Source organism: Lactuca virosa, chromosome 9, assembly GCF_052849685.1.
Source record: "Lactuca virosa cultivar CGN04683 chromosome 9, Lactuca_virosa_CGN04683_v6, whole genome shotgun sequence".
NCBI classification, from domain to species: domain Eukaryota; kingdom Viridiplantae; phylum Streptophyta; class Magnoliopsida; order Asterales; family Asteraceae; genus Lactuca; species Lactuca virosa.
In genome coordinates this window covers 40,938,615-41,010,703 of record NC_136434.1, presented here as the reverse complement: position 1 = coordinate 41,010,703, position 72,089 = coordinate 40,938,615, and the positions used below count along the sequence as shown (strand labels likewise).

General features: G+C 40.4%; 1 protein-coding gene and 1 pseudogene across 1 annotated transcript; both read right to left on the bottom strand.

Moving 5' to 3' along the window:
• Positions 1 to 19,982: 19,982 nt before the first annotated feature.
• Positions 19,983 to 21,800, bottom strand: LOC145139165 (scarecrow-like protein 30 pseudogene; annotated as a pseudogene).
• A 23,026-nt stretch (positions 21,801 to 44,826) lies between these two features.
• Positions 44,827 to 48,203, bottom strand: LOC145136528 (scarecrow-like protein 34). Its single transcript, XM_079070647.1, has 3 exons — positions 47,873 to 48,203; positions 45,141 to 47,425; positions 44,827 to 45,059 (listed from the first exon to the last, which is right to left on the bottom strand). Exon 2 carries the CDS (start codon positions 47,321 to 47,323, stop codon positions 45,143 to 45,145), a length of 2,181 nt encoding a protein of 726 aa, XP_078926773.1. The 5' UTR covers positions 47,324 to 47,425; positions 47,873 to 48,203; the 3' UTR covers positions 44,827 to 45,059; positions 45,141 to 45,142.
• Positions 48,204 to 72,089: the final 23,886 nt, after the last annotated feature.

Here is a 72,089-nt window from a genome sequence, read left to right as displayed (position 1 = left end):
GTTCGTCGGAAACGGACTTAGAACGAAGAAGTTATAGCACTTTGAAGTTATTGGCATAATTGGTCCCTAATGGAAATGTTTGGGAAGTAAGTCCCATGCATTCAAGGGATGCATGCACGTGTCCAGTTGGGTACGCCCAGCGTATAAGTGAAAATGTTCGCGGTTGCGGAGAGGCGTACGCTCAGAGTCACTAAACCTTATTTTTAGGGCTATGTCACTATAAAAGGAATAATATGCCTTAGGGGTCAGCCTCCTTCTCATATTTAGACACCCACCACGAAACCCTAGACCACCTTTGAGTGTCCTTGGAGCTTTAGAGGCCATTAGAGAGCATTTTGGAGTAGTAAAGCCATTTTCCAAGCATGTGAAGAGCATAGCAAGGTGGGGATCAAAGGAGAAGATATAGATCTGGGGTTATTGCTTCATTTTAGACTTTCTTGAGGTATAAAGTCTTGAAATTGTCTCTTGAATGCTAAGATCTATTATGATGGAGTTTTGGACCTTTTTGGTCCCAAGGATGAAGCTTTATGGTCCAAATCTGATTCCTAGACTAAGAATTGCCACCCTTGGTGCTAAATGACTCCCTAAGACAGAAAGTTGTCATCTTGGTGGTCTTAATGGGTTTATGCAAGAGTTAAGACCATTTTCATGGAAGTAGAATACCATTTTTGGAGTTTGGACATGTTTGGGACATGTAAAGTCACCAAGTCAGTGACTTTATGGATTCAGACGTTAAGAGGAACTTAGATCTATGATTTGGACCACTAGATAGAAGCATTAAGTGCTTAATAGAAGAAAGGGCTTAACAGGGGAGTACGATGGGCGTACAAGCTGGTACGTGCAGCATACAGGTCGCAAGCCCAGTACGCCCTGTGTACAGCTGAGTACGCCCCGCGTACTCAGTCAGAGTGGGTTTTGCGTTATTGGGCCTCGGATTGGGCCATGCATTGGACTTTAGTTCTTTGGGCCTTAGTGGGCCATTAGAAGTCAAATAATTTGGGCCAAGAATATGTTTGGGCTTAAAGTAAGGCCCATTTGAGGGATTGGGCCCAATTTAGCAAATTGGGCCTATAGTGGGCCTTTAGTGGGCCTTTAGTGGTCCATTAGGGGACTTAGAAAGATTATATGGAATTGGGCCTTGGATATGGTCCAGATTAGAGCAGGGGTAAAATGGTTATTTTACCCTAAGAAGGATTATTGATTTTGGATTAAGTGTTATTTGGTATTGATAACTCGGGGAGCTGAAGAATTAGCAGCTCGGGAATTGCCAGTTAGCAGCCAGAGGATTATCTGCAAGTTTTCAGCAGTGCGAGGTGAGTCTCTGCACTGTGTGTATGGGTCTACGGCCACAATACCGACCCATTTAGTTTATGTATGCTAGGAAGACCCGGGGGTTAGCCCTAGGCACTATGTATGAAAGACCAGGGGGTAGCTCATGGTATACAGTATGCCATTATGTGTGACAGGAAGACCCGGGGGTTAGCCCTAGGCAATATGCATGAAAGACCAGGAGGTGGCTCCTGGCACACTGTATGCTCATTAGCTAAGTAGAGTAGTATGTATACTAGTTGTCTTTTTGATACTTGTATGGAAGACCAGGAGGCGGCTCTTGGCACTTGTCTGTAAGACCCGGGGGGTGGCCCCCAGCTTGGCAAGAAAGACCACGTGGCGGCCCGTGGCATAACAGCAAGACTATGTGCGGCACATAGCACCTTATTTGATATATGATTGATATGTATGGCTCATAGTATGTATGGCATGTATAGCCCAGTTGATATGTATGGTATGTGGTATTTGGGGAACTCACTAATCTTCGTGCTTACGGTTTACAGTTTTGGTTTCAGGTATCTTCAGTTTTCAAGAAAAGGAGCTCGAGACGATCGCAACACATTCACCCATGTTATTCCGCATTATGTGATCTTTGGGATTAGACTCTGATATTTGTTTTAATTGAAATGTTTTCAATGCCTGGAACAAAGTTATTAAAGGTTTTTATTATATTAAAAATGAATTTTTTGGCCTTAAATTTTGGGACGTTACAAGTTGGTATCAGAGCCTTGGTTTGAGGGATTCGGACACACTCTCGGGTGTGTCTGAACTTAAACTAAGGACTTGGTATGAAAATTTTCAAAGGTAAAATCATTTTATAAAAAGGATTTTAAAAAAAGAGAAAAAGGGGTGATGCATGCAATCGACCGAGCTCAAGTAAGTGGTTCCCAAAATACCAATACATGTTTGTTATGTGATATGATATGATTATGTGATTCGCATGCTAGATTAGAGATAAGGATCTAGGAAAGATGCCTTTGTATGTTTATATGATATTGTAGAATTGCATGCTAGAACTGATCAGCCAGTGGTAGGATAGCCTGTTTAGGTTATACCTGATTGTATGAGCCTTGAATTATATGCTAGTACAGATTCCTGATTAGAGGATATAATGGTTTGATTGGAGTGTGATGGTTAGATTTACCATTTTCTGAATGTTGTTTGATTTGTGCTTTGTGGGACTCTTAGTGATGTGAGTTAGCTACTAAGTGAATATGCTAAGTCACTTGGGACACAGGACGGATAATCTCAGAGTGATGGGATTGACCCTATTGTGCAACTCTTGTTTGAGTCCAACCTTTCTAGGGATGAGTATTTTACTCGAAGGATTATCTGATCTGTTGCATGTGGCTATATTCATGAGGTAGCTAGTTGACATTACTGGGAATCTTTTAGCAGCTGAGGAATAGGTGGGTTCGGGAACCTAGGGAAAGCCTAGGATATGCTTCAGTGAGCCTAGCGGTGCGGTGTAGTGAGTTGTGGTGCTTTTATTGAGAAAGTGATTTAGAGGATTCGGGATGATTGCTGAGGAAAGTATGGATAGGTGTGGAAGGTAGTATTGGGCCCATACTACTGAAAGCACAGGATCCATACTCGAATCGGTGAAAGTCTTGGAGAATCCAAGAAGCTTATGGGGAAAGGACCCTTGGTTATGTTTTGATTTTTGGAATGTTGTATTTCAGTTGGAGATGAGCTCTCAGGGAGATGGTCCAGAATCGGGTTCTGGATCAGGTGCAGACGTTGAGCTGATTAGCAAGCAGTTGCGAGAGTTCATTTCATCATAGATTTCTCGTTGTGTTTCAGAGATAGTGCATGAGCGCTTGGGCGCGTTTCATACGGATGTTATGGCTATCATTGGAGCTCGCACACTGACCTTCCGAGAGTTCCGTGCTTGTGGAGCTCCTGTGTTTCATGGGGAGAGGGATCCCATTATCAGTAGGAGGTGGTTAGCGGATATGGCTAACGCGTTCACGACGAGTTTCTGCCCAGAGGAGGCGAAGGTCAGATATGTTTCCTGCATGTTGAAGGATTGGGCACGTGATTGGTGGGAAGAGGTCGGTAGTGAGCTGGGTGATGATGCGGTCGATGCTATGTCGTGGGATGACTTCTCGACCAGGTTTCGAGCTGAGTTTGCACCAGCGATCTAGGTACAGCAGTTGGCGCTAGAGTTTCTGGATCTCCGCCAAACCACAGAGACTGTGGCAGAGATCACTGCCAAGTTTCAGGAGAGGGCTTTATTGGTACCGCAGTATGTAGAAGATGAGGAGATGAAGAAAGTGAGGTATCACGACATGATGTGGGATGATATCAGGAAGTTTGTGAGTATTTCAGGGTGCGAGACCCTGAATGATATGATCTCTAGAGCCCGAGAGCGGGAGATTGATTTGGAGCACATAGAGAAGAGGAAGTCAGATCAGGTGCACAATTTGGAGGGTCCCGGGAAGAGACCCAAGACTTCTGAACAGCATGCAATAAGTCATCAGGATCGGAGTCAATGCAGCACGTGCGGGAAACTGCACAAGGGGGTTTGTCGTTCCAGGGGTGTAGGCTACTACAAGTGTGGCAGTGTTGGTCATGTCAGCAGGGACTGCCCCCAGGGGGCAAGCCCATTATGTTTTTACTACGATCAGGTGGGCCACAAGAAGGCCGATTGTCCGACGATGAGGGGAGGGGTAGTAAGAGCGTTTGCTCCGGACACTTTGAGGATCATTGATAGACGAGAGGGAAGGACAGGAGCCCTAGCAGAGAGGAGTCGGACTTTGCAGTGACATGCAGGAGAGATCCGGATTACAGCAGGCAATGTTTCAGGTATGTATCAATTGTTCTTTTCGATTCTATCTATATTATGGTTGTTCTTGCCTCGGTCTCGGGTAAGAGTATGTATGAGTTATCTCCCTGCCTGTATTCGGATTGTATTTGCGAAAAATGTCATATGCCAATTGCATACCGAGAATTATTAGTAGTTAGTGCCAGTTATTTCCTTGTTGCTGGATCGGAAGCGTTCAGTGTCATTTTGGTTACGGTCGAGATCGGTTCAGGGGCAGTACGTGATGGTCTGCGGTCAGGGTTCAGCAGGGTGGTTATCCACCATCGTCAGGATTCGGCGGGGTTCAGTCTTTGTGCTTGGGTTAGCTTTTGGAAGCGTCAAGAGAAGCAGTCTATCACTGAAGAAGTTTCGTCTAAGCATCGGTTGAATTGGACTTTAAGGTTAAGTGGGACATCAGGATAAGCTTTTGGGTTCATTAGTATTGGGATTTCAAAAAGCGTTCATCTAGTCTTCAGTAATGGTGCGGTCTTTAGAGTGGGCTAGAAATGGATCACTAGCAGAGTTGATCGTTGACTATCAACATGCCGGTCATGCAAGAAAGGAAGGAATGAGGATCCTACAATTCTCGCGTACTTTAAGGATTTAGTCAAATCAAAGTGACGGAGAATCGCCCAGGGATTCTGAAGCAGAAGCGGATGTGAAACTGGAATAAGTTTCGCATCCTTGTCAGGAAGAAAGACGGATCAAGCGCCTGTATGCATTGGGGATAGTGTGAATTGGAAGTTCAAAAAACTTGCCAATAACGAGATCGCGTTCTCGGAATGTATGATAGCAGGTTTCAAGAAATCAGGTTGGGAATTTCAGTCAGGACATAAGTTCAGCTGGGAATATTAGATCGTGTATGTATGCTCGACCTTGGGTGTGTTCGGATTAGTAGTCAGTGGGAGACCATGATCAGCGATTGAATTAGTGTGGGAAGTGTTGTAAGACTACGGGTTAGCTGTAGCATTCACTAGTAGCCAGTCAGTGTGGAAAGTGTTGTAAGACTGCGGGTTAGCCGTAGCATTCACTAGCAGCCAGTCAGTGTGGAAGGTCTTGTAAGACTGCGGGTTAGCCGTAGCATTCACTAGCAGCCAGTCAGTGTGGAAAGTGTTGTAAGACTGCGGGTTAGTCGTAGCATTCACTAGCAGCCAATCAGTGTGGAAGGTGTTGTAAGACTGATGGTTAGGCGTAGCATCCACTAGCATCCAGTCGGTGTGGAAGGTGTTGTCAGACTACGGGATAGCCGTAGCATTCACCAGTGGTCAGATAGTATGAGAAATGTGGCAAGACTGTGGGGTGGCCTGTAGCATTCAATAGCTGGCAGGAAGGGTATAGTAAGACTGCGGGGTGGCCCGTAGAATTTGTTGGTTAGCCATTGGTATATGGGTATAGTAAGACTGCGGGGTGGCCCGTAGCATTCATTAGCGGTCAATTAGGATGGGAGAATAAGACTGCGGGGTGGCCCGTGGCATTCGTCGGACCCTATTCGGCGGTGAGAATGGGACAGATGGGTGATTCACTCACATAATTCTCCAGATGGATTAAGATAGGGCGGGGCAGCCGCACAAATGTGAGAAGGCCACAGTATGATCGGATTGGAAATCTGGTAGCATTAAACTTTTGTAGTAGATTCTGTGGCAATGAATAGTCGGACGGTATGATCGGGAGGATCAGCAGGTATAATGGAGCCACGAGTGGCAATGTGGCTAGGGTAGTTTTCGATAGCCAAAGTTTCTTCTGAAGTCGATGGGAGCGACTGAGAGGGTGTTCATTAGTCCAGCAACCCGGTGGGAGTCCGGTATACCAGTTAATGGCAGACAGTTGGGACCGGGGTGGTCTCGGTTCATCCGGGAAAACGGATAAGAGACAACAGGATGTTCGGATAGAAGAGGTGATGTGAGGATTCCTGTGTGAGGAATAGCTTACCGATCAAGGGAACTAAGTCACTTACAGTTGGATTGAATAATCTCAGAGTAAGGTATTTGACCCTGTTGCACAGCTCTCGTATGAGTCTAACCGTTGCAGGGATAAATCTTCTACTCGAAGGATTATCTGAGCCTTCTATCAAATATAAGAATTCTGCAGCAGGGTTATGGTCCAGGGCTTTGTTTTCGAAGGTTGCATCAAGTTCGTTAGAGTTGGAAGTTATATGGTTGACCAGTTGTCCAATGAGGTTCGAGCATGGTAACATTCAGTAGGTAGCGGTGAAGCGACCGACACTGGGTGTGGCTGGAGATTAGTTACAGCGAAGGATCTATCCTTCACAGAGACATGAAAGGTTGTCACTTAGGTACAGTTGCCTTGGGAAGGTCATCGATTGCGCAGGTTAATGGTTGGAGCCTTAGGATGTCAACTGTAGCGGTCCTTTCGAGGATCAGACTGAGCAGACAAGGTTAAGCGTTGTATAGGAATGGTTGTGAGCATTCAGGCTACGTTGGAGTCACTACTGGTCCCATGAGAAGTATCCGAGATAAGTATCCGCAGAAGACTTCGAGGACGAAGTCTAGTTTAAGTGGGGGAGAGTTGTAACACCCAGTTTTGAAAGTACTCGGTTGTGGTCTCGGAGGCCAAATGGTAGGGGCGATTCGGTCTTTTATGGATCTCGAGTTTATTCGGAAGGTTTTAGGCTTGGATCTCGAGTTTATTCTGGGGTTATTGCTTCATTTTAGAATTTCTTGAGGTATAAAGTCTTAAACTTGTCTCTTGAATGCTTAGATCTATTATGATAAAGTTTTGGACCTTTTTGGTCCCAAGAATGAAGCTTTATGGTCCAAATATGATTCCTAGACTAAGGCTTGCCACCCTTGGTGCTAAATGACTCCCTAAGACAGAAAGTTGTCATCTTGGTGGTCTTAATGGGCTCATGCAAGAGTTAAGACCATTTTCATGGAAGTAGAATACCATTTTTGGAGTTTGGGCATGTTTAGGACATGTAAAGTCACCAAGTCAGTGACTTTATGGATTCAGACGTTAAGAGGAACTTAGATCTATGATTTGGACCACTGGATAGAAGCATTAAGTGCTTAATAGAAGAAAGGGCTTAACAGGGGAGTATGTTGGGCGTACAAGCTGGTACGCACAGCGTACAGGTCACAAGCCCAGTACGCCCTGCGTACAGCTAAGTACGCCCCGCGTACTCAGTCAAAGTGGGTTTTGCGTTATTGGGCCTCGGATTGGGCCATGCATTGGACTTTAGTTCTTTGGGCCTTAGTGGGCCATCAGAAGTCAGATAATTTGGGCCAAGAATATGTTTGGGCTTAGGGTAAGGCCCATTAGAGGGATTGGGCCCAATTTAGCAAATTGGGCCATTAGCGGGCCTTTAGTGGGCCATTAGGGGACTTAGAAAGATTAGATGGAAATGGGCCTTGGATATGGTCCAGATTAGAGCAGGGGTAAAATGGTCATTTTACCCTAAGAAGGATTATTGGTTTTGGATTAAGTGTTATTTGGTATTGATAGCTCGGAGAGCCGAAGAATTGGCAATTCGGGAATTGCCAGTTAGCAGCCAGAGGATTATCTGCAAGTTTTCAGCAGTGCGATGTGAGTCTCCTCACTCTGTGTATGGGTCTACCGCCATAATGTCGGCCCATTTAGTTTATGTATGGTCAGAAGACCCGGGGGTTAGCCCTAGGCACTATGTATGAAAGACCAGGGGGTAGCTCATGGTATACAGTATGCCATTATGTATGACAGGAAGACCAGGGGGTTAGCCCTAGGCAATATGCATGAAAGACCAGGAGGTGGCTCCTGGCACACTGTATACTCATTAGATAAGTATAGTAGTATGTATGCTAGTTTTCTTTGTGATACTTGCATGGAAGACGAGGAGGCGGCTCTTGGCACTTGTCTGTAAGACCCAGGGGGTGGCCCCCGGCTTGGCAAGAAAGACTATGTGGCGGCACGTGGTATAACAGCAAGACTATGTGCGGCACATAACACCTTATTTGATATATGATTTATATGTATCGCTCACGGTATGTATGGCATGTATAGCCCAGTTGATATGTATGGTATGCGGAATTTGGGGAACTCACTAAGCTTCGTGCTTACGGTTTACAGTTTTGGTTTCATGTATCTTCAGTTTTCAAGAAAAGGAGCTCGGGACGATCGCAGCGCATTCACCCATGTTATTCAGCATTATGTGATCTTCGGGATTAGACTTTGATATTTGTTTTAATTGAAATGTGTTCAATGTCTGGAACAAAGTTATTAAAGGTTTTTCTTATATTAAAAATGAAATTTTTGGCCTTAAATTTTGGGATGTTACACCCGTTTTCTTCCTCAAACCCTAACCCTAAACCCATTCTACAGCCGCCACCCTTATACCTCCATTCGACAGTATCTCTGATCTCGGGTTGTGTACAACAAGTATGCAACAAAAGAAACTAGTGGTGCGAGAGCGTGGGTGATCCTAGGAATAGTGCCTAGGAAGTTAGTTGTAGCTCGCAGGAGATGTGGGTGTTAGCACACCTAGGAGTGGCTTAGTGCAGTGACTTAGGACCTTGGAATGAACTTTGAATCAACTACAGATAGGTGTGAAAGGTAGTATGGGCCCGTACGACTAAAAGCACGGGATCCGTATGAGATTCAGGAGGAATTTTAAGGTTGCTAAGGAACTAATAGGAGTAGGGCGTAGTGTGTTGAGCACTGTATTGTAATGTCTGATCTTTCCTTGGTGTATTTTCAGTATGGTGACTATTGAAGGTTCGGGAGCTGGAGCTGGTGGCTAGGATGGGCCAGGATTGACAGAGGACCGAGTTAGGGAAAGTATTCATGAGGAGGTTGTTTCTTTTGTCAGGGAGGTGATTCCGGAGTTGCTCGGGATGGTCAAGACCGCCATGATTCATTTTTTCGATGATCGTTTTGCTACACTTTCTGAGGTTACTGTTGCTGCAGCCACCATGTCATTACTGCCATTAGGGCTCAAGGAGAGAGAGAGAGAGAGAGAGAGAGAGAGAGAGAGAGAGAGAGATTCCCAGTATCGGGACTTTGATTATACAAATCCCCTAGAGTTTGATGGGGTCTCGGACCCAATTGTGGTGATGAGATGGATGTCTGATGTAGAGGGTTTTTCTTCACGTGTTCTTTTCCGGATGACCAGAAGGTCAAGTTCGCCCTGAACCTTCTCAGGTTGGGGGAAAAGGATTGGTAGAGGCTTGTTACTAGTTCATACACCCCAGAGCAGCGAGCTGCAATGTCGTGGGAGCAGTTCTCGGAGATGTTCCGTTGAAGGTATGTTCCCCGGGTATAGAGAGAGAGAGAGAGAGAAAGAGAGAGAGACTGGCCTAGGAGTACCTGGATCTAAGACAAATGACCGAGTCGGTGACGGAGATCACCAAGATGTTCACTGAGAGGGCTTTGTTCAGTCCCGAGTTCGCTGCTTCAGAGCACGTTCAGATGACTCGATATTTGAGTATGCTAAAGATGGGCATTCGACAGTTCGTGTCCACCCAGCGATATGGTTCTCTCACTAAGCTTCAGGATGTTGCGAGGAGTCGAGAGATTGAGATAGAAACTCAGGCGAGGGAGCAGTGTCAGGCTCCGGATCAGTCCCAGCCAGCAGCGAAGTGCTTCAAGTCTGCCGGCCAGAATTCAGGATCAGTTGGAGAAAGGCACTGACCTTTTGTATATCACAGGTGTGGCGAGGAGGGCCATTTTGGTAGAGATTGCAGTCGTAGTGCACGAATTTGTTTCCATTGCAGTCAGGAAGGCCACATCAGAGCTCGTTGTCCTTTTCTCAGTAAGGTGTTGGATCCTACACCCTTAACTTGGCAGTTAATCAATAATCGTTATGGGACCGTCGGGGTCCCAAGGACCGAGATTTCAGTTAGTAGTTCTTCTATTTAGCAATTGTGGTAGTATCGATATTCGTCTGTAACTTCCTTCTATGTTTCAAGTTTAGTTGTAATCTTGGATTATTAGTTAAATGGAATTATCTTATTTAGCTTTGTTTAAATTGATCTCTTGTTATGTATGGATTAATTATATTTGTCCTCAATTATATGTGTATTGGAATGTATGAATGTTATGTGGACTCAGATCCTTCGGTGTAACAGGATATCAGTGGTTGGAATCAAGTGGTAGAGCTCGACTTAGTCTGGGTATCAAAGGACTATGAGGTTATCAGTCTCTAGCATATATCAATTGGGGGATAGTGGAACCACGCAACAGGAAGACTTTGTGTCAAGGTTCAGTTCTCAGTCAGATTTCTCTAGGTCCCAGACTTCTGCGCAATTGCTAAATCTTCTGGTTTCGCAACCAGATCATCGTCACCTGTTGGATTTTCCCTTCGATTCGTATTACTCCTAGTTATGATATCATCTGCAGGGCATGATTTTTCTTAGACCATAAGGTGTTAGGAGCTCTGGGTGAGGGTTTACTTGTTTATTATCGTCTGATCGAGGGGTAAGCCCGAGTGTTGATAGTGGATGGCTTAGTTGGGCCGTCGGAGCCGAGCAGGATTGTGGTTTAGTTTAGTATGTGATCAGTTATTTTTCACTATAGGGGTGGCCTTGTGTGCGGGATTTCATGCTGACATCTGGCCAAGAAGCTCTGGAACTGATTACTTTCGTGGATTTTCGTTTATCATTGGTTGTTGTGGGGGGAGTGCATCATGAAGTAGAAGCGAGAGCTAATTTCGATGACGAAATCTAATATAAGTGGGGGAGAATTGAAACATTTCGTTTAAAATAAAATAAATAAAATATAATAAGTAAATAAATAAAAAAATAATAAGCCCTAAAACCCCGAGATGTAATTTTTTATATTTTTATGTTAGCCCTAAATCCATAATAATTTATTAGAGTATTAGCGCAAGGAGTAAAATGTTATAAATTCTGGAAATCGAGGGTTAAGGTCTAACTTCCATACTAGTTATGAATAGATTTTTGGATGTTGGGGGATTGTTAGTAATTTTTGGACTTGTATTGAAAGGATTTTTGGAATCAGGGGGCTATAGAGTAAATTATGGACTTAATTTGAAAAAGAATGGGGAAGGAGGGACTAATAGTGTAAAAATGAAATTTGTTTGATTGGTGGAGGCGGGACTAAAACCCGACATCCCCTTCCCTTGCCTCCTGTTTTCTTCCTCAAACCCTATCCCTAAACCCAATCTTCAGCCGCCACCCTTATACCTCCATACCTCCAACCGCCGCCACCTCCTAGTCGCACATGGACTGCCGAGCACCACCGTCGTTGCTCCCATTGTCGACGAAGACGAGGGTTGCGAGCCTTAAACTGTGACTGTGGGAAGATCGGATGAACGATATATGTGTCCTCCGTGTCTCTCTCACAGTTAATGGTGCAAACACCCCCTCCACTCTCTTCGCTTCTTCCGTCGTTTCTCTGCGTCGCCGTTGCCGCCATGCGGCTGTTCTGTCTTGCTGTTGCTCTCCGACCACCGCCTACCACCACGAGGGTGGCTGATTTGTGTGCGTGTTCAGTGGGTGCTCATGTTTCATGTATGTGTGTGTCACTGCCGCAAGTTTTGAGGCGTGTGTGCGTTTTGGTTGGCCGGAAATCGAAAAGAACCACCATGACAGCCAACCATGGTCGCTGCCGGCTTGCTGCCAATTTCTTTCGCCACCAGCCACCGTGTGAGGTGGTTGTGTGTGTAATATGGTGTGTTTGTGTGTGTATTTTTCTGCATGATTGTTGCTGTGGCAATTGTTGGTTGGATTTTATCCCGAAACCGCCATCGCCGCCGTGTGTGGGTGGCTGCCGCTACAGACCGTCGCCTACCACCACTGCCGAAGGTGGCACTGGGTGGTGCTCGACTTATTAAACATTAAATTACCTAAACATATAACTTTAGTCCAGGGGGCACAAGTTTGGGGTTGGAAACCCTAATTAGGGTTTAGAAAACCCTAATGTTAAGAAAAACCCTAGTTTTGGAGTTTTGTCAGGACCCACGTTAAAACTGTTAATTAAACTTTAAATTATACTCGGTAATGCCCTACGGTTAACTTAATGTTGTATTGGACTTAATTAATTAAGTCCTTAAGGGGTTTAGTGTGGAACACTAACCCTGGTTATGATTTCATGTGGAAAAGCCTAAAATCGGGGAGCTCTATTTTTGACGATAGTCGGGCGCGTATTTGGGCTATTGATTGGATTATTATTTCACACGAGAATGACTAAGTCAAACCTTAATAAGTCATACCCTTAAGTGATTAAGTCCTTAATAGGTTAAGTTTTCTTACTTAACCCTAATCTTCATTTTATGTGGAACCCTAATCGTCATTTCATGTGAAATAGTCACTGTTGCAAGTGACTATGACCTGTAACCGGGGATTGACTCAAGTATCTTCCTGTAGGTGATTGGAAGTGAGTTGAAGCTGGTAGAGTTCTTCATTGCTATGGTGGTTGCCTACATGCATATCGAGGTGAGTTTCGTCTCACTATATCCGTAGGTCGAAGGCACCAATGTCGGCCCACTAGTTTTGGTTATCTGGTAGTGGAGGGATGCCTTAGGGATCTGTTAGATCGGTGTTCTGGTATCGAGTATGTTGTTATGTTGTAGTGATTTGTTAGACCTGTCTCCTGGTATTGAGTATGTTGTTTTGTTGTAATAATCTATAGTACTGTATGTATATGTGCTTGCTGGTTATCATCTATGGAGTGCCCTTAGGCATTGTCTATGGTCATGTTGGATAGCCTATGAAATCTTGGTCTAGGCTCTCTTGCATGTTCCTTGTTTGGTTGTGGCTCGAGAGTAAGATCATTTGTTCAGGTGGCTATCTCACCTCTAGTTACTTATGGTTACGCATTCTATGGAGGTTAGCTGGTAGCGGGGTTGTATGTTGTGAGAGGACCAGTAGGTGGTAGTGAGTTGTATGATTGTTGTTTGCATGTATTGTGTGCCTACTTGATCCTGATTGTTTATATGTTGACATGTTCTGTTTGGGTTGGGTTGAGGAAATCCTGCTTTGTGTTGTAGGCCAAGATACCCCATGCGGGTCGGCTGTAAGCCGAAGACACGGGTAGTGATCTGTAAGATCGGTCTGATTGTATGTTGACTGGTTATATGTATGTGTATCTGTTATGTATATGTCGACTTGTTGTTTGTGGTTGGGTTGAGGCGGACCAGAGTAGACCGAAGGCCAAGATACCCATGGCTTCCCAGATAGACTGCATGCCTGAGAATGGTCCAGATAGGCTGAAGGCCCGGTGAGGCATTCCAGTCATGCTGAAGGTTCTGTTAGCGTTCCAGATAGTTTGTAGGTCGGTGTGGTGTTCCAGTCAGGCTGAAGGCTCTATATGCATGTTGTTTGTTATTATGTTTACGTGGTGGTATTTCGGGGGAAACTCACTAAGCTTTATGTTTACCCAGTTGTTTATGGTTTCAGGTATCATCGGTGATTGCGAGAAGCCGAAGGCGGGAATGTACACACTCATCAGTAACATTGAAGATTCCGCGTTTTTTACAATACTCTGATTTTAATAAATGTAAATTGGAATAAATGGTTTTCTTAAATAATGGTTTAATAAATCGGGAAGCTTTACCTTAATAAAAATGAAAATTTTTGGTTGGGAAAATGGGACGTTTCATGTTTCTTGCTCCGGAAGTTGCTGAATTGCATATAAATTCGACCTCTCTAATCGGTTTAAGCCCTAGCCGATTCCTGAAGCTCCGGACGATGAAAAATACGATTTTTGAGACAATTTCTCTGATTTCAGCGATTTCTGAAGATCTGAAGACCGTGGATCATTTCTCTCAGTTAGTTTAGTAAGAATTAGTAGTTTGATTTCTCTTTTTACTGTTCTAGACTCATTTTTATCCATGTCTGGCTAAACCCTAGTATTCAGTTCAGCATAGATTAGTACTTTTGTGTAGTAAATCATTAGACCTGGTTTTTTTATTTGTGTTTCTATCTAGATTCTTCAATTTTACACTTAATGAATGTTTGATTTTGATTTTTTAGCCTGATCACCTAATTAGGTTTTAATCATTCTAGTTAATCGGTTAATAGAATCATTGTTCTAATCAACTGGTAATAAGTAACAAGTATCAGATTAGTTATGTGTTGGGATTTAACTCTGATATAAACTGTAAAAATCATATTTTTTACGCTTCCGAGCTTATGAGAAGTATTGGATATTGTTGGGAATTTTACACAGACCTTAATGCTATTTTCTGATTTTAATTAAGAGCTTGTTTAATTAGACAGTAAAAAGTTAGGTTTAATTCAAATATCTTGTTTTGGTTAACTAATTAGGTAAAACATAATGTACTAGAGCTTATTAGTTGTTCTCAGTTAGATAGAACACATCTCAAATAATCAGGTCAATGTTGATTGAATGATTAGGAAAGTCACAGCAGAACTGAATTCGTTTTTATAGTTGAATTTTCTTTAGTTATATTCACTGCTATTTTAGTTTAGTTAATAATCAAAAATCCCTTTTTTTATATTTTATGTTTTGACTAGTATGCGCCTTACACAAAAAGGCATTGACTGTTAGGCTGTGTCCCTGTGCATTCGATCTTACTTCCCTGTGTTATGATATTTAGTGCATTCGAGCAGCGAAATTTTATTTGCTTAAATCGTGTGTGACATCAGTTTAACAAGTAAACAAATGAAAGCACAGTTCATTAACACCTATAGATTGTGAGTTTGTCATTGTTCCATTGGAATGTCTAGAATAGTCTATAGTCGCCATCTATACTCTCTTAGATGACAGGTCACAATGGTACAATTGTACCATAAAAGTCACGACCTCACATTATTATTTTATCTTTCACAACCATATACTATCCAATAATAATTTAAGTACGATAAAATAAATAAATCGTTATTTTTAATAAATTATGATATAAAACAAATAAATTCATATATAACACAATTATCGCAAATACAAAAAAATAAGCACATATAGCATTTAAGCATCTAAATACTTTATATCTATGTTTAAGATAAAAATAACTATGCACTCACTTGTTAAAGGTGGATGATCTATGGACATGTTTGATCGTTGACACTTACTTTTGCTTCTCTTTTCAAACGACCTATAAACAAGTATTACTAAGTCTTAATCGTCGTTTTATAATTTTCGACACTATAATTAAAATATTTCAGATTTATCAATAATCCCCAAAAAATACTGACTTATTGTTGATAAGAAACAACCAGGTTAGATCATATCAAAGGTAGGATCCTTTTGGCATATAAAGATATAAGGTTTGGAAAATCCACTTTAAACACCTCACATATCTGGCATAGACATCATTCCTATAAATAGATCGATCGGTATAACGACTGGTATTACTGATAAATCTTATTTAAAAGTTTATAACAACGACTACGAATATAAATACAAGTTACACTTAAAGCATAGTAAGTGCAGCTTAACTTACCGGGTTTTCTGACAGAAGTTCAGAAAGTTCGTGGTCAGAACTTCGACTTTGAAAACTTCTTTTCGTCGACTCTCTGACGACTCAGAGCTTCGCTATCACACCCTAAAAAGAGTTTGAAGGATTTGATCGATGAAAGAAGGAGAATTTGTCATCTATTTATAGGGGTCTAATCAGGGGGTGTGTCGCGCCTTTTAGAGGGTGCGTCGTGTCTTAAGGGTAGGCCCAAAATTTGTCTGTATCTTCCGCGTATGAGCTCCGTTTTTTACGTTCTTTATATCCATGCGTAGGTATTTCCGAGTACTACAACTTTCATTTAGACTCCATCGGCTAATTCTCATTTTATCTCAAATTTGCATCGAATTTGTCGCCTCTTAAGAGTAGCGACCAATATTCGTCCATATCTTTCGCATACAAGCTCCGTTCTCGATGTTCTTTATATCGATGAATTCGTATTTCCATAGACATCAACTTTCATTTAGATAGTTTTGTCTAACGAGCAACCGATCTTTATTTCGTATTCTGTGACGCATACCACTATACTGTGTCGTTACGAAAAATTATAACTTCCTCATACGGAGTCAGATTTTGGTGTTCTTTGTATGTACGGGCTCGTGGCCATGATCTCTATGACTTTCGTTTAGATTATTTATCCTAAATAATCTTTTATTTTTAATGTTTATTTTAGCTCCGTTTATTAAGTTTTAACTTAAGTTTTTACACAAATGTTCTATACAAGTTATAAGTATATAAACACATAAATATTATAATAATTCTTTTTCATTTATTCATAAGAAATTACAATCGTCGACCGACATAAATACAGATTTTATAATTAATGTCTAGCGCGAAACGCGGACATTACATAAGAAGTTGAGATTTAGCAATTATCTCCAGATCATCAATCTAACTAGAAAATTGCGAATAATCCTCATTCTCTTTGGCTTTTACCTATGATCTCCACATTTTTATAACCTATTTGAGCCTTTGTAGTTTTTGCAAGACAATAAGGTCAGATGTGCTACAGACGACAACTTCGACCCAAGAGATAGATACCATAAGTCGTAGATCAACAGATGTGATTTAAAAAGAAAAATGTTATTCCGTAGGGAAAATGTGATTGTAGCGCAATCAACTATTGTAATTTACCCGATTTTGTCACTAAATTATTTTTTTTGCGCAATATATCACTAAACTTATAAGTTACCTATCAATGAGCCTATGTGGATGTGTAACGTGTAGAAGAAGCTTACGTGGTCGTGGGCCACATCATCAACATCCACCATTTTTATAGAAAAATGTCACTGTAGCACAATCAACTATTAAAATTTACCCGATTTGGTCACTAAACTATTTTTTTGCAAAATAGGTCATTAAATTTACAAGTTAGTTGTCAATTAAGTCATTTTTGTTAATTTTTAACGGATCCCCGGTTATCGAGCCTACATGGTGGCTTACTTGTAACGAACGCTTATTTGGATATGTACCACCACCCCGATTGCACCTACAATCATGTCAATCCAATGGGTTTCTTTAATCCTAAAAAAGTTGTAATAAAAAGAAAAACTCAACATTGTTACACTACCATCACTAGTCATCTTATTTTCCACACACCACCACATGGACTCTTGACTGTAAATCCCCACCCCCCCTGTTGGAATCCTAAGTCGATGAGGACTTGGAGACCAAGCAATCTAATTTATGGAAAGTTTTGTTTATGGCAAGTTGGTCATAAGTTTCCTAGTCTAATACAAGTTAGTTTGTTAGGCTATATATACATGTTCATAATCAAGTTTATGATTATGAGAACAAATTGTAAAACATCGGTTTTGAGTTAGTTTCCGATTAATCAAAGAGTTATTTTGGTTATTTTGTTTTGTATTCTTGTTTTCTAAACTTTACCCCCCACCCCCAATCCATCTCTTACTCTCTCTAATCTTTCTCCTCTGGCGATTGGATTTCTACCGCCTTCACCTTCATTGGAAAAAATCATAAAACACCACAACTGTTGAAAATCAAAATCTTATCGCTATCTCCCCCATCTATATTCAGTGCCTACCTAAATATCACTAACAGAACCCTGATCCATAGAATTTCTCTTGGTGACCTACATATTGGCAGCAACTCATCAAAATTCAACCTAGGGGCATGGATCTCTACCACTGAAATAGAAAAAGGAAACGAGATTAAAGGGTTGGGTGTTGTGAAGACATCACGGTGGTGTTGATGATGTCAATGAGATTTAGATTGTCTTCCCACTAACTTCACGGTATAGATTTTGATTTTCTGAAGGTTGTGGTGGTTTATGATTTTTCCGATGAAGGCGGAGAAGGTAGAAATCTAATCACCACATGAGAAAGATTAGAGAGGATGAGAGAGGGAGAGGGGAAGAATTCACAAATCAAGAGTGCATGCGGTGGTGCTTGACAAAGAAGATGACTAAAGTTGGTAATCAAATAATATTGAGATGTGCTTTTTCTTACAAGTTTTTCAGGTTTGAAGAAATTTATATTGGATTGACGGGGTTGTAGGTATAGCTGGGATGGTGGTACATAGCCAAATAAGCATCCCATACAAGTCAGGCAGCCACGTAGGTTCGGTAACCAGGTATCCGTTAAAAATTAATGAAAGTGACTTAATTGACAGGTAACTTGTAAATTTAATGACCTAATGCGCAAAAAAATAGTTTAGTGACCAAATCGTGTAAATTTCAATAGTTTATCGTGCTATATTGATATTTTCCCTATAAAAAGGTGGATGGCCGATGATGTGACCGACTGACATAAGCTTTATCAACACGTCACACTTCCATATAAGCTCATTAATTGGCTAACCGTTTAAAATTAACGAAAATGACTTATTTGATAGACAACTTGTAAGTTTAGTGACCTATAACACAAAAAATAGTTTAGTTACCAATTCGGATAAATAAAAATAGTTGATTGTGCTATAGTGACATTTTCTATATTACGTATGATCAAATCATTTGAAGATTTGGATTGGACGAGACTTTACGCTTTTATCAAACTTTACAAATATATGGTAAACATTGTTATATATTTCAAAAGAAAAATGTTTATTATTCTTTTGTTCATTCATTATATCAACAATATCACATGTTCCAATTAGAGGTAAAAGAATATTAATACGTTGTTATTAAAGGTTCAAAGTATCACATGTTCCAATTAGAGGCAATTATATATATATATATATATATATATATATATATATATATATATATATATATATATATATATATATATAAAATACATCACATATATTAATAATAAAAATATACTTATTTTATACAACTATGGTAAACTCTTTTTAGATTAAAACTTAAAAGCACGTGGCACGTAATTATAGGGGTTTTGTTTTGGTATAGTGATACTAACACTTTGGCTCCCTAGCTAAGTTGCACATAAATTTTATATATATATATATATATATATATATATATATATATATATATATATATATATATATATATATATAAAAAAGGTTGTAGAACTCGCTACTCGGTACCTGCTCGGCCTAGTGGGGAGTAGCGAGTACTCGGGGATTACTCGGATTCGGTAATTCATGTGGAAATATTTTTAGAAAAAATTATATATGTCAAAATCATAAGTTAAAATCATAATCTGATTGAAATATATAACAAAATTAGATTCATGTGAATACATAAAAACTGAAATACACACAAATCTCTCACTTCATAAATAATTACTGAAAATTTAAGATATATATGTAGTAATAATCACATGTGTGTGTTAAATAAGAAATCATTAAGTGTATTATACATATTAATCTTGAAATTCCTGATTTTTTTCTCTTTTTATGACAATTTTAACCCTTTGACCGAGTTTGACTGATTTTGACAGAGTTGGCCGAGTTTGACCGAGTAAGACCGAGTAATACCGAGTTAGAGAGATGTTGACCGATTTTTGACCGAGTTTGACTTAATCCGAGTTTTTTTTGCCGAGTTCACATTACTCGCCTCAGTGGAGGGCCGATTCCGAGTAATCGGCCGAGTAGGCCGAGTTTTGCAACACTATATATATATATATATATATATATATATATATATATATTGGAATAAAGTGTGACCCAAATCACCCAATTAAGCACTGAATGAATCTAAGTCTGCTTTAGATCCTAACTGCTTTGCAAATGGAACACTCTAAACGATTTTCTATCATGACTCATTGGTTAATTAGTTTTCTTTGTTGTTTATATTACAAATTATTTTTCAACTTGGCAAGAGGTAAGTTATAGAAATGATGATTGTACGTGAAGGACGATAGTTGTCCTGTATTATTTTGTATATTTAGATACTAAAAACAACATAACTTGCTATATTATTATGGTATACTTAGATAATAAAAACAACATAACTTATTTTATTAAAGTGAAAGAAAGACTTGAACTCACAAACTTTAAGGTATAATGATGTATCATCTAAATGATGAGTCCAAATAAATCTCCATCAAACGGCTATGTTATCTTCCATGAGGAAATAGCATAGATCACCCTCCCTTTCCACCCTTGCACCATCCAATGTCCATCATCATCCACCATGAAATCCTTATGAAACCCAATTTTCACCTTCGCCCTTACCTCCTTCATTATGTCTCGGTTCATCTGCATCGCCATAAACCCTGCCCTCTCATTCCTAGTTTGCCACTGCTTATACGTCTCCGGCCTCTCAATCCTCTTTGTTCCTTCACATGCTATCACATTAATCAGTTCCCGACCAATCACCTCCTTCTCAAACAACAACCTCTCCTCGTCTTCACGATGTAATGTCGCCTCAAACATATCGAATAACACCGAGAAGTTGAAGTAAGCCTCACAGAATCTTGTCAAGAAGAATGGGGTGTTGTAGTTCCCGTTCACAACCCCGTGGAGGAACATATGTGGCTTGATAGTCCTTATCAACTTCAAGACCGACTCCCGTGGACACTCCATTGCTCCAAGTACGGTCACATCGGGTACATTCCTTAGTCGATACAAGCAATTAACCACGAGAACCTCGTCCTTGTTGATTTTGAGATCTTCTATTGTAACACTATCCCATTGTTTTGCTATCGCGTGATACTCAAATGGGACGTTGAATCTTTTGCAGTATTCAGCTAGGCGATTTCCTGTCTCTTCAACTCTCTCAGCTGGGCGAAAGCCGGATTGAGGAAAGTCAATCCCTGTAATCCTAATACTTGGGGGCCCACCGGGCCTTGCTGAAAGGCCCTGAATGAGACAGGGCCATTGGAATCCATATAGGATCCCAAAATCAATGATGTGAAGCTTTGGCGAACCTCTAGCGAGGTTTCCAATCATTTTGTTGGCATAGATATTAGACATTTTCTTGAAAGGACAAGCCGAGACATAAACTTGATAAGCTTTAACAATATCAGAAGCTGTGATCTTACTTGAGGCTAAATTTGCATAGAGATCCATTCCGGTGCCTGAAAAACGGGCCTCGAGGGCGTCAGCAAAGTAATGTGCCATTCTCTCCTCAGAATTTCCACGAGGAGAGGAGTGATTACGTATCTTCTTGAGAAATGTTTCTACCCTTGTTGTGTTGTTTGATGAAACGGCTTGTGCACATTCAGTGAGTAGACTCTTCAAGTCAACGATCTCTTTGGTGGGATCAGTTCTCTTTCTTCTTTGTTTTCCTTTAATTGATGGATTCGCAGGCTTGTCAAAAGGACAACAAGCGAGCTCATCATGCAATCCAACTTCTTTTGAACCAGGACAAAGTAGGAGCTTGTCGATCTTGGCTGTGATTTCGGTCTCCATTAGCTCTTCCTCACGACGACCACCCGCTAAGTGCTTGTTACTCCTGTGTTTCTCAAAACCACCACATTCCGATGGTTGCCGGTTCTTCTTTCCCCTCAGAGAAACACCTCCGAGACATTGAATCGAAGACAAATTGAGATCCAATGCTTCGATGCTGGAAGGAAAAGTAGGCTGTTTCTGGGCAAGAACATCATAGAACGATTTCTCGGTGGCTTGGAGAGCAGAACAATCATGGTACATGGATGATTTGTTGATCAGCTCATCTTCTTCCCCCATGAGCATATCGTTAATGTAATCCAGAACAGCCTCAAAGTAGTCGTGTGGAACCGTCGGGTCATTGCACTCAGTGCAGCCACAAGAACACCACCCTTTCTTCTCCGGCGGCGGGGTTTGGTGGTGCACAGTTTGACTGTACACCAGCTGAGGGGTTTCGAGTTGTTGGGCTCTAGGAGAGACAGTTTTCCTCAACATGTTATCAACTGGGGTTGGGCATTGAAGCTGGAGGAGGGTGTTCATCGCTGCTGGCTAATGGTGATATGATATATGGTGGTGGATGGCGGTGGTGATGGTGATGGACTAAAGATGCAGTCAGTTTATATAGAATCGAAAAACCGACATAATGCAGAAGAATGGAAAACAATGTGGATTGAATAATTTGAATCAAGAGAGAGATTGTGGATCATGTTACCTACCAAACCGGCAGAGGGATGACGCATTTGGGAGAAACAAGGAAGACGAATAGATCAATGGCGGTAGTGGACTGGTGGGGACCGTCATATATTAGATGCATGCGAACTAGCTCCGTCACAATCGTGGGTGACGCAACGGTTAATAACCACCGTTCATCACCGGCAAGTGAAGGGCGGCAGTCTGCGTTGGTTAGGTTATTTTTAGGAGGATCCTAGGATGGCTTTGACTTTCTGATGATATTCAATACAATCGTTGCAGAATAAAAAAATAATCCGTTAATTTTTTATAAGGCGTGTCAAGTTTAAAGTGATTCCTTTTCTGACATGATGCCGTTTTCAACAAAGGTGCATTTATTTTAGCAGAATCTTATTTGATCCCATCATTGGAGGAGGTTTATTTACCTATATCCCAAAAACAATCAAATTAATAAATTAATCCTATGTAGATAAAATGATAAAATTAATCAAAAAGATTAAACTTTTCTCCGAATACCATAACTTTCGCAGGTCAACCTCGTTTTTGCATTTCCCATATTACAAAAATGTGTGGTCCTGCAAAATTATAGGTATGAAAAAACAAATCTTCATTTCAAAATAATATATATATATATATATATATATATATATATATATATATATATATATATATATATATATATACACACACAAAAATGAGAACATTTCTTAAATCGACTACATTTGAGAACAAAATTTTAGCTTATTTATTCATAAAACATTGTGAGTCATACAAATACGACCCATTAAGTTTAAAAGTTTATCTCTTACTTTATTAATTAGACAGGCCCCAAGGAAACGACGTGAAACCTGGAATCAACGGCCATGCACTTCGCCTCTACTCCTCCCACCGCTGGAACCATGTTCGTCCGTCCCTTCTCTCCAGCAAAAAGTCGATCTGATTCGAGTGGCAATCACATGCTTTGGATTTTAGGGTTAGGGTTTATCGATTAGGTGTACCAAATAACCGACCAACTGAACCTCGACTTCTTCATTTTAAAGGCGTAGATGGCAAAGATCTACGAAACGACGGCGTTGGACATAGCAAATCAACAACCAGGGAGGAAGAGGAATAGTGAAGCAGAAGCCAGTGTTCATGAAAAACTTATACACAAGAGATTTGAAGCATAAATATTTGCAAGTTTTGATACCCGCCATCAAATTGGATGTCGAGTTCGTCGAGATAAAATTTGAGGTTAGTTTCAGTTGTTGTTTTTAAAAGCACATTCTAGTTTGATTTGTACTCTGATCAGGAAAACGATGGATTTGATCGAATTATGAGTCAGATTCATGATATTGTGAAATCTAGCATCGTTCCATTTATAATTATGAATCGTTCCTTCTTTATGTTAATTGTTTGTGTCAATGATAAATGAAAATAGTAAGCTCTAGGGGCTGGATTAGATTCTATTAGAGATTTGATGATCACTATAGGATTTCGTGCACACAAAGTGTTTGTCATATTGTCTGAAAGAACCTAATAAGTGTAAAAGTGGCATTTTATGTGAAAATCCTTAACTTTGAACCCTCATTAAGCCAAGCATTAAGGCCTTTAGGTTAAACTGAATTTCACATCTCAATATCCTAATAAGTAACCAACAATCATGTTAAAAGTGATAAACTTAAGGCTTAACCATTAAGTCTTTAATAGAACACCAAAAATGATTTAAAAGCTATTATGATCAATATTCCCAAATTTTTCCTCCAACTTCTAAAATCCGTGCAAGTCAATAAGAACACCTAAAAATCATGAGACTTAGTTTTCTGGAAATATTAGTGTGTCTAGTTTCTTATAACTTTGAATCACATTTCGAAATTCCAAATCCTTGAGGGGTAAAATTGAAAATCTTCTCAGGTTGGTCCATGTTGTCACAAATTTAATGCATTGTCTTCAAAAAATCGTAATAAATTCATCAGAATTTCAAATGCCAAAATTCCAAAGCCTATAGTTAGATATTGATGTATAGTTTTCCACATATAAAGGGTATGATGTAATTCATAGTAGATTGGTACAGTTTATTCCAAGAGTGTTGAGTGGTCCAGAAAGTGATCGCTTAAAGTTACTAACTTGTAAATATAATAAAATCAACCAAACATCATCAGAACAAGATCTTTATATTCCAGAAAAGATAAATGAGGGTGGGGACTTTACCAATGTTATTTTATCAAAATTTAAGAATGGGTTGAAAGGTAAGAAAACATATCCCAAACGGAGCACTACAATCAAAGAGAAAATAAGGAAATATGTACATAAGTTTTATAAGAGTAATACAACAAAGCACAAGCTAAATAATGTTATATTGATGTGTTGGTTCTCAGAAAGGAAATGATCCATCTATCTCATGATGGCTAATTTTCAAGTTCAAGGAGGTGAGTTACACTAACTCTCCTATTATGTAGGCATTACTTGTTTTATGTTATTGTTCATGGATACCTTAATCCGGTAGAGTGAACAAGGAAAAGCATAATGTAGTTTGTTCTCTAGTGAGACAAGCAAACAAGATACGTTTCCGCGTTCTCGATTCGTTAGTTGTTCTCGTGTATTAAATCACACGTGATTATATGATCTAATCACATATGACTTATATACACAAGATTCATTTTTTTGTTTTCGATTCAATAGTTTTTCTTTGTCCATATTAATTGTAAAGTATGTGATTAAATACATAAAATGGAATATGATTAAATACGTGATAACGACTATTGAATTGAGAATGTGAATTTGAGTCTTATTCACATAAATCATATGTGACTAGATACATATAATCACATGTGATTAAATAAACGAGAACAACTATTAAATCGAGAACACGAATATGAATATTGTCCACATAAATCATATGTGATTAGATACATATAATCACATGTGATTATATGTATCTAATCACATATGATTTATGTGGCTAAGATTCATTTTTGCGTTCTCGATTAAATAATTATTTTTTTCCACTTTAATCATATGTGATTAAATACATTTAATCATATATAATTATACGTTTCTAATCACATATGATTTTATTTGGAAAAAACAAATCTTGTCTATATAAATCATATATGATTAGATACATATAATCACATGTGATTATATACACAATAACAAATATTGAATCAAGAACACGAAAACAAATCTTTATCCACATTAGTCATATGTGATTAAATACATATAATCACATGTGAGTATATGTATTAACAACATATGATTTATGAGGAAAATACTCATTTTCGCTTTCTCGATTCAATGGTTGTACTCATTATTTAATCACATATGATTAGATTTATGTATCTAATCACATATGATTTATACAGACAATATTCATTTTACATTTTCGATTTAATATTTGTTCTCGTGTATTTAATCATATATGATTATATGTATCAAACCACATATGATTTATGAGCGCAAGATTTGTTTTTGCGTTCTTGATTCAAAAGTTGTTCTTTGTCCATAGTAATCATATGTGATTAAATACATATAATCACATGTGATTAAATACATGAGAAAATTATTAAATCGAAAATTCGAAAATGAATCTTGTCTATTTAAATAATATTTTTATTAGATACATATAATCACATATGATTATGCATATAATCACATGTGACTATTCATATAATCACATGTGATTATATACATCTAATCACATGTGATTTATATGGACAAAAAAGAATAGTGTCTATATAAATCATATGTGATTGGATACATATAATCATATGTGATTATATTCAAGAGAACAACCATTAAATCAAAAATGTGAAAACAAATCTTCGTTCATATTAATCATAACTTATTAAATAAATATAATCATATATGATTAATAACATGAGAAAAATTATTAAATGGAAAACTTGAAAACCAATCTTGTTTATATAAATCATATGTGATTAGATACATATAATCACATATGATTAAATGTATTTAATCACATGTTATTTCCGTGATTAAATACATATAATCACACACGATTTATACCATCATATGCATTTAATCATATACGGTGTTGGTGGTTGTAGGTAGTGGGTGATGGTCATGTGGTGGAGATGAGTAGTGATGCGTGGTGGAGGTGGCGGAGGGTGGTGGGTAGTAGTGACAGGTGATGGTGAGTGATGGGGATCGTAGGTGATAGTTAGTTTGTAGTGGTTGTGAGTGGTGGTGGGTGGTGGTTGTGATGGTGATAGGTGGTGTGCAGTGGTGGGAGTAGGGGTGGATGGGTTGGTGGTGGTGGTGTTGATGGGTGGGTGATGGCAGGTGGTAGTGACGTGTGGTGATGTTTGGTGGTAGTAAGTGGTGGGTAGTGATGATGGTAGGTGGTGATGATGTGGGTGGGTGGTGATTGGTGGTGGTGATGATGGTGACGGGCAGTGGTGATGTGTGGTGGTAGGTAGTGGTAATGGGATGTTGGTGATGGGTGGTGGTGGTGATGGTTTTGGTGGGTGGTGGTGGTGGTAGTGGTGATGGGTGGTGGTGGTGATGGTTTTGGTGGGTGGTGGTGGTGGTGGTGGTGGCGAGTGGTGGTGATGTATGGTAGAGGCGGGTGTTGGCGATTGATGGTGGTGGGTGGGTGGTGGTGTTGGTAGGTTGTGGTTGGTGGTAGTGGCTAGTATTGGTAATGGTGGTGTGTGGTGGTGGTTGGTGGTAGAAGTGAGTGGTGATGATGGGTGTGGGTGGTGGTTGGTGTTGGGGGTGGTGGTAGATGGTACTGGTAGTGGGTGGTGGTGATGGGTGGTGGTTGGTGGGGGTAGTGGTGGTGGCGGGTGGTGGTGGTTGTGGTTGTGGTTTTGGCGGGTGATGGGTGGTGGAAGCGGGTGGTGGTGGGTGGGTGGTGGTTGGTGGTAGATGTTGGATTAGGTGTCTAAGCCCATAACTATTATTGGTATGTATTCGACCCGAGAGTAGCATGGTCCATTTGGGTTGCATATCATCAGGACAATTTGTTAGGATGGACTTTTGAGAGAAGGTTATTTAGGGTTTATTAATATATTATAAGTAATAATATATTAATATGAAATCATATGTTTTAATTAGTAGTGATCAAGAATTAATTTGGAATTAATTTAGTGGTCGAAAGAGACTAATTAAATCTATGGGGACTAATTATGATAATTAGTTATATTTATATGTGTTGGGCTTATGATCCATGTTGGACCAAGTTTATGTATGGATACATAAAGAGTTGGGCCACATGAACCATGGATCATAAAACCCATGGGTATGGATTTGGGTTATATCCATGACCCTAGAAATCCCACATATAAATAGATACTTCATTGCCCAAAATCGCCACTTGTATCTTTTTAGAGTTCATGGTGTCTTTTGTGTGCATGGAATTCTCTCTCAAGTTCATCCTTTGTCCATGGTGTGTTGTGATTCCATTTGAGGCTTCCACACTATTGGGGCTAAGCTCTTTAAGGCCAAATACACCAAGAATTCAAGCTCCATCAAAAGGTATGTCATGCTAACTAGTATATTATAATTTTATGTTAAATGCATGCTACTTGTAAGATTAATACCTTGGAAACCATTTGCATGTATAATTAGTGAAAACATAGATCCAAGGTATTTAGGGTTGTATGTGCACCATAGGATGTTGTAGTATACCAAAACCCAACAGTGGTATCAGAGCCATGGGTTGTTTTCAATTATACTTGATGCAAGTTGCTGAAAAAAATCGAATTTTTTGCTATCGGGACAGCAGACTCGACGAGTCCAGTGATGGACTCGACGAGTCCATGAACAAATTCATCCAACTCGTCGAGTTGGTTCATGCACTCGACGAGTTGGACCCCCTGACAGCTTATCTTCGAGTTTTTTGGCCTGTTTTGGATTAGAATCATTACCGCAAAGTGTTATTGTTCATAAAATTTGTTTTTTGATACTATGGTAATGTTTATTCTCATCCAAATAAAGGATAATAATCAAAGTTTCAAGTTTTATACATGTTTATATGATGCTTGAAAAATGTTGATTATGAATGTTCATGTTTATGAGTTTGTTTAGATTAATAGGAAAAATTATGAGATAGTTGTTTTCAATCCAAATTAATCTTGAAGTTGTTCATAATATGTGTTTTTGTAACTTGTCCTCAAGTTACATGAAAAGTCACATTTATGAATTTTAAAACCCATAAAAATTCCATAAGTTATGGAAAAATGAAGAGTCACATTTTTAATGCTTTTAAAGTCTTCCATAACTTGTCTACAAGTTATGGAACTTGAAGGGTTTTTTCCATTAAACCACTTTAAAATTCATAAGTTATGGAAACCATAAGTTTTTTGAATTGTTCAAAACTTGTTCTCAAGTTTTGGAATTTGTAAAGTCAAACCCCATATACACTTTAATTCCAAACCCAAGAATTTTAAAAGTTAAAGTTCAAACTTTATGGACTTCATTAAATTAATTAAAGTGTCTAATTAAAAGAGTTAATAATTCCATAAAGACATGGTTTAAGTTTAATTAAATTAAGAGTATAGTTTAATTAATAGATTAAACCACCAAGTATTTTAAATGTTTAAAATACACCCTTATACTATTATAATATTAATAGTTAATACTTATATATATGTATAAGAACAAAGTCAGTCTTACCGTTAGTAGGCCTCATTCACGAAGCCGGTCTATAAGGGGGGTATAAGGTTACTGCCTACAAAATGGCAGTTTAATGGGTGTCCACTCTCACCCACCGCTTCCTTGACCGGTGGAGGGTCGTTAGTCGAACGGGTAGGACAAGGACTATAATTCTCCCTTCATTAAAAGTATTAATGATAAATACTAAGTAACTAAACCTTTTATAAATACCCAATCTTAGTTACTTAGGAAAAAGTGAATAAGGTGCTAATCGATGAAATTACACTTTGCACTTTGTTTAAGTCGGTTAGTGGAGCGTGTGTGGTTAACCGGCACACTAACTCGTATTTAACAAGGTAGGCAAAGGGTAACCTAATGTTTATCATAGTATCGATAGAGCGTGTGTGGTTAACCGGCACATCGATTGAGGGGTAAACACTTAAGGGTACCAAGTAATTTGCATGGTTACTTCACACCTTGTTTTGTGATCCTCGGCATCCCAGTCACAAAACCTGAAGGGCACACTCGAGATTGAAACATGCCATTGAACAGTTCAATGAATCTCAAAGATCTAGGAGTTTCAAAAACCAATTAAAACCTAATAATATATATTTCGTTTTCATGGTGGAAATTGGTGAATCGTTATTCGCCTACCTTCAAATATTATATAGCTTGGATTACGGCATCCCTCTTCCAAGTTATAAAAGTATTGTGTTGGGTCCTAGCCTTAATATTTCATATTGGGTGTTATATTAAGGACTTTAAATCAGCTATCTTGAGTATCTCCCAAAAGATGTCTGGTTTAGACATTTATGATCTTCCCAAATCTCTTGAAACAAGCTTTCCTAAATGAAGATGATGTCCCATGGAAATCATACTTCTTTCACCTCCTCCAATTATTTTCCCTAACCCACAAGTTCCTGAAAAGTTTAAGGTCACTCAAGCCCTATTGGCAAGCAAAGGTCTATGTGTGATCACATCTTGGAGATGTAGTCACATATTGACAAGCCGGGAGAGTTGGGTGTCAAAGTCTTGAGAAAGTTGGTGGCTCAACTACTTTCTAAGTCACATAGTGAGTTCTTTTGGAACACCTATGAAACAGACTATGACAAGACCCTTAATGATCTTATCTATTTGCTAAGATCAACTTCCTAAAAACTTTATGGACATTGACAATGATGACACTGGGAATCCAAAAAAAGCATTCTCTTCCCAATGGAAATGGATCGGCCATAGTCAACTCGGTTGACCAAATGGTAAAGAGAAAAGCTAAGTCTGAGATAGTCCCATTACCAAAGGGTCCATATGTTTATATTGCCAAAGAAAGGGGCATTGGTTGCTAAGCTGCCAAATTTACCTAAGGATGTTAAAGTCAATAAGTTTGACTCTACTTCAGGTAAAGTCCACTATCTAACTCTGCTAAGTTTCTATTCTGAGATTCTTGATACATGATGTGACTGGGTCACATGTTGATGTTTTAAGAATCAAAGAAAAGTGAAGAAACTTAAAGAAAGAATATGTTGAATCTGATCGCGTAGATGAATTTCTATCGCATAGTTTGAAGATCGGATTCTTGAGCTACTTCTTAGGAGTTATGATATTTTGCTTAGGAATAGATAACAACAAGTTTTCATATGGATTGTAAGGATAAGTTTTTCCGCAAAGTTTTAAAATAAAAGGTAAATCTTTTGATTTTATTTATTTTAAAATATCCTTACAATGACATTTGTGAAAATCTGTGTTGCTTATAAGATTCCATTAAGAGCAAGAGTGGAAATATGAATTTGATTCTTTCATTTGTGGTAGTGTCTAAATTTACCAAATAAGGAAAGATTCTCATCACCCAAGTTTCAGTTGGATAGAAACTTGGAATCATGCAAGTTGTATAGCATGATGAATGAGAACTTTCGAGCATTGGAAAAATTAAGACTAACTACTTGTTCACATGGGTGTGTGAGTCAAGTGAAGGACTAAGGGATCGGGTACACATTCTTGTGCACTGGTCAGAGTCCACCACAAAAGATCGATAAGACTATTCGTCATAATTTACTATAGCTCAGTAAATATGGTTATACTTACAAGCTTAAGTGTAATTCTGAGACATTGGAAAAGGTTCCAATGTATGGCAGAGCGAATAAGAAGAATCAATTTAGGCAGAAAGATAAAAGTTTCTCAAATCTGAAAAGATGGGAGAGTACTTTAGTATCATGTTTTAAGACCATCTTAATGATTTTGAGACCTTATCACAATTCATCCTCTAAGTGCATTCTGATAGTTAAGAAGAGGAGTTATGAATTATTGAAGTGGTTAAATCAAGAAGATGATTCATACTCCGTTCCAAAAACAATTCTTAGAGTTATACTCTAAGATTGTAACTTGAGTGACATGTCTTAAAGAAGGTTTAAAACACTTATCAAATGTAAGAGTAAAAGTTTTCTACTCTTGTACATTTGAAATTGGTAAGTTGTGATGTTTTGGATAAAACAAAGACCAACTAAGGCCAATTGTGTGAAGTGTTTGTCTTGATTAGAATCCACACTATCTCTTGAATATCTGACAAGAAAGTCTTATATGTCAAGAGGACAGTGGGAGACTTAAAGGTCTTGAAAGTCTCAAGAACTAATCAAGAATAAAACCTGAAATTCTTCACTAGCACACGACTTGAGGTTTATAACCTATCGTGTTGACATATTTTGTGCCCATTCCAGTTAAAGTTGGCTTTACATATGGGTTCTTAGAGTTCTCAATTGGTTGCACAACAACTTGGAAGCAATGGCAGGCCCTTGAGCTGCCAGGTGGCAAGAAATTAAGATTGAGTTCAGTCCATATGAGTTTGGATTTGTCATTATCCTTGTCTTGTGACTATGGTTTTGACAATTCACATGGATAAGAACACATACACCATTAAATCTAAGGGTCATAAGGTTTCTCTCCGATTCATGAAAATGATGGTGAGGAAACACTTCCACCAAGTAGATTTGAAGTAGATAGCAATTGTGATATTTGCATTCTCAAAGTCGTTAGTGGAGCTGTGTGGTTAATCGGCACACTAACATGGACTTGTGAGAAGTGGCAAAGGTCTAAACAATTGAGACTATGATTACGACATCCCTTTTCATAGTTCTGAAATTGTTTAGACACACCTGTGAGCTATCTAAGATAAGGTGTATGATATTGATAAAGTTTTATCAAAGCAATCTAGTATCAGAAATCTGAACTTTGGTAAGAAAGTTAATAAAGTATTGTTTTTTCTAGAAGTTCAACTGATTTCTGAGTACATGTCAAAGCTAGTGGGAGCATAAGTGTTATGCTAATAATGATCATGTTAGTGGGAGCATGATAATTATGATAAAGGTTGCAAGTTAGCAATGTTAATTATAGAAAACAAAAGGTTTCAATTGGGAAAAAGTTGTTTTGCTATAATTAAGGGAGAGGAAATTATACTTCATCTCAAATCTAAAAGCTTAGATTGAGGTTTTAATCGTATTTAGTCAAGTATATATATGAATGTTATGTTGGAATGGCTCAACATAAGAAAATTCTAATATAGGGTCCATTATTTGCGTTCTAAAATTCGATTATGATTACGACATCCCTTTTCATAATCTGAATTATGAGAACTTGGCAAATTGAAATGGAAATATTATAGCAAAAGACTGGTTTAGTCTTTATGTGATACATCATGAATCATGTCCCATATGCTTCGGATATAGGATCGATTGCATGTGCTATATTCATCCTTTCTAAAATTTTCCAAATGTCTGGGGCATTAAGAAGGGAAAAGGTCTAGAATTGGATATGACTAAAAGGATTAAACAATTGTCGAGGACAATCTAAGGTTTACCAAAGATTGGTTGCTCAAGGACAGTTGGAAGTATAATGATAATTCTGGAAGGACCATATTGACATAATCTGTAAGGAGGAAACTCTTGTTCAGAAGTGATAGTCAAAATGGAATATGGAAATGTTTCAAAGTTAGAAATTATTCAATCTGTGTAAGATTAGGAAACTTAATGCAAGAAGGATGTTTCCAAGGAGTTGATCTCCTTTGAAATGCTCTGTAATGTTTGTTGTCAAGTCTATCTGACTTTGTGCATAATCATTACAAGAGGATCAATGCATATAAGTTTAGAATCTAACAGATTTCAGTAAATGGCATGAATTTGGAATTCTTGCATTTGCAGTGAGGATTTGGGACTATGAAAAGAGGATCATTGGATTTATGTTCAATTGATCTATTTCACAAAGTAAAGATCATAGACAAACATAGTATGCATACTTGGTGTATGGCATGACTAGTGTTTAGAAAACATAGTGTACATGCTTGGAGCATGGGACAACTATTGTTTTAAATTCAAGAATAAAGTTGATAGCTGAAACAGTATACAATGAATAATGTGTAATCATACGGTGATAAATAAAAGGTGTTTTATTTATGTTCATAGGTTTTGATACCATATTCGATTCAATTATTCTTGTGTTTCATTTTGCATGTTTTGACTTCCAGAATAAACTAGGTCATTGTTCTGGATGACTAAGTTATTCAAACCATCCACAGTCGGTCATATGTTGGAAGTAGATATGAATTAAGACTGGCATGGGTTGGCTTGTAGAGGTCTAAGATGTTGGACAAAGGGCTACAACACTCATGAGTGCTCATAAGTTCTGATTATTAGATTCAACCCGCGCTTATTGGAATCACTTCATGGATTTTATCACGAGTGATCATGAGACGATAATATCTTATATTCTTCAAACCTAGAGATATGAGTTGTTACTATGAGTTGGTTATACATTGATTGCACGAAAACGCATTGGTAACTCGATGTTATAAAACGTGCCTTTGTGTATGATTCAACAAGTAGTAGAACAAGCCATATGAGTCGAAGTTTATCCATTCTTTTTACCTTCGGGATAAAAGCGATATCTGTGGGCCCCTCGATGATTTGGTGATGACAAACGTAAGTGCTCAGCCGGGCCTGGACTGATTTGATTTGTTCAATTAGTCAGTCGTCATAAATCGGAAATCGGGAAACAACAAATGGACAGAGAGAATGATTATAATCCATGTCTCAGTCCATATGATATCTAGAATGGAGGAATATATGATCCCTTATCTAATGGACATGTCATTTGATTTGTTCAGAGTTTGACAGCGGCTTTAAGAGCTACGATTGCTAGTCGGGATCTTGGAGTCATACTTGAATAATAGTTTTAGACTTATCCAAGTGGGAGACTGTTGGATTAGGTGTCTAAGCCCATAACTATTATTGGTATGTATTCGACCCTAGAGTAGCATGGTCCATTTGGGTTGCATATCATCAGGACAATTTGTTAGGATGGACTTTTGAGAGAAGGTTATTTAGGGTTTATTAATATATTATAAGTAATGATATATTAATATGAAATCATATGTTTTAATTAGTAGTGATCAAGAATTAATTTGGAATTAATTTAGTGGTCGAAAGAGACTAATTAAATCTATGGGGACTAATTATGATAATTAGTTATATTTATATGTGTTGGGCTTATGATCCATGTTGGACCAAGTTTATGTATGGATACATAAAGAGTTGGGCCACATGAACCATGGATCATAAAACCCATGGGTATGGATTTGGGTTATATCCATGACCCTAGAAATCCCACATATAAATAGATACTTCATTGCCCAAAATCGCCACTTGTATCTTTTTAGAGTTCATGGTGTCTTTTGTGTGCATGGAATTCTCTCTCAAGTTCATCCTTTGTCCATGGTGTGTTGTGATTCCATTTGAGGCTTCCACACTATTGGGGCTAAGCTCTTTAAGGCCAAATACACCAAGAATTCAAGCTCCATCAAAAGGTATGTCATGCTAACTAGTATATTATAATTTTATGTTAAATGCATGCTACTTGTAAGATTAATACCTTGGAAACCATTTGCATGTATAATTAGTGAAAACATAGATCCAAGGTATTTAGGGTTGTATGTGCACCATAGGATGTTGTAGTATACCAAAACCTAACAGTAGAGGCGGGTGTTAGTAATGGTAGTGGGTGGTGGTGGTTGGTGGTGATGGGTAGTGGTTGGTGCTGGCGGGTGGTAGTGATGGTGGTGGGTGGAGGGTGGTTGTTATTGGTGGTGGTGGTGATGTGTGATGATGTTAGTTTTGGTGGGTAATGGGTGGGGTGGTGGTGGTGGGTGGTAGTGATAGGTGGTGTAGGCAGGCCTTGGTGATGAGTGGTAACAGGTGGTTGGTGGTGGTGGTAACAATGTATGATGGTGGTGGGGTTGGTGGTGACGGGTGGTGGTAGTGAGTTGTTGGTTGTGGTGATGGGTGGTTGGTAGTGGTGGTGGTTAGTGTTTGATGGGTTGGAGGTGGTGGTGATGGGTGGTAGGTAGGGGTCGTGAGTGGTGTAGGTTAGTGGGTTTTTTCATTGTTTTTAACTATTTTTTGATTTATGTGAATATTATTTTATAGTTTTTGATTTAATTACAAAAGTGTCACCTTGTAAATTAAAGAAGAATTTTTGTTCTCAAATGTTCTCGATTGAACGCTCCTCTATTATATATATATATATATATATATATATATATATATATATATATATATATATATATATATATAGAGAGAGAGAGAGAGAGAGAGAGAGAAAGAGAGAGAGAGAGAGAGAGAGAGAAGAGTTCAATTGAGAAAAAAAAAGGTTGAGAATAAGGGAATAATTCTCAGTCATACATTTATTTTGCCACAAAACACTTACGCATACCGGCGGAAATAGGTAACGGATACATATGTGTTTTCCAACAAAACATGTTTCCTTAAACTATGATAATCATTACCTTAATATACACAAAAACATACTGTTTTTTTGTTTTTTTTTAACTTTAGAAAGCTATTTTTATCAAAAAATTATTTTAAATATATCAAAATTCATAATTTTTTATTCTCTATAAATAGATATCCACATTGATATAGTTTTAAGATAAAATACAAAATAAATTTAGAGTTTCAGCTCTCGTTATTCATAAGTGAATAAAAATGCATTAGATTTTTTTTACAGTACATTTGTTATTCATTTACGAATAAAACGTATGCTTAACTTTTTTACAGTTTAAGTATCATTCATATATGAATATAACACGTAATAATGTTTTCTTACCTACAATATATTTTTTTACATCATCTTTCGTCACATTTTATATTTATATATGAATAAAACGTGTATTAGTTGTCATCATATGTTATATTCATATATAAATAAAATATTTATCAAATTTTTGTAACAGTTCATTGGTTATTTATATATGATTAAGTAGTATGTTAATAAAAAACTAAGTTTTTTGAAAATTTGAACTGCTTATTCATATATGAATAACAAATTATCTGTAACAAAATCATGATAAATATGTTCTTCATATATGAATATAATTTGTGAGGAAAGCTAATACACGTTTTATTCATATGTGAATACAACATGTGATGAGAGCTGAGGTAAACTGTAAAGAGTTTATTATATGTTATATTCATATATGAATGATATTTAAACTGTAGAAAAAATTAATCACATTTTTTATTGATAAGTGAATAACGAATGTACTCTAGTAAAAATCTGATGCATTTTTATTCACTTATGAATAACGATAGTTGAAACTATAAAAAAATTATCTTAAAACCATATCAACATGGATGTTTATTTATAGAGAATAAAAAATTATGAATTTTGATATATTTAAAATCATTTTTCGATAAAAATAGCTCATTAAAAACTAAAAAAAATGAAAAAAACTATGTTTTTGTATATATTAAGGTAATGATTAGAATAGTTTAAGAAAACATGTTTTGTTGGAAAACACACGTGTATTCATTTCCTATTTTCGTCGGTACGATGAGGACTTTTGCGGCAAAAATAAATGAGTGGCTGAGAATGATTCCCCTATTCTGAACATTTTTTATTTTTCTCAATTGAACTTACCTCTACACACACACACACACACACACACACATATATATATATATATATATATATATATATATATATATATATATATATGCATTTTGAAATTTATTTCAACCCTATTCCAAACTTTGATATGTGGTAAATTTCTTATCTTTCACATAATAATTCTACAAAATTACCGGTATAAAACAAATCTTTTTTCATTTTACAAAAGAAACTGCATTTTGAAATTTACTTGACACTAATCTAAAAGTTCATATGTGTTCATATTTCATATCTTCCACATAATAATTCTAGAAGGTTTTTTCATTATCTCAGTAACCATTTATTAATGGAGAAATCGTCATTTTACAAACCGAAAAACAGGCTCATTTCACAATGAGCAGTCATCGGTGTGTAAATGGACCCCTTTTGTTACCCACAACGAAATAGTCATTTTACACACTAACAAATAATGCAATAGATAAGACTAAGAATGTTAAGGATATATATAATTTGTAGACTTATATACAATTAGGGTAGAAATAATAGAAGTTGTACTTTCAATTTGGAGTAGGTGTGTCGGGTGGCGCTGAAGCTAAAGTTGTACTTCATAGTGTCAATAGGGTGTTGAGATCATGATGATGGGTCTCTTACAATGCTTACCGTGGATTTCTTGAATGCCTTCAATCTGGTGGATAGATCTGTGTTACTTCATTAGGTCAGGATGAGGTGCCCTCCCATTTCTTTGTGGGTCAAATTCTCATATGGACAGGCAGCAAGGTTGTATTTGGGAGATAAGCATATTTGGTCCACTACTGGAGTTCAGCAAGGTGAACCTTTGGGACCACTTCTTTTTGCTCTTGTAGTGAACTCACTTGTGCATCAGATTAGAGACAATTACAAGCTTCTTCTTCATGCTTGGTACCTTGATGATGGGACCGTCATTGGAGATTCAGAAGAGGTGGCAAGAGTGTAGGAAAGCATTAGGGTGATAGGCCCAAGATTGGGTCTTGAACTGAATATCAAGAAAACTAAACTATTTTGGCCTAAATACGATGGTAGGAAGTTTCATGCAAGTTTATTCCCTGCCGACATTGGGCGACCGTTATTTAGGGTGAAGCTTCTTGGGGGAGCTGCTAGTAGAGATGCGAGTTTTATTAGCGGGTTAGCCACTCCATTTGATCTAAAGTCAAACTTGGTCAACAATCAACGGTCAAGGGTCAATGTCTACACTCCAAAGTCACTCAGCCAGTCGTCATGTCGTGACCATTTGTTGGTCACGTCGTGACATCCCAAGGTTTCATGTCGTGGCGGCGTTATGGACAAACCTAAGCTTTAAGCTCTTAACCTATTAAGCTTTGCAACCAAAACTTCCAGAAGTCATTCTCTATACTAAAACACCATAAAAATTGTAGCTTTTGGGACATGCATGTCCAATGCATGTCCCAAATATAAGCTAGGGCAGAGTAAGGAGGAAATAGGATTATGATCTCATGCAAAAGTCCCAAAACCTAACCATACTTCAAATCCAACACTTATCTCATCAAAGGGACACTGAATTTGAATCAGATATGAAAACTGTATTTAAATCAGATTAAAATATTATTATTTTAATTGAACAAGGAAGACAATTCTAGATCCTTTCTAGAGGTGGAAGATTTCAAAGAGCCTTGGAAGGGTTCTAGAAGCCTCCTGAATCAGATAAGGAAACTGTATTTAAATCAGATTAAAATATTATTATTTTAAAATACTATTACTTTAATATTCTAAACCACAATAATATCTACTGAATCAGTCAATTGGTTAACATTGCAATAAAATTCTAAATGTAAAGAAGGAATTGAAGAAAAAAGAAAACTCTCGAACAAAATCGAAATTTTGTGGTAATATAATGACTTTCTTGCAATTTGAACTTGGTGTCAAAATCGTAATTTTTGTGAACTTAGTGACTTTATTGCAATTCGGAAAAAGTGGTTACCGGGAGAATAGGAAGAACTGATCATTTGGTTGATATCGCAACAAAATTGTAAATATAGTGACATAATTAAGAAAAAATAACTCGTTGTCAAAATCGAAATTTTATGGTAATATAATTACTTTCTTGCAATTTACCCTTTAAATAAATCAACACTCCAAAAAAAAGAGTCCTTAAGCCCAAAGTCATCCTCGCACCACTCCTTAGCCTACACCAAGATCGTCTTTGTGTACTCACATCGGAAAAATGGTGTTCAAGTCCCTCCTCAACCGGATTACAAAAAGCACATAAAGTTTTTTTTTGGAACAACGGAATATTATGAAAACTAGCAAGAAGCTAGAAAAAGAATTACATCAAAATAGTTGCTGAAATAGGATTATGAAACCAAGAAGACCAACTAAAATTAGCTTTTGTACACCTATTCGAAATCCAATAAAAGACTTATAAACAACATCATCAAAAATCAAGGATTTCCTGGGATTAGCCGCTCCAAAAATCATTGCATTTCTGAAATTACAAATGCACCAAAACGAGGTTAGAATCACTGCATCGAAAGCTTTACGCTAGTTGATTCTCCAAGAAAAAGACGACGCCCAGTTGATAAGAGAATCCACTGTAATCTGAGAAGGAAGATTAACACCCCACTAAACAGCAATACAATACTATAAAGCAATCAAATCGTAACACTCTGCAAAAATATGATCAATACTCTCCACCCTAGAAGAACAGATGGGACAAAGAATGGAATCCACCAATATACCCCTATGAGATAATCGCTCTCTAGTAGGGATGCTGGAAAGTCTAATCCTCCAAATAAGAATATTAATCTTAACTGGAATCCAATTATTCCAACAAGTATCAGGACCACCTGTGAAGAGCATAAAACCATCCAAATATCTCTGAGCTAAAGAAACTGAAAAAGTGTCTGAAGTATCAAGAACCCAACCCAGTCTATCTGGAACCGACTGGAGATGGAAATCCAATAGGAGTAAAATAAAGTTGTCCCATTGTTCCTGCTCCACTCCTCCTCTAGGATTATGTCTGAAGGTATTAAACCCCAATCCCATAGATAACTTGTCGCTAATAGAAACGTGTCTACGCAAGTCCAGAAGATAAACTCTATGGAAGATGGAAGACAAAGGCATGTCACCCCTCCAAACATCATGCCAAAAAGAAGTAATTGTCCCATCTCTAACTCTAATGGGGAAAAAAGATTAAAGGTCAATATCTTTCTGTCTCATCTGGGAGAACATACGAATAACCCCAACCCAAGGGCCTTGCCCACTAGTAGAAGAGATCAAATTCCTACAAGCACCATCCGAACTATAAATAACTTTTATCACTCGAACCCACAAAAGGTCAGGGCTCTGATAAAACCTCGACCACCAACGAAATATCATAACCCTATTGAAAGAGAAAAGACTCCCAATCCCTAATCCTCCTTCATCCTTAGAAGCTATGATTCTATCCCACCTAACCCAGTGCACACGACGTTCGTCCCCATCTACTCCCCAAAAGAATCTCGCCCTCATTCCCTCTAAATCCAGCGTAAGCCGACCTCCAAAAGAAAGACTCTTAGTCTTCCAATTTGAAAGCTTAGACCGAAACCGATCAATCACAGAGGCCCAAGCAAAAGTCTGATTCATAGTCTGTCCCACAGGAATACCAAGATGTAAAAAGGGTAGCTTTGAAGCTGCACAACCAATAGTGTCTGCCACATCAAGAACTTGGGATTATGGAACTCCCACACCTATCAATTTGCTTTTTTCCAAATTGATTTTCAGACCCGACGCCAAGTAGAAACACCTGAGAATACGAATAAATCGTTTCGCATTTTCAGGATCCCAAGAAGATACCAACATAACATCATCCGCATAAAGAAGGTGAAAGATCTCAATTCCTGAAATAGAAATTCCCTTAAAAATATTCTCCATCATGGCCCTCATCAAAGCAACTTGTAAACCTTCCATAGCCAAGATAAGAGAAAATGGGACAACGGATCACCTTGTCTTAAACCACGGTGCATTTGGAATTCATTTGTCGGGGAACCATTGACCCACACCACGTGGAACCAAATCCCATAATCGACATGATTTCCAATAAATAATCCCATGATAAAGAATCATAGGCTTTCTCGAAATCCACCTTAAAAAGCATCATAGGATTTCTAGAATCCTTACTCCAAGCAACCACTTCATTCAAGAGAAAGGGACCGTCCAGAATCTATCTGCCTTTAATAAAGGCGGATTGCTCAAGGCTGAAAACACTATGAATAACCTCCCCCAGACGATTAGCTAAGAGTTTACCAATAATTTTATATTGGAATCCAATAAGACTAATGGGTCTATAATCTTTTGCAGTTTTAGGGTCTTTAATTTTTGGAATAATAGTGAAAAAGAAGCATTACACCCCTTTGGAATAGAAGGGTGAAGAAAAAAATGATTAACAAACGCCTCAACATCTACTGCAATAAGATCCCAATAACGCTTGAAAAACCTAAAACTAAAAACCATCAGGTCCCGGAGCCTTTGTAGATGTCACACCCCCAAACCAAGATGGCGGAAACGTCCGGGGGTGGATGAATTTCATGTATTGTATCATAACTGTTGCATAATAGTAAAGAAAGCAAACATAACCATCACATATATAATTGAAAAGGTTACATCATTGTAAGTATTACATGTTTCAAAAGTCAAGTACAATGTGATGTCAAAAGGATTTGTTTGACGCCTTAGTGTCCCATCCTCAAAAGCTGGTGGTTACCTGTTTTACTGGTTCCCTGAGAATACAAGTTGTTTGAAAAAGTGTCAACATTTAAGTTGGTGAGTTCATAAGAGTTTGTTATAAACCATAGTAAGCCTTTCCGTGAAAAGATATCGTGTTGTTTCCAGAAAATCCGATATTTTCTAATAAATGAGATGTAAGCCGTTTACTTGTAAAATGATGATGTTTATTCCAGAAAATCCAATATTTTCCGTAGAAATGAGTTGTAGTCTTAAATGTTCCAAGACCGAATGTACCAGTGTTTTCCATACTTAAAAGTAGTAATATGTAGTTTTAGTCATCCATAAAAACCATTTGAAGAAAAGTGTTTTCGTGTAACATGTACGTATAGTCATTTCCCCATGTGAGTTTTCATAACCGTGCTTTTAAGATGCAGTGTCTGCCTCATCGTTCTTCGGGCGCCAAGTTATTTATGACATTTGTCACCCATAATCTACCGGTCTGACTGTAGCTAATAGTCAGGGTGTGGGATCATCAGTCTCGTATAGATCTATACATAAGTATCACGCTCTCGTATCGGAGATTCCGGTTATAAATACAGGACTTTCTGTATACCTCAGTTAGGTACGATGAAGATAGTGTCTCACAAATTCATTCAACGAGTGTACGTGTTTTTGAAATGACAACGTTTGTAAATGACATTATCCCATATTCCACGATAACGTCGAAAATGTCGTAAAACAACGATATATGTACTTTATATCATTTTTACCCTTTGCTCAACGGGTTACAAAGGGGGTAAAGTTCCGTAAACTATATTTGTAAAACTTCGATGAAATAAACGTTTTGTATTTGAAATATATATAATTATATATATTTGTAAGAATAATGTAATGATTATCAAAATGTTGTTCGTGAAATCACACGCGATTTATAGGAAAACTATTTCGTGTATTTAACGTTTTTCGTAAAATAGTATAGTAACGTGTCTAAAATGTTCGCGTTATAACAAAAATATTATTGTGTGTTACTTGTATTCCCCCCCCCCCTAAAAACATAGAAAAAGTCTTGAAAATGTAGGGGTATGAACTTACCTTATGTGTGTTTGCGGTTTGATAACGAGGTGATGATGATGATTTTTACGTTAGAATTCTCGGAAATGATTGAACTCCTAATCGTTTTAACACATAAAAATGTGTAAATAAAATGAACTAATCATAAGAAGAATGTATAACACTATGATATTAAGAGGACTTACCAAAATGCAAAGGAATGAGTCTCAAAAATGAAGCTCCAAGGAAGTTTGATTCTTGGGTTTAGAGAGGAAATGAATGTTTGATACTTGAGAGAGAATTGGAAGTGAATGGTGTTTAACTGAGAAGTGTTTGAAGGAAGCTTTGGACATGAATTTATATGGGAAATAAGAGGGTAGGGTGAATTGACAGTGAAGTGATATTTACCTAGGTAAGAGTACTTATCACCTTGGGAAGCTAAATTTGACCAATCAAGTGGCACCACTTAGCCACTTTATGGATGATTTCGGCCAAATGGAGGAGTTTTCAGCCAAGCATGACCGAAATCTCACATTCCCATTTACTAGAAAGTGATTTCGGTCCTAATGGACCTCAAAGAAGGGATTTCGGTCCAAAGTGGTGGGGATTTCGGCCTTAGTGGGCTTTAGCCTTTGTGATTTCGGTCCTATACATGTTCCAAGAGTGTGTTTTCGGTTTGAAGTGATCTCCATGAAGAGATTTCGGTCCTAGATGGCCGAAAACTCAAAGGTAGTGGACCTCAGATTGAAGATACTTTAACAATGTGATTCCTTTATCTCTTGTTGACCCCTTTGACTCCTTAAGTCTTGTTAGTTTGTATTTACTTATTTCCTTATGGTTTTCAATATGTAAACATGTATATATAACTCATATAAACATGGATTTCAATTTATATTAACCTATATAAACATGCCCTCAAGGCTAAGGGTGATTTAACGTGACAAGGTTACACTGTGTTTTTCACAATACGATCAGAGGGCACAAAGTTTCTGTCCCATTTTCTTTTTTCAGAAATCCAATGATTAACTACATCACACTCCAAGAAATTTTTACATGCATGTTTGGACTTAAATTCAAACATAACCCAAAGACCACCCACGTAACGAATACAGAAGTTCTCAAAACCTTCATCATGACACAACATACCCAAGTTAGGTAAAGTACTAAAATCTCTAGCCTTAGCCAAACACGCTAACCTTTTGTTGTCAATAAGAAAATTCCCGGAATCAAGAACAATGATCAATTCTACTTGTTCTGAACTTGGATTCTCACAGTGTTTACCTCTTACCACATTTGCATATGAAACAGGTAAATTATCATGTTTCTCAACCTTAAGGGGTACCTTATGATGAAGGATATCTTTTTTAGGAATTCGAGGAACTGCAACAAACATCTTATGATATCCAAACCACACGTCACCACACGTCACACAGGTTCTTGATCATATGATCAACATTAACATTACCCAAAAATCGAACAAACCCGAAACGTTTCCCCATATGTGATTTCTTTTTGGAAATAAAAACATCACAAACTTTTCCAAACCGAGAATACATACGCCATAAATCATAATGAATGATATAATCTGAAAAATTCGTTACGTAAAAAGACTTTGATTCAGATGAGCGTCTAGTGAACCACCATGTGAATTTTCATTAAAACCATTATATTTTGATTTTTTTTTTTTTTGGTTTGCGACTTTTGGGTTAGTTACTACATTATAAATAATTTGTAACCAAACATATAAAAAAACAACAGTTATACTATGTTATATAGAGTAAAATGGTCGAATTAAAAATAATATCAACACAATAATGAATTTAGAAGATACTCAAAATATAATGGCCAGCCAGCGGACCAAAATGTTGCCAATTGCCATAAAGGCATAAACGTTAAATTGGAATCCGTGTTACCAAAAACTACCATCACCATGGAGTCATGGACCACATATAGTAACTTTTAAACAGCTTTGACCGGTTGACCCTTATCCACAAATCTCAACAATATTCATGACTTCAATAGACTATAGAGACCTTTCCAAGACTTCAATTAGACACACCTTTATAAATATGATTTTGAACCCTATTTTTTTGAGGTTGAAACTCGTCCACAAATCTCCACCCTATTCAAAATATCCACAGCCAACAAAGGTTGATAAAAACTACCCGATAAAATAAATGATAAGTATAAACAATATGAAAAAACATTTAAATATATAATTAAAAATTAACTAAGGTATATTTGAAAATTTATATAAAAAACTCCATAAACTTACCAATAAGACATCAAATTTCCACTAACATTATCAAATAAAATATTATTATTAAATCATTTCCAATTACTTACCATTTCTAAAAGTTTCTTATGAAATCAATTAATTTCTTCTTATTTTAATGAAATACTTTATATAGGTTCTCATTTAATTTGTTGTTTTTAAATGTATGTAATATTTATAAAACTAAGACTTACTTGATATTTTTTTTTAAACCGACAATACAAATATATAATCTACCCCTAAATTAATACATAATTCCACCTATTTTTTTAATTATATTTATCAGGCCTACGCAATACTATTGCGAAGGCAAAATTGAAATTCCTATTCGAGAAAACACCACAACAGTATATATTGATATTCCTTTAGCCTTCTACCAAAAACATATTTATATATATGTTACATTAGTAAATCGATGAGTCTAGGCTGACGTCTATCAGATGTTAACCATACAAAAAACATAGCAACATATGGTACATGACTTAAAACACATCTCATTAACTTTTCTCATCAAATTTCATCACCCTCTTAATCCAAAAGCCTCCTCCAAATGTTTGCATCTGCCACCATAAACAACATAACATTATTCAGATTAAGTGCTTAACTCATTAAGCCCATTAAGTCAGAAAGAAACAACATACCTTTAAGCAGGTACCCAACAAGAACTAGCATACAACACCCTCCCTTTCCATCCTTGCAATATCCATTTCCCATCTTCATCAAACACAAAATCCTTATGATACCCGGCCCGCTTACATCTCAACTTTGAAACAATCTCCCGATCCAACGATTTCATCTTAAACCCGGCCCGCGAAATCCTCACCTGCCACTGTTTATACGATTCCGGCCTTTCCACCCGTTCACCACCTTCACACGCAATCACATTCATCGCTTCACGCCCATAAAACTCCTTCTCAAAATTCAACCTCTCGTAATTCCCCCTTTCAATAGTCGCATCAAACATATCAAACAAAGCAGAGTAATGAAAAAGCGTCTCCTTAAAACGGGTAACGAAAAACGGAGCACTGTAAAACCCGTTAATCACCGCGTGAACGAATATATCAGGTTTCATATCGTGTATCAATTTCAAAACCTTGTCTCGTGGACTATCCACTAAAACCGTTTCATCTAACAAGTTATGGAATCGGATCAAGCTGTTGACTGCTACGAATTCATGTCTTTGAAGCTTTAACTCTTCGATTTTAATCGTCTCCCAGTTTTGGCTCGCGATGGAATTGTACTCAAACGGGACGTTGAACCGGTCACAGTAGTTCGATAACCGGCGTCCGGTTTCCTCTAACCGCTCGGCCGGGCGGAATCCCGGTTGCGGGAATTCAATTCCGGTGATCCGGAGCTTCGGAGGCCCGCCGGGTCGCTCCGAAAGATGTTTGATGAAAATGGGCCATTGGAATCCGTACGCGATTCCGAAGTCGACTATATGAATGATTGAAGCGGTTGAAGCTGCATCGTATATTGATTTGTTGGCGAATGTAAACGCGATTTTTTTGAAAGGGCAAGCTGAAAGGTAGACTTGATATGCTTGTAGCTTTTCGGTAGCTGTGATCCGCATGGCGGTTTTGACGGTATAGAGCTGGGACCCGGTGCCAGCTAAGCGGGCTTCGATTCCGGTGGCGAATACGTGAGCTAGTCTCTGGGAAGCATCGCCGGAAGTTGACGCGTGTTGTTTTATGTGGTGGAGTTGTTCGGTGGCGGTGCGGCGGTCGCCGGCGGCGACTGCTTGGGCACAGTTGACTAGAAGGGTAGAAAGGTCAACGGTTTTTGTGGGGGTTTTTTTGGTGTTTCGGGTGTTATTATTACCATTTTGTTGTGGTTTTTCTTTTTCAGAACATGGTGTGGAGTTGCAGTTTGTATCAGCTCCGAGAAGTACACGATCAAACATTTCGGATAATTCATTTTCTTCAACATAAACAGCAGATTGTTTGCTGCTTCTTTCTTCTTCATAACCATTGTCATCTAACTGATGATGCTTCCTTCCTCTAATAACTACCCCATTGGATGATGTCTTATCTTTCTCAATCTTGACTACAACTTCTGGAGGTGGATTTGTTGAATCTTGAGGTGAATCTTGAGGCAAGTCGTATTGATCCAAATCGATAACTAGAGGCTTTGTAGAAGGTAGGAATTTACTAGCTTCTTCCATACCTTTATTGAACTGCTTGATGGATTCGGTATCTGTGAATATATTTTGTGCCATGTGTGTATTTAGCATTTCATTCATATTGCCATTGACATTGACATCATTGAATGACATGAACGGGTGGTAATCAAGGGTTTGAGTTTGTGTAACGGGTGATACTGAGTCAAAAGTATAACCACCGGGCCAATCGGGTTGAGTTGAGTTGCTGTAACTCGTGCTGCTGTTTGTATTCTCATTCTCTTCTGAGGTTTCAAGATTTGGGGGTAATGTAAGTTGTGGAGAAGGAGAGGGGTATTGTTCACCTAAGGCTTCATATAAAGATCTTTCGGTGGCTTGTAGTTCTAAAGGGTCACAAAACAAGCTTTGTATCCCCTCTTCATCTTCTTCAACAAGAATCTGGTCTATGAAGTTGAAAACACATTCGTTGAATTCATCTGGAGATTCCTCTTGTGAAGGGATGTCTGGGGATACACTTGAAGAACCAGTGTTAGGATCTGGTGGAGTGTAAGGAATCTCCAAGAAGCTGAGATCTAAAGGTTCGTCTTTATATTTGTATCCATTTGTGAGGGCTGAACTTTGATCAAAGATGGGTAAGATATCATCATCATACAAACTGAAACCATTGATGTGATTAGAGAATCCATTTTGTCGTGGCTCCATGACCATATACAACTAATCAGAACTGATATGAAAGGCACCAAAATTATCCCAACTCTTCGTACAAGCTACAAAAAGATGATTAATTTCGGACAAGTTTTCCACTAAAACCTACAAACAACAAGAAGAGAGGATGAAAATCTTGTTATGTTGCATAAAGCTCCGATGTTAAGAACAGTATCCCACTCATTATCAAATCGAGAAACGAAAAGGTTACAACGAACAAAAGTTTACAGACTCAAAAAAAAAAATTAATGAATAACTTAAGAATAAAGAAGCACAAAAATCAAACAGATCTCTGCCTTACACATATCAAGAGTGTAAATAAAACGCATACTACATATCAAAAGGCACTAAAAGTATTTAATTCAATCAAAAAGAGCAAAAAAACGGCATACACACATAAAACCCTAATTTTGCAAAGAAGAAATCAGCAAAATCAAACAAAAAATGAACTCGGATAGAGGAATTGGATTCAAGGATTAAAGGATAAAAGTCAAACATAATCATAAAGTGAAAACATAAAATAAGGAAGCAAAGGAAGTGTTCGTGGTGTACCTCCGACTGGTGGCCTTAGGAGGCGTGGTGCAGAGAGAAGTGGAGGAGAAAGGGTTGTCAGTTGAAGATTAGAAGCTGATTGAAGAGGGATGTGAATATTAATGTACCGCAGAATAGGGATCCATGAATCAGGAAGGATCCTGGAAGTGAAGGTGGGGGTATGTGGACTCAGGCGGCCGTTCGGAGCGTTTACCGGTGGTGGGAGCACGCACAGTTAGTGCGTTTAACAGGCGAACAATGGCTTTAGCGGGATCCTTGACATCTGTGGGTTGGAGTTACCGGTTGAATATTCATGCCACACGTAAATTCAGAGTTCAGACACATCTTTTCGATAAGAAAATTTATAATCGTGTATTTTGATGATATATATTTTGTTAATTTATTTAATCAATTCGTGTATATATCAATTAATTAATTATGGATATAATCATCGATCGTTGAGAATTTTTTTTGAAATATAACACAATTTTTTTCACAAAATACCAAAATAATCATGTTATATTCTTTATGGTTGTCCAAATAATCCGGATCAAAACATCAAATATTATGTGACTCTAGGATTATTATATTTTCTATGTATATATGATTTATAGAAATTTTTATCTTAATATAATTTTATTATATTATCTATTTGACGATATTATTTTTTATAATCTTAATTATTTTTTATGTATGACAGAGGGTATGACATGACAAAGATATATCTTACATTAAATGTAAAAAAATAATAATAATAAAGTTATAATAAATCGTTATTTTTCAGTGTGTGTGGGGTGGGGTGGGGTGGGGTGGGGGGGGTTATATATATATATATATATATATATATATATATATATATATATATATATACACACACACACATACACATTGTAACGGTCCAATTTTCACGAAAAAATTTTCATTTTTTAACTCATATAAAAGAAGTCGTTTGTTAAGCAACATCATAAAAATCGTTTGTTTCAAAAGTTTACATTCCAAAATTAGAGTATAATCATATCGAAGAATCGCAAATTACAAAAGTTGTAGATGTGTGTACAGGCATGTCTTCGTCTTCTCACGGTCATCTAAAGTACCTGAAACATTTAATCTAGAATTGTAAGCAAAAGCTTAGTGAATTTCCTCCAAAATACCACACACCACAATATACATACAAGCATACAAACATTCGCCTTCAGCCCATGACTGGTTCGCCCCACTCGCATGCAGCATAAAGTTGGTCCGCACCAGGCCTTCAGCGCAACGCTGGTCTGCCCATGTATCTTGGTCTACCGCACAAAGCAGGATCGCCCTCAACCCACCACAAGATATGTCGACATATATAACAAACAGACAAACAAACAATCTAACAACACAGGTGTAACACTCGGTTCCGGATTTTGCTTCCTTATTCGGGGTTGTGGCCCAATCATCAGTTGTCATGAGGCTTAGGACCTTGGGGAAGAAAGAATTTGGCCCTTTTCGGATGTGGGTGTTATGGTTTAAGTGATCCAAGTGTTCAATGGTGTCTTCAGAGGTCAATGGTATAATTGTAATTTGATGACTCGGACTTTTATGGATTTTGGGTTTTGTTCAGGAAGTTTTAAGGCTATGGTGTGTCGTTAGAAGCGTAGGGCTTCTCGCCAAATTTCTGTGGATATAAGGTTCGTTGGAAACGAACCTAAGATGAGGAAGTTATGGCAATTTGGATTATTGGCAATAATGGCCCTTAATGGAAAAGGTTGGCAAGTTAAGTCCCATGCGTGCATGGTAAGGAGGGCACGTTCCTGGGTGAGTACGCCCGGCGTAATGAGCAGAGTGCCAAACCCTAATTTTTAGGGTGTGGGCACTATTTAAACATCTTTATGAGCTCAAGGCTCTTTCATTTCTCAGTCTCCATTATCTTTGAACATCATTTCGAACCCTAATCCCCTTGGTGGTGCATTCTTGTGCTTGGAGGTGATTTTGAAGGTCCTTAGTGTTATTTCAAGGAAATGGATCTTGGTGATCAAGCTTGGTGTAGCCTTAGGGTTATAGATCCAGAATCTTCAATCTCTTGGGAAGCTTCAGGAGGTAAAAAGTTCTTATCTTGACTTCTTCTTATGCTAGTTTGTGTTTAGGGCAAGATTAAGGGTTTTTATGGTGTATTATGTTCTCCTTGTGAGTTTGAGCCACTCCAGGAGCTTGGAGTGATAGATCTTGCCTCTTCTGATGTTGTTAGTTCATAAAAATGATTGATTGATGTTTAAGAATGGTCCATGCATGTTATAGTTGGATTAAAATCGCATCTTCTCCTTTCTTTTCTTGAATGAATATTCTTCAAAAAAAAGTTTAGCAAAACTCTCAGCTTCATAGTTTGAGTTTGGAATTCCATGAGTGTTCATCCAAATCCCTCAAACCAAAGCTCTAATACCAACTTGTAACGTCCCATTTTCATAACAGAAAATTTTCATTTTTAATCAAGGTAAAACTGCTCATTTTTAGAATACAAGTTAAGAAAAACCATTTGACCCAAAGCATATTGTTAAAAATCAGAGTATTATAGTAAATGCGAAATCTTCGTTGTTGTTGATGAATGTGTGCAATCACTCCTTCGCTTTTTCCACGTTCACTGATGATAACTGAAAACATTAACAACTGGGTAAGCATGAAGCTTAGTGAGTTTCCCCATAATACCCTTCACAGAAAATGTAACGCCCGTAGATCCGGGCTAGTCAATTTAGAGATAATAGGGGTCGAAAACGACTTTTCGACAAAAGATTATTTAGAATAAATAATCTTAACCAAGTTGTAGAATACGTCTCAAGGTTTCCGTACATATAAAGAACGCCGAAATCCGAGTTATAACGAAGAAGTTATGACCCGTCGAAGTTTTACGGCAAAACCGGCACGGCACCGGGAGACGTAAATAGTGAATTTATGATAGAGCGACTTTTAGCCTTAGCGATCTAAACAAAATTCGTAGAAAACGTTAAACCGAGAAAATACAAAAAAAGTACGCCCAAATCTGACTTCGTATGAGGAAGTTATGAATTTTCTAAGATTTGGCATAGCAGTGCACGACCCGAAACTCGAATTTTAGATCGAGCGGTTTTTGGCCTACGCGACCTAAAGGAGAATTGAAGATCTCATTAATAGGAACTTAACGGTAAAAAGACAAACGAAAACGGAGTCCGTATGTAGAAGTTATGAATTTTACGCGGACATTTAATAGTATAATCTCCTCGTACTGTTAAATTTAAGATCGGTCGAGAATTAGCCGACGGAGTCAAAATGAAAGTTGTAGATCTTATTTTTACCTACGCGTGGATATAAAGAACGTCAAAAACGGGGGTCGTATGTGAAAGTTACGGATTTTAGAAGTCGGAAGTGTGTTGTGCGAAAATGGGTGATGTGGCACAATCTTGACCATTGCTTTCTCCCCAAGTCTTGCCACTAGATGGTGACATGTGGCACCAAGTTCAGTCATTTTTCACCCTATAAATAGAACCTCTCCCATCCTCATTTTCTTCACACCTTTCCCATTCTTTCTTCTCTTTACTCTCTCTCTAGAACCTCTCTCTAGCCCCGAAACCCCCCGAAAAGCCTAGGGAACCTCCCTAGCACGAGGCGGAAGCCCCGGAGTGCTCGACGGCTCCGAGAAGAAGAGCTTTTCGGCTTGGGAACGCTGCTCCAAGCAAAGCCCGGTTTTCTATAAAACCCGCTGTAAGTGAGCTACGCCTACGCTATTTTTAATATATCGTTTATTTAATTATAGTAGCGTTATTAGGAACTTATAATAAGTACTTGGGCTATTATTATGGGTTATATAAGTATTGTTTAACGCTTATATAATGGTAATAATAGCTAGACTATTAATTAGTCACGGCGAATAATAGACTAAACTCTAGTGGTAATAATACTAGGTTTCGTCGAAGGAAATTATTTTTAAGAAGCGAAGCGCTGTCTGAGTTCGGATTCACCACCTTTTCAAGTGAGTGCATAGTTACTTTCATCTTACACATAGATATGAAGTATTTTAAATAAATTACGTGCTATGTGTGCATATTATCTGTACACTTGCTATCTATGCTGGATGAACGATTTTATACATGTTTTAAATGATTTAAACTGTATATATATATATATATATATATATATATATATATATATATATATATATATATATATATATATATACGAGAATATGTTGGGTAAAACATGGGTAGATGGAATATGAGTTGGATGATGAGTTGAGCGGTGTTATAGACCACGAGGTGAGTGTGAGAGGTGGACGATGTGAGAAGCCTTTCCCAAATGATGGCCCCGTCATCTAGCAGAGTATGGATGACAATCACGGACTATTCTAGACAGTCCAGTGGAACACTGGCAGGCTCGCAACATGTAGGTGTTGTGAACGATGTGTTCACCGGTGTACTCTAAAAACCCATTGACATGTATTGCGAGTGGACTCTCGAAAATGATACTGTCAATAAACGAGATAACCCTAGCAGCTGTGCTCGAAGGACAATACTGGTAGCTGCGCCTCACATAGAATGTCACAATTCTGGCAGCTGCGCCTAAGTGATAGAACTAACAGCTGTGCTTGACAGCTGTGTCATTGACAACGATGGACTTCGTGCCGATTCCTTAGGATGATCCTTAGGAATGAATGAACGAGGAATAATTGATTCTTAGGGTAGATCCTTAAGAGTAAAGAAGATAATGGGGATGGGTAATTGGGTTGATTGTTTGATGTTTAAACATAATAATTATATTATTGTGGGTTGAAAACCCTATGTACTCACCAGGTTTCCCAACCTGACCCACTCAGTTTATTTGTATCACAGGTGTCGATATGAAGTTACATTACACTGAGAGATTTAAAAGAGATGTAGATCACTAGTGTAAATGAATGTAAGTTCTGTTTATGCTTATGTTTCTGTATTAACGATGACATCCCAAATGTTTTAAAATGAATAAAAATACATTTCTTCGGAAATTCTTTGATAACGTATTTATCATGTTTTTCTGGGAACAAATTCCGCAAGATTTTTATTAAAAGAAGTACTCTGATTTTTATAAAGCGTAAACAAAATCGGTCTTTTCTGGCCGTGAAAATGGGGATGTCACAGAAAATACATATATACAACATGCATATTGGGTGTGTTGGTCTGCTTCCTCGACCCCAGCCGCTCTTTGGGTTCGTTGGCATGCTGCCTCAACCCAACTGCTACAATATGTCGACATATAAACAATCAACAAATCAAGTAGACACATAAATACATGCAACTACCAATCATACAACTCATTACTGCCTACTAGATCTCTCACAACATACCACTTTGCTACCAAAAAATCTCCATGAAGAAGCATAGCCATAAGTAACTAGCCTACTCGTACTCTAACCAACATACTACTACTGCTGCATCCTAACACATAAGGATGTAAATATATCTAACAGCTCACTACAACACAACAACATTCTGAACACAAGGATACATAACCAAATCTAGTTGACCGACATTGGTGCCTTCTATCCACGGGTAGAGTGAGGAAAACTTACCTAAATCGAAGAACCTAGAAACACTGCGAAGCGCCCCCCCCCACCCCCCATTTTGTGCACTTCTTGCTCCCACGAACCTTCTAACTCCAAAACATGGTAGAATCTGATTCAACAGTCTGAATCCTTCAAGTTTGACTTAAAGTCAAACTGGTCAAAAGTCAACAATCAACAAAAGTCATCAGTCAACAGGTCAACTGCCCCTCACGACGTGACGAGCATAGTCTCACGTCGTGAGCCACCAAAGATAAAATAATCGAGACTCTTTGATCCTCACGACGTGACAGGCATAGTTTCATATCATGAGATCTGTCTGAATGACATTTTGATGAAGAAACTCCTTAATCCATTAAGCCACTGATCCATCTTCTCTAGAAGGCTTCCTAGAATCCCAAAGATCATAAAAATCGATGGTTTAAGGTCTTGCATGTCCAATGCAATACTTGAGCTCAAATTAAGACATTAATGAAGGAAAAAGGAGGTCAAAACTCAAGCATGAACTCAAACTTCATCCAAACTTCAGATCCACTACATATAATCACCAAGGGACTCTAAGGACCCATAAAGTTGCTAACTTTATGGAGTCCCAACACTCTAACTCATCTAACCATGGATAATAATGCATAAAACCTAAGATCTGGCAACAAGAAATCACAAAGCTTGAATCTTGGTTACTCACAAAGGTCTAGAGATGTTGCTAGCAGATGCAAATGAAGCTTCCAAGTTGGATCTATGCTCCAAAGGTGATCATTTCTTCTTCAAGCCACCAAAACACCACCAAAGCTCAAAAATCACAAGGAGAGGCTAGGGTTAGGGTTTTTTTGTGTTTGAGGATGAAAGAGGCTGTAAATGAACCCTAAAATGAAGTTTATGGGGTTTAAATACGAATGAATCCCTAAGAGATCATGGGCTTGGGCTGCAGCGCATCTCACGTCGTGAGCACCAGTGTCTCACGTCGTGAGCTCAGTTAAATCATCATTTTCATTTAATCACTTGCCACGTTTTTACGTCTCTATGGTCACGTCATGACACCTGGTTTATCCGAAAACCATGCCTTTGACTCCTTGAAGCCCTAAACTGATTCGTTCTGGAAATGTGGGTGTTACACATTGTATTGGGGTATAGATCATGCACTCTCCCCTTTTTTGTTGGTATTTAGTTATTAGGTTGTTTTAGTCCATGGGCCCTTTTCTTTTCCATAGGTGGGGAGTCCTCAACGTGCTATTGTATTTTTTCTTTTTCTTAATAAAAATTTTAATGGATGTGTCGCTCTCTTCATAAAAAAAATGTTTGAATTATCTTTTATGGTGACAAAAATAAATAATACAATAAGTTGTTTTTTTCAAAAGTGTTTGGTTTAATTTATACATGTAAAATAACCAAAGAAGATTAGATATGTTAGGTGAGTAGGTTAAATGAAGGCCATTGTGGTAATTTAAAAACAAGCATCTAAAAAGAATTTCAAAAAGTCAAGTGGTAGATGTTTTTTAAAATCTCATTTTTGAATGTAATGCAAAAGCTTTTTTGAAAAATTGTAACGCCCCGATTCTCAGGTATTAATATTATGGCTTTAATTTTCAAGTTTCAAGGCCTAATCGACAAGTTGGATGCCCTGACTCGTCGAGTAGTAGCGGGTTTGGGATACGTGAGTAAGTGACCAACTCGCCAAGTCGGAAGAGTGATTCGACGAGTTGGAGCTGGAGGGTGAAACCCTAATTTCTGGGATTTTGCACTCTATTCAAAGAATCATAAGCCTTCTTCAGCCTCTTTACAGTCCCTTGAGAGCTCAGCAAAACCCTGATACGTGTGTGTGTGCTCCATTGTGTGTTTTAAGCTTTGGAAGAGGATTCTTGAGGAGAAGAGCTTGGGGAGAACAAGTGGATTGAAGCAAGGAACTCGTGGGAATCAAGATCTACTTCAGTTGGCATCTTTTGAGAAGGTATTAAGTTGTTATCTTAACCCCTTTTTCATTCTAGATCTATTTTGGGTGTATTTTAGGGCTTTACTAGCTTATTAGGAAGCCTTTCTTGTGTTTGAGCTCAGATCTGAGGTTGCAACCTAATATCTAGACTCTTTTGGGTCTCTAAGTTCATAAAGTTTCCAGCTCTTGCAAGAATGAGACTCTCCTAAGGTGTAAAGCTCCATTAGAAGCTTATATTGGTCATTTAGAGTCTCTAGGGCCTTGCATGCACGTAAAGTTTGCAACTTTACGTGATAAACATGCCTTATAAGCTTGGATCTGCAATATGGAGCCGCTGCATGGCTTAAAAAGTACATGTATGGATGAAGGTCTGAAGAAACTCGCCGAGTTGCATAGTCAACTCGACGGGCCACATGAAGATGGTCCTGTACTCGACGAGTTGGATGAGCAACTCGACGAGTCCTATGAAGATTTCCTTGGGCTTGGCGAGTCAGTCGAATGACTCAGCGAGTCGGCTAGGGTTTCTCTCAACCTTTGGACACGCATGAACTCGACGAGTTATAAGGGAACTCGACGAGTCAATCAAGGATTTCACGACTTCTCGGGTTCAGGAAGGACTCGACGAGTCGAGTCAACATGGATTGTTGACTTTGACTGTGGACTTTGACTTTAGGTAAGGGTTGACTATTGGACTTCTGGAAGTATGTTGAGAACCTATGAACTTTGTGATGTGTCAGATATAGGTGGTGGAGTTTGTGGTGGTGATCCGAGAGTTGAGCTTCCTAGTTTCAGACGACAGTTGCGATGTGAGTTCTCCTCACTATATCAACAGGGTCTAAGGCACCAATGTCGGCCCTTATTGGATTTGTATTTGAGTTCATTTCATAATATGCTTATTGATGTACATCCTGGTAGTTAGGGTGGTGTTATGCTTAGTGACCTGGTTAGGTCGGTATCCTGGTATATAGGATGACGCTATGTTAGCGACAGGTTAGGTGTGTATCCTGGTTATAGGATGTTGCTATGATCGATGATATGTTAGATCGGTTTGACTGTTATATATGCTAGCGTATGATATTATGTGCACATGTTGTTTGATTGGGGTTGGGTTGAGGCGGACCTGCTTTGTGCTGAAGGCCAACATACCCAGGGCGGTCCGGATAGACTACAGGCCCAGGAGGGCATGTCAGTCAGACCGAAGGCCCGACCCTTAGGTTTTGATGGGAGTTGGTTCCCAGTTCTTCGTATGGATTATCTGATACCTTGTGTTATGTTTCAGAATGGTGATGACCAGGCGCTTTGTGACTGGATCCGGTTCGGGATCAGGATCAGGAGAGAGAGAGAAAGGGTAGACGGGGGGCGCCGACAGCGCCCGAGACTATCGGCCAAATGAGGCCAGATGAGATGGATGACAGGATCCGGGAGATCCTGCATAATGAGGTTGCTGCTTTGTTCCGGGCCGAGTTGCCGGAGATGTTCGGGTCTATTAAGACCGCTATGGTGGAGTATTTCGATGATCGCTATGCAGCCCTCACTGAGGCGGCTGCCGCCGCAGCTACAGCAGCTGTATCGGCGGCAGGGTTGGGAGCCGGTCGGGCTGTTCAGTATCGGGACTTTGATAATACGAAGCCCCCTACTTTTGATGGGACTCAGGACCCCATCAAAACCATGAGGTGGCTGTCTGACGTGGCGGGATGTTTCTTCACATGCTTATGTCCTACTGACCAGAAGGTCAGCTATTAAATGAACTTGTTAAGGTCCGGGGCAAAGGACTGGTGGAGGTTGATGACTGGGTCGTATTCAGACGAGCAGAGAGTTGCTGTTACTTGGGAGCAGTTCAGGGATATGTTCCGCGCTCACTACATTCCTCGAGTTCAGCGGGAACGGTTAGCACAGGAGTTTTTGAGTTTGAGACAGGAGGGAGAGTCGGTGACGGAGATCACCCGGATGTTCACTGAGAGGGCGATGTTCTGCCTGGAGTTTGCTTATGATCAAGCTCAGATGACTCGCTATCTGAGCATGCTCAAGACGGATATTCGACAGTTTGTGGCGACACAGCGATGTGATACTCTGTTGGAGTTACAGGAGGCCGCTAGGTGGCGTGAGTTGGAGATTGATCTGCAGATGAGGGAGCAACGACAGGCACCGGCACAGTTACAGTCGGCGCCAAAGCGGTCTAAGACCGCTGATTCTAGGGTTGGGGGCCAGCAGGGCCGCACTTGTGGAAAGTGCGGCAAGGGTCATTCGGGATCCTGTCAAGGCGAGTAGTGGGTGCCACAAGTGTGGTAGGGAGGGGCACTATGCGAGGGACTGTCGCCAGTCCGCCCCTGCATCAGATATGAGGATATGCTATCATTGTCATCAGGTTGGTCACGTGAACACCAACTGTCCACAGCTCGCAGCTAGGCCGGCGCAGGTTCCAGCGCCGGCTACATTGAGGATTAACGATGGGAGGCCAGTTAGGGCAGAGCCTCCGAAGGCTCAGGGGCGTGCCTTCCAGCTTACAGCAGAGGAGGCCAGGGCAGCACCAGATGTGGTTGCGGGTATGTTTCTATCCTTTATATCATTTATTATATCTGTCTTATGCTTATCCGTTGTACATGTGGTTAGGTACATTCTTAGTGAACTCCTTGACTGCCTTAGTTTTATTTGACTCGGGGTCGAGTCGGTCTTTCGTATCTCAGACTTTTAGTAGGGATTTTGGTGTGCCAACAGGCGAGCTAGAGTGTCCGTTGCGAGTCTCTATCACCAACGAGCACGAGGTTTCTGCTTCTTCAATCTACCGAGGGTGTGAGATGGAGATCTTCGGGATACCTTTTCTGATAGACTTGATTCCGATCCCCATGGGGGATGTACACGTGATTGTGGGGATGGACTGGCTCAGTTGTTTCAGTGCCATAATTGATTGCGAGGGTCAGCGGGTAGTGGTTCAAACCCTAAGTGGGGGAGAGTTGATTGTATATGGTGAGGGCACCAGAGTGGGATCAGGGTTTTGTTCAGCAGCTAGGGCTCGGCAATATATTCAGCACGGGTGTGCGGGTTACCTAGCATATGTATTAGATACGCGAGCCAGGGATTAGACTTCGATTTACGATATTCCTGTGGTCAGGGAGTTTGCAGATGTGTTACCGGAGGAGTTGCCAAGGATACCTCCGGAGAGGCAGGTTGAGTTTCGGATCGACCTGGTGCCCGGTGCGGCCCCTATCGCCAAGGCGCCGTACCGATTGGCGCCACCCGAGATGCAGGAGTTGTCATCACAGCTGCAGGAACTGTTGGGCAAGCAGTTCATCCGACCTAGCAGTTCTCCGTGGGGGGCACCGATTCTTTTTGTCCGGAAGAAGAACGGTTCGCACCAGATGTGCATCGACTATCAGGAGTTGAACAAGTTAACGGTAAAGAACCGTTATCCACTCCCGAGGATAGATGATCTCTTCGATCAGTTGCAGGGTGCGTCTTGGTTTTTCAAGATCGATTTGAGATCCGGGTATTGATGCGACATCAGCTCCGACCACCTGCTCTGAGGAAGTGCTGCTACGCCGGAGACAGATCTGCGAGGTCACAACAGAGAACCGCGTTAGAGCCGCCCCAAGGACTGTGCCCCGGGAGCGGACTCCGATGGTCAAGTTAGATCATACGGTAGATCTGAGATGGTTCTCCTTAGCTAGAGAGAACCATCTTGGTGCTGGTGATGTATGGTGGTTGACGGCAGTGAGTGGCGGCGGAGCCACCCGGCCGGAGTATAGGGCGACGGCTAAGCCAAGGGGAAGATCCTTCTCCATGGAGGAGATACTATTCATTATATAGGGGGAAATTAGGTCAAGGGGAATTAGTTCAGGCCTTGGGCCAGCCCAATTCAGGCCCAGCTAGCAAGGAGCTGGGCGAGGCCGCCCGGAGGCGCCGGGCGAGGCTGGCGGGCGCCCCAGGAAAGGCTGGCGGGCGCGCCCCAGGCAAGGAGTTGGGCGAGCGCCAAGCAAGGGAGCGTCGGGCCGGCAAGAGAGTCCCCAGCATGGCTGGAAAGGGAGCACCAGACAAGGCTGACAAGGGGACGCTAGGCAAGGGAACGCCAGGCAGGGCTGGCAGGAGCGCGCCAGGCCTGGTTGGCGCACTAGAGCAGTCTGGGCCATGCTAATGGACCATATATCATCAAGTCCCCCCAGTCTGGTGTTATTGGTACGCGGCCAATGACATCGGACTGGACTAAGTCATATAAACCAGCAGGAGAGTCCCCAGCGAGGCTGGCAAGGGAACGCCAGGCAGGGCTGGCAGGAGCGCGCCAGGCCAGGCTGGCGCGCTAGAGCAGTCTGGGCCATGCTAATGGACCATATATCATCAAGTCCCCCCAGTCTGGTGTTATTGGTACGCGGCCAATGACATCGGACTGGAACTAGTCATATAAACTGTGCGTCGTCAAGTCCCCCTAGTCTGATGTGATTGGGTTGCTGACAATCGGATCAGACTAGATAAAGCACCAATACATTTAATAATGGAGAGAACGACCGAACCTCGCCCACGAGAGCCGTGGGGTTGTGCGATGAGCCAAACATTTCTTATGCAGCTTGAGCTAACTTGATACTCCTTTATTGAGAGGAGTGCGAGCTGATCGGTGCGATGCAACGTAACTGTTGTTGCGATCATGCAGACCGAGGTTGCTAAAGAGTGTTACGCGACACTGATGTCGATAAAATGTTGGAACGGGGTAGCTAGGAAGCGTAACCTCGCCATACAGTCTCTGAGACCGTTATCCGATGCAGTTGTCATTATTAGTGTGTATGGAATGTCGCCGATGACCACCTACACAGTCTGTATTAATAACCGTCCTGAAGGTGTCTCCAAATTTCGCTATACCTAACTGGATTCCCCCCAGTCTGATGTGGGTAGCGTAGGTAGCCGGATCAGACTATGACAAATAAGGCAAGTTTGCTATGTCAATTCGCGATGAAGTGGCAAAACTTTGTGTACGAGATGGATGTTGTCAAATCGATAAGTCGTAAGTTCGTTGACCGTGTAACAGGTGGTAGAGGTTCCAGGCATTGGCCGATTAGGTTGGTAGCAAGGATCACACAGTGAGACTATTGCCAATAGCCAGACAATAGAATCGTTACGGGATAAGCAGTGAGGCTATAGGTTAAGGTTGCATAGCGAGACTGTTGTCGGGAGCCAGACAACAAAGATGTTGAGGGGTGTGTGGCGAGGCTACAGGTAGGGCATGCGTAGCAAGGCACCGTTGAGGGCCAGGAAACATAGATGCTGAGGGGTTGTAGGTAGTAGGGATGTTGTCGTGATAATCTTCTTGCTGAAAGGTAACCTCAGTATAGCAGGATGCAGTGTGGAGAACGCTTCATCGATCGTCCAAGCACAAGAGAACCATGATGACTGTGAGAGAGGAAACACCGAGAGTGTTATGTAAAGCGTGGGACAGGCTTGTGATGTGTGACTCATGGTACGCGGCGATGCGTGGTATATGTTACGCGACTCAAAAGAATAGCTTGGGCTTAGCAGTTAGTGATCGTGGGGATGTCAAGCGAGAGAGCATCACGTATAACAGATTGAACTTAGCTGCCGGCGATCGTAGATTTATCACGCATGAGAGCATCGCGTGGGGTGGATCGGGATTGGCTGCCAGCGATCGTAGATACATCATGCGGGAGAGCATCGCATGGAACCATATAGGCAAAGGTTGTATGCCTTTAAGCCTCGTTGGTGGAGCATGTTGATGGTGGGGTCGAGCTGAGAAGCCAAGCGACTCAAGGCAAGGATGTTGAACCTTGCATACGGAGTCCACTGCTATAATGGAGTCGGGCTTGAGAAGCCAAGCGACTCAAGGCAAGGATGTTGAACCTTGCATACAGAGCCCACAATTATAACGGAGTCGGGACAAGAAGCCAGGCGACCCGAGGCACGGGTACTGAACCTCGCATGCGGAGCTTGCCGCTATGATGGAGCCGGGCTGAGAAGCCAGACGACTCATGGCGAGGGTGCTGAACCTCGCATGCGGAGCTTGCCACTATAGTGGAGTCGGGCTGAGAAGCCAAGCGACTCAAGGCAAGGATGTTGAACCTTGCAGGCAGAGCTTGCCGCTATGATGGAGTCGGGCTGAGAAGCCATACGACTCAATGCAAGGGTACTAAACCTCACATGCGGAGTATGCCGCTATAATGGAGTCGGGCTAAGGAGCCAGACGACTCAATGCAAGGGTTCTAAACCTCGCATGCGGAGCGTGCCGCTATAATGGAGTCGGGTTGAGAAGCCAGACGACTCAAGGCAAGGGTACTGAACCTCGCATGCGGAGCGTGCCGCTATAATGGAGTCGGGCTAAGGAGCCAGACGACTCAATGCAAGGGTTCTAAACCTCGCATGCGGAGCGTGCCGCTATAATGGAGTCGGGATGAGAAGCCAGACGACTCAAGGCAAGGGTACTAAACCTCGCATGCGGAGCGTGCCGCTATAATGGAGTCGGGCTGAGAAGCCAGACGACTCAAGGCGAGGGTACTGAACCTCGCATGCGGAGTTTGCCGCTACAATGGAGTCGGGCTGAGAAGCCAGGCGACTCAAGGCGATGGTACTGAACCTCGCATGCGGAGCTGGCCGCTATAATGGAGTCGCGCTAAGAATCCAGGCGACTCAAGGTAAGGGTATTGAACCTTGCATGATTAGACGATGTGGCCAACAATCTATGTGTGCGACCTAGGTTATTAGAAGCCGCTGAAGTGTAATGGCACTTGGTGCTCTGCGGTATCATTAACTGTAGCGATGACTCATGGATCGTCTTCTAATGACTTTGTCAAGAGCTATGCAGCGAGGCTATCGAGAGCAGGACTGTGGGGCTGCTGTCAGGAGTTGAGCAACGTAGCCGATGAGGGTTGGGCAATGAGCTGCTAGAGATAGATGAGCAGCACGATTACTAAGATCTGGGCATCGAGACCCCCGAGGGTTAAACTACGGGGCTGCTCTTTCAATCTGGAGTATTTATGTCACTTCGGCAATACACTATCATGCGTAGAATCAACTCTTCATGTACTTTAACGCAGCCCCTTCGGAATAAAAATCACTTCGACATAGTGTCGTGCTAATCCTTCTTCCCCCTTTTTTTCTTAGAGGATGTGGGGAGAGACAATGTTGGATGCATAGCTGCTGAGAAATGAGCAATACAGCTACTAGAAAGAGCTAGGAAATTCAAGCGCTGACAAGAGTTGGGTAGCGCGATTGTCGAGAGTTGGGTAGCATGACTGCTGTCCAAAAGACATGACTGCTGGTGACTGGGCTCTGCGGTTGCTAAGTTGGGCCCCATAGCTGCTGAGGGTTGGGCTGCGCGACTGTTGATGTCAACGTGACTGCTAAGAGCTGAATAGTGAGACTAACGGGGGCCGATCAACATGAATGGTCGGGGCTGAGCAGCGAGACTTCTTGGAGCTGGTCAACACGAATGTTGATAGTTGGGCAGTGCGATTGCTGAGAGTTATCAAAGAGGCTGCCAAAGACCTGTCAGCACGACTGCTGGGGAAAGTTAGGCATCATAGCTGATGAGAGTTAGGCAGTATGCTACTGGGGTCTGTGCCACGAGACTGCCTGGGGCCGGCCACCACGGCTACTGATAGCCAGGAAACATGGTTAACGTTTGGTGTTGGGCCATAGAGCTTGTTCTACATTCATAACACCGATCTCTTCCCAGGGATGCACAGTCGTATACAACGTCAACTCATTATGTAGTTCAGCTCTTTAATTGAAATATAAATAACACCTCTGCATAATGTTGTGTCACTCCTTCCACTCCACCCATTTTAGGGAGAGTGGAGAATGATATTGGCTTGTGCTTGCACGTTCGAGCCTCGTTCTTGAGCCTTTCTACCGCAGTCATAATCTAAAATGCTTCATGGAGTAGTAGTAGCTTACTATTCCTCTCCCTCCCCTTTTTGAATATGCCAAGTGATCCAGGCCGCGACGCGTATTCTGAAGGCGTGCTCTGTTGAGTGGTGCTTGCGGCATGTGGACATTAAATTGTTGATTCTGTCTTGTAAGAGTGGGTTATTTTGTTGTTGAGGTACCCTAATGTGCCAATTTTATGGAAGCCCAAAGATACATCTGTTGGATCCCACTTGATAGAAGTCCAAAATAAAATATAGAAGACCAATTATTAAACAATGGAGACCCAAATCACGCTTTGTTTTTGCTGATGTAAGAATGCAACGTAGCTATTGATGACTGGGCATTGCGGCTGTTGTGAGTTGAGCCGCGAGACTGTCTGAGATTGGTCGACACGGCTACTGGTAGCCAATCAGCGCGGTTGCTGAGGGTTATTTCGAAATGTTTTATGAGTGGCAGTAACGTACTATTCTTCTCCCTCCTTTTTTTTTAGAATGTCAAGTTGGACCGCACTGTATCTGTTGGATTTTGACTTTGTTGGACCGACTTGCAACACGTGATCATTAGCTGTTGATTTTTATCTTGCAAATACGACCCATTTTTATTGTCGAAATAGCCTAAAAATGTAAGATAACCCAAATTGAGAGGAGCCAGAACAAAACTATAGTCTAGTAGACTCACAACACTTTTTTTTGGAAACGTCAAGTAGTTCGGGCCGCAACGCATTTCCTAAAAACGTTTTTTGTTGAGCTAAGCATGCAATGCCCGATCGTTAAATAGGTGATCTTGTAATGTTAGCCCATATAAGTTCTTTAGGTGGCCCAATAAAATAGAAAACTGGCTTGGAAGGAGCCCAAAATAATAATAGCCCAAAGAGAAAACCATTTGAAATGTTGTAATTCATCTACAAATAATAAGCCAATCTTTGTACGTAGTAAAACTATCCCATGGGTCCACCTTCATGTTTTTCTTTTTGCTGACCCCCGCTTTTTGCTGCAAATTCCTTTTTTTTTTTTTTGAAGATGTTGAGTGGTCCGGGACACATTGCTCCTTTTAAAATTGGATTTTGCTGGGCCGGATCATAGTGTATGAGAGTTGAGTGGCAGATTAGGTACAATTTGACTTGTGAATTTGGCCCGCTTTAATACAGATTATATTAGCCCGGTAAAATGAGAAAACCAAGTTTGATTTTTGCCCAAATAAAATTATGCATCCCACTTATAAGCATGCAACCCAAGAAGAATCTGTTGAGCCCACTTGAGGTGTTGTTGGCCCAAGTCCTTTTCCCTTCCTTTTTTCTTTTACGAATGGTACACCAAGTTATAGGACCATTCATCAGTTTTGAGTCCAGGTTTCCAGGCACGATTCGAAGACGTCAAAAGAGGAAATACACCAGAGATTGTCAACTGTGATGTGAGGTCGGGATAGCGAGATCGTCAACGATGTAGGGCTGCCGGAAGTCACTAAAGGTGTTCGATGGTGACAAGGGTGATGATTTCGGTGGTTCTCACTGGAGAATCGTCGCCTGGAGGCTAGATCGGCTAGATCCTTTGGGCAGTGTGGCTTCGTCGGCTTCTAGGAGTGGTGTTGGTCCGTTGGGTTGTCGTTGTTGACGGTAGATTGGGGTTGCAAATGGTCGGCGGGAGGTGTTGTAGTTTTGGGTGGTGGCAATTGCGGATGGCGAAGGAGCAGCGGATGGAGGTCAGAGGTCCTCTTGGAGGCGTCAAGATCGCTGCAGGTAGTGGATGTGAGTGTTGCTGTTGGAGATGCTTCATGGGAGTCGAAGACGGGAGCGACCGGTGGCGGTTGTCTGCATCGGGGATTAGCGATTGGTGTTGATTGTGGTTTCAGTGGGCGACGATAATCGAGAAACAGAGGCTGGCTGGGGCTTTGATTGCGATTTGAGAAAACCTTGGTGGTTTCCCTTTGGAATTCATCACCCGCAGATGGGGATTGGAGCAACGAAGGAGACCGGCAGTGTTATGGCTTTGGCCGGTGACGATTAATCAAGCAAACGCGGACCGATAATAGCTGTTGTATTGTTTTGTTGGGGTGATGGATGGTCGAATTTCAACTTTCCGACGGTGGTTGTCTGGAAATCGGAGGTGTTATGGCCTCCGTGGGCGGTGGTGATGACGATCGGAGTCAAAGTTGTTGTTAATGGTGGGTCGTCGATTGAAACTGGCAGGTGGTGAGTGGGATGGCCAGTGATGCTGTGGTTTTGATTTCCATTGACGAACTGATGTCGGAGATTGGAGCAGATGCTTCTGTCTTGGGTTGCCGGCGGTGGGATAGGCTTTGGAGAAAACACTCGTCGGTTGAAGATGGTCAGGAGGTACGGCGGGTAGAGATTAACGAGGTGGGGCCATGCACAGTGTTTTTTGTCTTTTGTTGACAGCTTGTTGTCATTTGTCTGGTGCACTGTGCACCTGTACCCTCTTTTTTTTATTGAAAGCAGCATACATCTTTTTTACCAAACACATCTCACGCACATCCCTCTCTCTTTCTTTTTATTTTGTTGGCTGGAGAGTGACAGCCCATTCATGTAATGTATAAATATTTTTTACCACTTTGAGCAGTGAATTGTAAATTTGTGTGGTAAATGTCTGAGGTAAAATGTCAGAATATGGTCTTGCAAAGATTTTTTCTTATTGGCTATTTTGAGAGATGTACAAGTAATATAGTTGTGTGTATAAACAAGTGTTTCAAATAATGAAATTGTATGCAGAAAAAACTCAATCTGTAGAGATTTTCTGGTTATGTATAGGTGTGAGATGAGGCAAGATTTTATAAAAATTTCTTTTCTACTCAAAACACCAAAATATATTGAAGATAGGACAGGAACTCGTGAAAACCCATCTTTTTTTTTTCAAAGGTTTTAAGAAACTTGAATGTACAGAAAATTATAATCTACATGAGATTTTCTAAAAATATATGAACTAAGCTGGGTAAAAACCCATAAAAGGCTCTTTTCTCCATCTTTTTTTTGAAGGTTCTGAGACGTCAACACAACTAGGTGTACAACCAATTATTGCAGAGATGGTATTACACACCAAAAATCATAGCTAAAAACGATTTTTGATAATATGTGAACTGAAGATGAAATAAAAAACTCTTAAAAACTTCTTTTATCCCCACTTGCTGAACAAACTCAAAATAAAAACGGATATGATAAGGTCTTCTTCTAATAAAATTTTCTTCTTTTCAGATTGTTCAACAAGACATAAGAACATGAACAAGGAACAGATCTGAAAATTTTCATTTTCCTTCTCTAAGTTTTGAAGGAAACACTAAATAGACAACTTCAACAAAGTTTTGCAAAGAAAATCATAAATTGAAAGTGATTTCTTTTATATCATAAACTGAAAATAAAGTAAACATTTATCAAAAGGTTCTTCAAGTCTCAAGTTGGTTTCATAAAACAGCAAAATATGAACGAATTTGATAGGGTTTTCTTCCCATAAACTTTCTTTTCTTCTCAAGATGTGAGCAAGAACAGATCTGGAAAAAGAAAATTTGTGTCTCTTCTCTGAGCTTCTAAAGAAAGCACCAAAACAACTTATATGAAGTTGTACATAAGATTTTGCAAACTGATGGTGGTTTCTTGATAACATAAACTGAAAGTAAAATAGATAATTACGAAAAAAGTTCTTCAACTCTCAAGTTGCTTGGATAAAACACCAAGATATGAACAAAGACGAAGAAGAGCTCCTGAGAACTTCTTCTCTCCCCGAAAATATGATTAAAACGGGTCTGAGTTGGTGTTTTGAAACTTGAGAGATGATTAAGTAAACAAAAACTTTCAAATCCAGAGATCTGAGCTAAAAATGAAGTAGATCAACAGATCTGAAGAAAAAGTCATCAGATCCAAAGATCTGAAACATAGCTAATCAGATCTGGATATATCTTTGCCAAGATCCAAACGAATCTGAACTAAGGAATGTAGAAATGGACAGATCTGAGCAAACCTTAGATGAAAACACACCAGATCTGAATTGATCTGGGGAAAAACTAAAGCATTTGGACAGATCTTGGCAAGAACCAAGCGGATCTGAACCAAATGATGCTAAACATTAACAGATCCGGTCAAACCTGAGCTGAAGCACAACAGATCTAAACAAATCTAGGCAAGAACGAGATGATGGCTGCTCGTTCGGGTCCGGGATGGCGCCAAATGATGCAACATCGGCTCCGATCACCTGCTCTGAGGAAGTGCTGCTATGCCGGATACAGATCTGCGAGGTCACAACAGAGAACCGCGTTAGAGCCGCCCGAAGGACTGTGCCCTGGGAGCGGACTCCGACGGTCAAGTTAGATCATCCGGTAGATCTGAGATGGTTCTCCTTAGCTAGAGAGAACCATCTTGGTGCTGGTGGTGTATGGTGGTTGACGGCGGTGAGTGGCGGCGGAGCCACCCGACCGGAGTATAGGGCGGCGGCTAAGCCAATGGGAAGATCCTTCTCCATGGAGGAGATACTATTCATTATATAGGGGGCAATTAGGTCAAGGGGAATTAGGTCAGGCCTTGGGCCAGACCAATTCCGGCCCAGCTAGCAAGGAGTTGGGCGAGTCCGCCCGGAGGCGCCGGGCGAGGCTGGCAGGCGCGCCCCAAGAAAGGCTGGCGGGCGCGCCTCAGGCAAGGAGCTGGGCGAGCGCCAAGCAAGGGAGCGTCGGGCCGGCAGGAGAGTCCCCAGCATGGCTGGCAAGGGAGCACCAGGCAAGGCTGGCAAGGGGACGCTAGGCAAGGGAACGCCAGGCAGGGACTGTGCCAGCAGTATTTATGGATCTGATGAATCGGGTCTGCAGACCGATGCTCGATCGCTCGGTCATAGTATTTATCGATGATATCTTGGTGTATTCCAAGACCCGAGAGCAGCATGAGGAGCATCTGTGGGAATTGTTGGGCGCTCTGAGGCGAGAATGGCTTTATGCCAAGTTCTCGAAATGCGAGTTTTGGTTACGAGAGGTCCAGTTCCTGGGGCACCTCGTTAACCAGGAGGGGATTTTGGTCGACCCCGCCAAAATCGAAGCAGTTATGCAGTGGGAGGTTCTGAAATATCCCTCAGACATCAGGAGCTTTTTGGGATTGGCAGGGTACTACCGGAGATTTATACATGATTTCTCCAAGATTGCAGTACCCCTCACTCGTCTGACGAGGAAGGGGTGGATTTTCGGTGGGGCCCTGAACAGCAGAGGGCGTTTGAGACCCTCAGACAGCGTCTATGCGAGGCTCCAGTCCTGACTCTTCTGGAGGGAGTTGAGGATTCTGTGGTGTTCTGTGATGCGTCCATCACGGGACTAGGAGCGGTCCTCATGCAGAGGGGACGGGTGATAGCTTATGCATCACGATAGTTGAAGCTGCATGGGACGAGATACCCTACGCATGATTTAGAGTTGGGAGCGGTGGTATTCGCTCTCAAGATATGGAGACATTACCTATATGGGGTCCGTTGTACCATTTACACGGATCACAAGAGCTTGAGGCATATTATGGATCAGCCAAACCTAAACATGATGCAGCGCAGGTGGCTGGATGTAGTCAAGGACTACGATTGCGAGATCCTTTACCACCCCGGTAAAGCGAATGTGGTGGCGGACGCTCTGAGCCGCAAGTCAGCTGGGTCTTCCACCCTAACGATATGTATGAGGATAGCGGTGGATTCTTTGCTTGTGAGTTTGATCAGAGATGCTCAGGTCGAGGGCATGCGGCCAGAGAACTGGAAGCTGGAGAGGATGAGGGGTGAGAACACCCGGTTTGTGCAGGATAGCCGGGGATTATTAACCCGATGTAGTCGGGTGTGGGTTCCAATGTCTGGTGGGGTCAGACAGACAGTCATTGAGGAGGCTCATAAGTCTCACTTCTCTATACACCCGGAGGCCACCAAGATGTACCGGGATTTGAGTTTGAGCTACTGGTGGCCGTGCATGAAGCGAGAAATCGCTTGGTACGTCGAGAGGTGCTTGACCTGTAGGATGGTCAAGGCCGAGCATCAGAGGCCGCATGGCAAGCTGCAGCCCCTGTAGATCCCCATGTGGAAATGGGAACAGATCACGATGGATTTTATTACCAAGTTGCCGAGAACGGCGAAGGGGTTTGATGTTATATGGGTCATCGTGGATCGATTGACCAAGAGTGCCCATTTCTTGGCCATACGGGAGAGCTCATCGGCCGAGAAATTGGCCGACGTGTACGTTCGCGAGATCGTGGCTCGCCATGGGGTTCTGGTCTCCATTGTCTCCGACCGGGATGTTCGGTTTACCTCTCGTTTCTGGCAGAAGTTTCACGAGGAATTGGGCACGCGGTTGCACTTCAGCACAAAATATCATCTGCAGACCGATGGTCAGAGTGAGTGAATCATTCAGACCCTCGAGGACATGTTGAGGGCTTGTGTTATTGAGTTCGGTGGGAGTTGGGATTCCCACCTACCACTTGTGGAGTTCGCCTACAACAACAGTTATCATTCCAGCATTGGCGCCCCGCCTTTCGAGCTGTTGTATGGACGGAGATGTCGCACCCCAGTTTGTTGGGGTGAGGTCGGACATAGGGTGATGGGTAGGACGGAGGTAGTCTTGCAGACTATCGAGAAGATGCAGCAGATTAGGTAGCGACTGCAGACCGCTCAGAGTCGGCAGAAGAGTTACGCCGACCGAAGCCGATCCGAGTTAGAGTTTCAGGTCGGTGATATGGTACTCCTGAAGGTCTCGCCCTGGAAGGGTGTGATCCGCTTCAGGAAGAGGGGAAAATTGGGTCCCCTATATATTGGGCCGTTCAGGATCATTGCCAGGGTTGGCAAGGTGGCTTACAGGCTAGAGCTACTGGAGGATCTTAGTCGGATCCACAACACTTTCCACGTTTCGCAGTTGCGAAAGTGCATTATGGATCAGGAGACGATGGTGTCGCTGGATGATATTCAGTTCGATGAGCGCCTGAATTACGTGGAGAGGCCTGTGGCCATAATAGAGAGAAAGATGAAGATTTTGAGGAACAAGGAGATACCGTTGGTAAAGGTGCAATGGGATCATCGTAGGGGGTCCAAGTGGACATGGGAGCCAGAGGCTGAGATGCGGGAGCACTATCCGTATTTGTTCATCGCAGCGGACTTCGAGGACGAAGTCTAGTTCAGGTGGGGGAGAATTGTAACACCCCGATTCTCAGGTATTAATATTATTGCTTTAATTTTCAAGTTTCAATGCCTACTCAACGAGTTGGATGCCCTGACTCGTCGAGTAGTAGCGGGTTTGGGACACGTGAGTAAGTGACCAACTCGCCAAGTCGGAAGAGTGATTCGACGAGTTGGAGCTAGAGGGTGAAACCCTAATTTCTGGGGTTTTGCACCCTATTTAAAGAATCATAAGCCTCCTTCAGCCTCTTTACAGTCCCTTGAGAGCTCAGCAAAACCCTGATACGTGTGTGTGTGCTCCATTGTGTGTTTTAAGCTTTGGAAGAGGATTATTGAGGAGAAGAGCTTGGGGAGAACAAGTGGATTGAAGCAAGGAACTCGTGGAAATCAAGATCTACTTCAGTTGGCATCTTTTGAGAAGGTATTAAGCTGTTATCTTAACCCCTTTTCATTCTAGATCTATTTTGGGTGGACTTTAGGGCTTTACTAGCTTATTAGGAAGCCTTTCTTGTGTTTGAGCTCAGATCCGAGGTTGCAACCTCAGATCTGGACTCTCTTGGGTCTCTAAGTTCACAAAGTTTCAGCTCTTTCAAGAATGAGACTCTCCTAAGGTGTAAAGCTCCATTAGAAACTTAGATTGGTCATTTAGAGTCTCTAGGGCCTTGTATACATGTAAAGTTTGCAACTTTACGTGATAAACATGCCTTAGAAGATTGGATCTGCAATATGGAGTCGCTGCATGGCTTAAAAAGTATGTGTATGGATGAAGGTCTGAAGAGACTCGCCGAGTTGCATAGTCAACTCGACGAGCCACATGAAGATGGTCCTGTACTCGACGAGTTGGATGAATAACTCGGCGAGTCAGATGAAGATTGCCTTGGGCTCGGTGAGTCAGTCGAATGACTCGACGAGTCGGCTAGGGTTTCTCTCAACCTTTGGACACGCATGAACTCGACGAGTTATAGGGGAACTCGATGAGTCAATCAAGGATTTCACGACTTCTCGGTTTCAGGAAGGACTCGACGAGTCGGTGAACTACACTTGACGAGTCGAGTCAACATGGACTGTTGACTTTGACTGTGGACTTTGACTTTGGGCAAGGGTTGACTATTGGACTTCTGGAAGTATCTTGAGAACCTATGAACTTTGTGATGTGTCAGATATAGGTGGTGGAGTTTGTGGTGGTGATCCGAGAGTTGAGCTTCCTAGTTTCAGACGACAGTTGCGATGTGAGTTCTCCTCACTATATCAACAGGGTCTAAGGCACCAATGTCGGCCCTTATTGGATTTGTATCCGAGTTCATTGCATGATATGCTTATTGATGTACATCATGGTAGTTAGGGTGGTGTTATGCTTAGTGACCTGGTTAGGTCGGTATCCTGGTATATAGGATGACGCTATGTTAGCGATAGGTTAGGTGTATATCCAGGTTATAGGATGTTGCTATGATTGATGATCTGTTAGATCGATTTGACTGTTATATATGTTAGCGTATGATATTATGTGCACATGTTGTTTGATTGGGGTTGGGTTGAGGCGGACCTGCTTTGTGCTGAAGGCCAACATACCCAGGGCGTTCCGGATAGACTACAGGCCCAGGAGGGCATGTCAGTCAAACCGAAGGCCCGACGAGCGGTCCGGATAGGCTGTAGGCCCTGCGAGGCGGTTCAGACGTGCCGAAGGCTCGGAGAGCTAGGGGTGAGCATTTGGACCGGTGGACCGGACCGGGCCGGTGAACCGGACCGATTTTTTGGACCCCCGGGCCGGTTCTCGGTTCTAAGATTTCTATCCGGTCC

Bases quoted from the DNA above. Each gene is read 5' to 3' on its own strand.
- LOC145136528 (XM_079070647.1), bottom strand. From the start codon at position 47,323: ATGGTCATGGAGCCACGACAAAATGGATTCTCTAATCACATCAATGGT.